General features: G+C 40.7%; 4 protein-coding genes and 1 long non-coding RNA gene across 11 annotated transcripts in view; 2 read left to right on the top strand and 3 right to left on the bottom strand.

Moving 5' to 3' along the window:
* The window catches only part of LOC138854154 (uncharacterized), a 15,878-nt gene extending 14,613 nt beyond the window's left edge, over window positions 1-1,265 (bottom strand). Inside the window, exon 1 of the mRNA XM_070095619.1 lies at window positions 1-1,265. This exon is cut by the window's left edge and continues 474 nt beyond it. Coding sequence (XP_069951720.1) covers window positions 1-321 — 321 coding nt within the window. The 5' untranslated portion in view covers window positions 322-1,265.
* Window positions 1,266-24,511: 23,246 nt separating this feature from the next.
* LOC128694717 (DNA polymerase iota) lies at window positions 24,512-30,430 on the bottom strand. 3 transcript variants are annotated; one of them, XM_053784970.2, is made up of 2 exons: window positions 30,334-30,430; window positions 24,512-27,150 (listed from the first exon to the last, which is right to left on the bottom strand). In XM_053784970.2, exons 1-2 carry the CDS (start codon window positions 30,352-30,354, stop codon window positions 24,838-24,840), a joined length of 2,334 nt encoding a protein of 777 aa, XP_053640945.2. In that variant the 5' UTR covers window positions 30,355-30,430; the 3' UTR covers window positions 24,512-24,837. The 3 variants fall into 3 exon arrangements, with proteins under 3 accessions (XP_053640945.2, XP_053640947.2, XP_053640946.2); XM_053784972.2 differs by lacking the exon at window positions 30,334-30,430 and adding an exon at window positions 29,214-29,352; XM_053784971.2 differs by lacking the exon at window positions 30,334-30,430 and adding an exon at window positions 29,208-29,347.
* A 273-nt stretch (window positions 30,431-30,703) lies between these two features.
* RanGAP (Ran GTPase activating protein) lies at window positions 30,704-56,757 on the top strand. Its single transcript, XM_053784967.2, has 12 exons — window positions 30,704-30,909; window positions 34,037-34,224; window positions 35,758-35,892; window positions 37,986-38,099; window positions 38,447-38,634; window positions 39,064-39,214; window positions 40,959-41,070; window positions 47,605-47,876; window positions 52,337-52,522; window positions 52,857-52,985; window positions 54,682-54,800; window positions 55,475-56,757. The coding sequence occupies exons 1-12, from the start codon at window positions 30,852-30,854 to the stop codon at window positions 55,539-55,541; spliced, it is 1,719 nt and encodes a 572-aa protein (XP_053640942.1). The 5' UTR covers window positions 30,704-30,851; the 3' UTR covers window positions 55,542-56,757.
* On the bottom strand, window positions 32,849-41,894 carry LOC128694716 (uncharacterized). Of its 2 annotated transcripts, XR_008407886.2 has the most exons (4): window positions 41,720-41,894; window positions 38,828-38,973; window positions 34,088-34,197; window positions 32,849-33,196 (listed from the first exon to the last, which is right to left on the bottom strand). It is a non-coding gene; the product is annotated as an uncharacterized lncRNA (long non-coding RNA). The 2 variants fall into 2 exon arrangements; XR_008407887.2 differs by lacking the exon at window positions 38,828-38,973.
* Window positions 56,758-66,534: 9,777 nt separating the features above from the next.
* Window positions 66,535-72,089, top strand: part of LOC128694568 (YEATS domain-containing protein 2) — a 50,460-nt gene continuing 44,905 nt past the window's right edge. For 2 of the 4 annotated variants that reach the window (XM_070095693.1, XM_070095695.1), the window contains exons 1-2: window positions 66,535-66,696; window positions 70,198-70,366. In XM_070095693.1, the coding sequence (XP_069951794.1) occupies window positions 66,652-66,696; window positions 70,198-70,366 (214 nt within the window). In that variant the 5' untranslated portion in view covers window positions 66,535-66,651. Of the gene's footprint in view, window positions 66,804-70,197; window positions 70,367-72,089 lie in introns of those variants that run through there. The other 2 variants (XM_070095694.1, XM_070095696.1) reach the window with 2 other exon arrangements.

The raw sequence follows: 72,089 nt of genomic DNA, 5'->3' as shown, positions 1-72,089 counted from the left end.
CTCAACAGCACAGCATAGGCATCGAGGAGTCTGGCAGTCAGCGTCCACCACGCCCTCAGCCTCGATGCCACCGCAGTTCTCGTAGTATAGGCCGTTTGGCTCGTCGATGGCCCAGGGTATGTCCATAGCAACTTGGCCACTGTCATGGTAGTGCCACACTCCCTCTTGTGCCACGTCTTCGATGTTGAGCCACATCTGCTGGCAATCAGGCCGCGATTCCAGTGCCCCAGAGACAATGGCTGTCACATCAGACAAGTTATTAGGTATGGGCACGAAGCCTCCCAGAGCATCACACATGTAGACATTCTCCTTATAGGTCATAGGTGGGAATACCTGGAAGCTTCGAGGCTTGCGTTGATGACAAAGGTCCCACAAATCCACCTCGTACTCCTCCACATTCTGCACCTCCCACTTGCGATCCCAGCTGATAACATCACCATTAAGGACGAGCCGACAGTGAGCCAAGTCCTTCACTTCTTTTTGGCTCAAAATCCTGTTCCATATATTAAACTGGGTCACGTCACCAATGAAGGATATACCAGGGTAGTTGATTGGATCGACATACCCTACCGTTAGGTCGGTGGCCCACTCACCCTGAGTTAGAGTGAGGTTGTGGGTCTGCAAGGGCAGGCCGTCGAGAGAAACCAGCACCTGAGTGTGGGCAAAATCGTGGGCGAGGCAAGCGAAGTACCAGCGGTAAGGACGAAGCCATCGGTTCAGCAACACGTACTTATACTGGTAGGACACAGCCACACGAACCTTCTCCACGCTCAGTTCTGCAGCACACAAGAACGGGGTGAGTACAGCTATTAGAAGACGGAGGATTGGACCTCCGCCGCCTTCTGAGTGAATGCCCTACACCGTAATAATAACACACACACACACACACAAGTATAAACACACACTATTATCTATACGAAAAAATCTAACTAAAATAATCTTACTGAAGATATGGTTGAAAGCTTCAGTAACACTCAGTAAAAACTAAGAGTACTGCATAGAAAGTACCGATAATCAGTCTTGCAACCTCTCTGACGAGATTAATCATTGGCTAGTCTGACCACTAGGCTACGAACGTTCATTTTCTTCTGGTCTTCTCTCTTGACTAGTGGATGGTTTATAAAGGCTCCAACTTGTCCTTAGTTCACATAAGCTTCTTGAGTACACTACTGATCATATGTTTATTATTCCTTTCTGAAAATCAATTCACAACATCATGAACAAGTCTTTAATTCGGAAATTAATCTGGCTTTAAGAATTAACTTTCCTCAAGGTTGTCCAGTTGATTAACCAAATGAAAAAAAATCACAGGGATGCGTAGTATACGTCTTGTCAATTTTAAGTTAGATTTTTGTTTACACTAATAAAAGATAGAAACGACTGAGAACCACCCACCCAGCTGCAGGAGTGGTCTTGTCCCGTTAGCGAGGACTCGGAACACGATGTTCATCCTCTGCAACCTGAGGAACTGGAACCTGATGCAGGCGGTGAAGTCGTGGCTGTCGGTGAAGTGTAAGTCCCTGGTGCGAGCCCCAGCACCCACCCGAGGGTTGCTGTTGGCCTCACACCTCAGCACTCGCTCTCCTCCTGTATCAAGAAGAAGAAAGATTTGGCTTTGCTAACTCCGGAGGGTTAATAACCAAGGACAGTCAAGCATTGTGGCTTATTTTCATTTGGGTTTTATGTCCTTCCCAGGAACCATGACACTTAATTTCTACTGGAAAATTTAGAAAAATTAACTTGCTTTGGTCTCCAGAAAGAGGTATTTAATTAGATAAGAAATGTAACGAAATCCATGACAATTATTATCAATAATATAAGCAATTGATATGAGAGAAACATTCTACTATTTTAATTTATTACATGTAACAGACGAAAGAAATTAGTATTTGTTGAAAGTTGTTAATAAATATTTTTCTTACACTGCTTGACCCACTCACTACGTTATATACATCGAGAGGTACATGTCTCAGGGTATATACACATAAAGATTTATTTAATGAGGCCTGGTCTCAGACCGAGCCGCGGGAGCGTTGACCCCCAAAACCCTCTCCAGGTAAACTCCAGGTAATCATAATTTAAGGGATTAAAGCATCTTTGACAGGTTGTGAACAGGTTAAATACAGCCTTAATTAATGACCCGTCAGCAGTTAGTAAGGTTAAAACCGGATTAACCAACTAAATTGAGCCAAAAATTAAACTGTATGAGGAAGTGTTGATATTACGACACATGGAGTTAAGTAGCTTAAATTATTTAAGGGTTTAGCGTTCACCAGGAATAATAATAATCTCAATATGCAAAATAGCTTTATCATTTACTAATATATTTTATAACATCTGTCAACAAGGAAGACGATTATTATAACCGTGATTTTTATAGGGGTGGAAAGGGTAAGCCAGCGGAAGGCCTCGGTCAGATGATCAAAAGCTCCAGCTGCGGGTCATCATATGACTAAGACCCACGTCAGAAAACACTTGTCCTGTTTCCTGAAAAATCTTACCTAACCTAACCTATCAACAAAGAATTTTTGAGCTGTGACTGTTGTAATATAATAAGTGATCCTGGGCTCTAGACTGGCATGGTGTGTGTGAACTAGCACGGTAATTATGGCACACATACAGTAGGCCTACCTGCCCAGGCTGCCAGGCTGACAATGTAGATGATAAGTAGCTTCATCACTGAGACAAAAAAAGATGGTTGGTGTGTCTAAGTCGTGGTTTTAACTTCTGGAAAACAGAACTTAAATAATGCTTTCAACAAGTTTTTTTTAAGAGTGGATCTGAGCTAGAATTTATTAAAAGTTCTGGGTATTAAAATCTTGAAATGATTCTTGAAGAGGCTTCTCGCCTATTGCATTATTTTTCATTGTTTATTTATTTCATTTTCAAAGTCATTCTTTTAACTGACTGTGTATTTTATTAAAATTTCTGGACAAGTTAACATACTAAACTTACCACTATATTTAGTGTGGATATGGTGGTGCAGATTTCAATTGAGTAATCTTGTGAAGAAGAAAGGTTAAGATGACAGAGTGTGATGACGTGTTACCATCACTTGGTGGGTATGTAGTGTGTCTCACGATGGCTGGACTTGTAGTGAGCAAGTTCTCTTCCTTCCCTGCCACTCCCTCCCACCTCCCTCCCTCACCTGTCTCTCTTCATCCTTTATCTATACTCGTCCTTCCTTCCCTCACCTGTCTCTCTCCATCCTTCATCCATACATGTCATTCCTTCTCTCACAGATTTTTTCCTCCCTTTTTCACATTTTCTCATTCCTCACATCTCCCTCCCGTCACATATTCTTTTCCCTCTCTCTTCCTTTCACAGTTTCTCCTCTCAATTCCTCATCCTTGCTTCTAATCTCTCACATGTCTATCCCACCCCCATCTCTCGCCTTTGTCTCTCCCTCTTCCTTCCTCCCGTATCTCTTTATATATATATTTTTTATCCTTCCTTCTATATAATATCTCCTATCGCATCCCCTCTCTCTCCTCTAATTCCTCACATCAAGAGCCCTTCACCCCTACACATTTTTTTTACTGGGATGTATATATCGATGGGAAAGCGCTACTACTGTAAGGATCATACAGACCAGGAGCTGGAGATCACTGAACTGCTTGGTAGGCAATGCACTCGCCTCACTGAGTGTCCGTGGTTCAATCCCCTGCACGGGTGGCAATATTAGGCATGCTTCCTTACACCTGCTGTCATTGTTCACCTACCAAGTAAGTAGGTACCTGGGTGTTAGTCGACTGTGTGGGTCGCATCCTGGGGGACAAGATTAAAGAGCTAGTTAGTTAGTTTATTATGTTTATTATGCACCCCATACCCATCCTGTGGGCGGTAGTCAAAAGATTACAGAGGTACATAATTGGTCCAGGGACTGGACTCCAAAGTTTTAATAGCTGAGCAAGTTACAGAGGTAATGAATTCACAATTTACAAAGGTAATGAACTCACAATTTACAAAGGTAATGAACTCACAATTTACAAAGGTAATGAACTCACAATTTACAAAGGTAATGAACTCCAGGTAGGTCTGGTCACAATCATGACAAGTTGAAAAGGTATTTACAGATTACAGAAGTACGTAATGGGTCCAGGGACTGGGCCCCCAAAGTTTTGATGGCTGAACTAGGTACAAAGGTAATGAACTCACAAGTTACAAAGGTAATGAATTCTGTAGAATGGTTACTTACGTTTATACATGGCTGCAATCATGAACAAATTATAGTGTAATGAGCAATTCACACTTCCACACCCGGTCACAACTGTAGTGAGTTATTGGTGCAAATATTGATTGTTGAGTCACACACACACACACACACACACACACACACACACACACACACACACACACACACACACACGCGCGCGCGCGCGCGCGCATATAACAGGAAGGGCACTGCAATGGATCAGAGAATACCTGACAGGGAGGCAACAACGAGTCATGGTACGTAATGATGTATCACAGTGGGCACCTGTGACGAGCGGGGTCCCACAGGGGTCGGTCCTAGGACCAGTGCTATTTTTGGTATATGTGAACGACATGACGGAAGGGTTAGACTCAGAAGTGTCCCTGTTTGCAGATGATGTGAAGTTAATGAGGAGAATTAAATCTGATGAGGACCAGGCAGGACTTCAAAGAGACCTGGACAGACTGGACACCTGGTCCAGCAAATGGCTTCTCGAATTTAATCCTGCCAAATACAAAGTCATGAAGATAGGGGAAGGGCACAGAAGACCACAGACAGAGTATAGGCTAGGTGGCCAAAGACTGCAAACCTCACTCAAGGAGAAAGATCTTGGGGTGAGTATAACACCGAGCATGTCTCCGGAAGCACACATCAATCAGATAACTGCTGCAGCATATGGGCGCCTGGCAAACCTGAGAACAGCATTCCGACACCTTAGTAAGGAATCATTCAAGACACTGTACACCGTGTATGTCAGGCCCATACTGGAGTATGCAGCACCTGTTTGGAACCCGCACTTGATAAAGCACGTCAAGAAACTAGAGAAAGTACAAAGGTTTGCAACAAGGTTAGTTCCAGAGCTAAGGGGAATGTCCTATGAAGAAAGATTAAGGGAAATCGGCCTGACGACACTGGAGGACAGGAGGGTCAGGGGAGACATGATAACGACATATAAAATACTGCGTGGAATAGACAAGGTGGACAAGGACAGGATGTTCCAGGGAGGGGACACAGAAACAAGAGGCCACAATTGGAAGTTGAAGACACAAATGAGTCAGAGAGATAGTAGGAAGTATTTCTTCAGTCATAGAGTTGTAAGGCAGTGGAATAGCCTAGAAAATGACGTAGTGGAGGCAGGAACCATACACAGTTTTAAGACGAGGTTTGATAAAGCTCATGGAGCGGGGAGAGAGAGGGTCTAGTAGCAACCGGTGAAGAGGCGGGGCCAGGAGCTAGGACTCGACCCCTGCAACCACAAATAGGTGAGTACACACATACAAATTCATACACACACACACACACATAAACACACACTAACACACACACACACACACATATACAAATTCATACACACACACACACATAAACACACACACACACACACACACACACACACACACACACACACACACACACACACACACACACACACACACACACACACACACATACACAAACTCATACACACACACGCACACACACTCATACACACCCAATGGGAATACGAGTCTTCGATGACGGGCTTATTTTCTTGAGTTATTCTGGGTGGCTAACCCTACCCCGGGTTATCCTGGGTGGCTAACCCTACCCCGGGTTATCCTGGGTGGCTAACCCTCCCCCGGGTTATCCTGGGTGGCTAACCCACCCCGGGTTATCCTGGGTGGCTAACCCACCCCGGGATATCCTGGGTGGCTAACCCTTCCCGGCAGTCTTCAAGCTGGCACTGGACAAGCACCTAAAGTCAGTTCCTGATCAGCCGGGCTGTGGCTCGTACGTTGGTTTGCGTGCAGCCAGCAGCAACAGCCTGGTTGATCAGACTCTGATCCACCAGGAGGCCTGGTCACAGACCGGGCCGCGGGGGCGTTGACCCCCGGATTATCCTGGATGGCTAACCTTCCCCCGGATTATCCTGGGTGGCTAACCTTCCCCCGGATTATCCTGGGTGGCTAATCCTCCCCCGGATTATCCTGGATGGCTAACCTTCCCCCGGATTATCCTGGATGGCTAACCTTCCCCCGGATTATCCTGGGTGGCTAACCTTCCCCCGGATTATCCTGGGTGGCTAACCTTCCCCCGGATTATCCTGGGTGGCTAACCTTCCCCCGGATTATCCTGGATGGCTAACCTTCCCCCGGATTATCCTGGATGGCTAACCTTCCCCCGGATTATCCTGGGTGGCTAACCTTCCCCCGGATTATCCTGGGTGGCTAACCTTCCCCCGGATTATCCTGGGTGGCTAACCTTCCCCCGGATTATCCTGGGTGGCTAACCCTCCCCCGGATTATCCTGGGTGGCTAACCCTCCCCCGGATTATCCTGGGTGGCTAACCTTCCCCCGGATTATCCTGGGTGGCTAACCTTCCCCCAGATTATCCTGGGTGGCTAACCCTCCCCCGGATTATCCTGGGTGGCTAACCCTCCCCCGGATTATCCTGGGTGGCTAACCCTCCCCCGGATTATCCTGGGTGGCTAACCCTCCCCCGGATTATCCTGGGTGGCTAACCCTCCCCCGGATTATCCTGGGTGGCTAACCCTCCCCCGGATTATCCTGGGTGGCTAACCCTCCCCCGGATTATCCTGGGTGGCTAACCTTCCCCCGGATTATCCTGGGTGGCTAACCCTCCCCCGGATTATCCTGGGTGGCTAACCTTCCCCCGGATTATCCTGGGTGGCTAACCCTCCCCTGGATTATCCTGGGTGGCTAACCCTCCCCCAGATTATCCTGGGTGGCTAACCCTCCCCCGGATTATCCTGGGTGGCTAACCCTCCCCCGGATTATCCTGGGTGGCTAACCCTCCCCCGGATTATCCTGGGTGGCTAACCCTCCCCCGGATTATCCTGGGTGGCTAACCCTCCCCCCCGGATTATCCTGGGTGGCTAACCCTCCCCCGGATTATCCTGGGTGGCTAACCCTCCCCCGGATTATCCTGGGTGGCTAACCCTCCCCCGGATTATCCTGGGTGGCTAACCCTCCCCCGGATTATCCTGGGTGGCTAACCCTCCCCCGGATTATCCTGGGTGGCTAACCCTCCCCCGGATTATCCTGGGTGGCTAACCCTCCCCCGGATTATCCTGGGTGGCTAACCCTCCCCTGGGCTAAAAATCACAACAAATCCTACTTTCTTGAGAGAAAAAAAAAGTCTTTAAAAACTACAGAAACCAAAACTAACCAAATCTACGCAGAGAACAAAAAGAAAACGGTATATGGGTTGTGGAGGAACATTGTAAAAATGTTAATGTTTTATCGAAGCAAAATTAAGCTAGTTTGTTTACCTTGAGGCTTCTTTTCAATAGCAGTATAATTAGGAGCGAACAAGATCCAATGGAAGAGTATTGGCTTCACTTAATATAAAAAAAATGGACGAACACCTTAATGGGAAACAACTAAGAAACAAAACGTACTTTACCTGGGTTTTTTTCTCTTTTACATAGATGAACAGTGTGCCTTAAAGAGCTCCACCTTTGTCATATATGAAAGGTAGTTTGAAAAAGTACTCTTGTTTATGGGAAAAATTATTTGGTGTTGATAGATTTTAGCTTTTTCCCAAACTTTAATGGCTAAGCTTTCATGGCATGAAGTGCAATTTTATTATTATAGTATTATTATATTGATTTGGAAGCGATAAATATTTAAAGGTCATTCAGTCCCTGGGAGACTTGAGATGCAGTCAGATCAGCTCCAAAGAAGCGGGGTTTAGATACAATTCCTTGGATCAAGAGCCCTCATTAGTATCAAGGAACCTCCCTTGAGGGGGTTATCAAAGAATTATATCCACAAGCGCCAAACCTGAATGGGCTCCACTGCATCACCAATGGGAGGGTAGATCCTATTTTTTAGTTTTATATTAATCAGAGATCAACTTGAAATCCTAAATATGTATTTACTAGAGAGACATACATGATAATATATACGTGGAAAGTATTTGAGGGTCTGGCGACTGGTCCCAAATCTGCACACTGCCATAATAGCATACTGGAGTTAAAGATATGGGAGGGAATGTAAAATAAACCCAGTGAAAAGCAGGGGCGCCGCGGGCATAATAAGAGAACACTGCATTTGAGGTGGTCAGTCCCTCGAGGGACTGACCACCTCAAACACCTTTTCTCCAAGGTTGATGGACTGATTACATCATCATTATTTTATTTCTACTGCTGCCATTGCTGTATAGCCCTTGTGGCTTAGCGCTTCTTTTTTATTATAATAAATAATACTGCTGCCTTTGTATTTGACTGAAGAAGCCTACTGTGTAGGCGAAACGTTTCACCATTAAAGATACGCGACTGTCGCACAGGTCTTAATATTCAACTCGTCGGTATTTTATACTATTTTCAAGACGAGAACACTATATCAACATCCGTGGTCCCAGACTATTCAACATCTTGCAGCTACGGTGAAAAGCTCTGTTCCACAAGGCACAGTACTCGCTCCCATCTTGTTCCTCATCCTCATATCCGACATAGACAAGGATGTCAGCCACAGCACCGTGTCTTCCTTTGCAGATGACACCCGAATCTGCATGACAGTGTCTTCCATTGCAGACACTGCAAGGCTCCAGGCGGACATCAACCGAATCTTTCAGTGGGCTGCAGAAAACAATATGAAGTTCAACGATGAGAAATTTCAATTACTCAGATATAGTAAACACGAGGAAATTAAATCTTCATCAGAGTACAAAACAAATTCTGGCCACAAAATAGAGCGAAACACCAACGTCAAAGACCTGGGAGTGATCATGTCGGAGGATCTCATCTTCAAGGACCATAACATTGTATCAATCGCATCTGCTAGAAAAATGACAGGATGGATAATGAGAACCTTCAAAACTAGGGAGGCCAAGCCCATGATGACACTCTTCAGGTCACTTGTTCTATCTAGGCTGGAATATTGCTGCACACTAACAGCACCTTTCAAGGCAGGTGAAATTGCTGACCTAGAAAATGTAGAGAACCTTCACGGCGTGCATAACGGAGATAAAACACCTCAATTACTGGGAGCGCTTGAGGTTCCTAAAACTGTATTCCCTGGAACGCAGGCGGGAGAGATACATGATTATATACACCTGGAAAATCCTAGAAGGACTAGTACCGAACTTGCACACGAAAATCACTCACTACGAAAGCAAAAGACTTGGCAGACGATGCAACATCCCCCCAATGAAAAGCAGGGGTGTCACTAGCACGTTAAGAGACCATACAATAAGTGTCAGGGGCCCGAGACTGTTCAACTGCCTCCCAGCATACATAAGGGGGATTACCAGCAGACCCCTGGCAGTCTTCAAGCTGGCACTGGACAAGCACCTAAAGTCGGTTCCTGACCAGCCGGGCTGTGGCTCGTACATTGGTTTGCGTGCAGCCAGCAGCAACAGCCTGGTTGATCAGGCTCTGATCCACCAGGAGGCCTGGTCACAGACCGGGCCGCGGGGGCGTTGACCCCCGGAACTCTCTCCAGGTAAACTCCAGGTAATATCAGAAACACTGCTGGGACTAGACAAGTATCTTCATCAGTACGGTAACGATCGGAGGGGCCCATATATGAGAGTACACCTGTAGGTGTACCAGTACTGACAGGCCAGTGGGTCGCCAGCAGCAACAACCTGGTTAACCAGGCAAGAGCAAACGAGCATGGCCCAGGGCCAGGCTACAGGAGTAGAAACATTCTCGAAACTCATCAGAGGCATATCAAAGGTAGGGATTATTATGGGAGCGCTAAATCCGTAGGGATTATACAGCACCTGTGGGAGGGAATAAGTAAGCTTATTCAGGTGTAGGTACACATTAACATAGCACCATATGTGTAGGCTTAGTTCAGGGTCAAAGGTTGTGCTCAAGCCACAGGGGTCATATGGTGCCGGAAGAATTTACCTGGAGTTTACCTGGAGAGAGTTTCGGGGGTCAACGCCCCCGCGGCCCGGTCTGTGACCAGGCCTCCTGGTGGATCAGCGCCTGATCAACCAGGCTGTTGCTGCTGGCTGCACGCAAACCAACGTACGAGCCACAGCCCGGCTGATCAGGAACTGTCTTTAGGTGCTTGTCCAGTGCCAGCTTGAAGACTGCCAGGGGTCTGTTGGTAATCCCCCTTATGTGTGCTGGGAGGCAGTTGAACAGTCTCGGGCCCCTGACACTTATTGTATGGTCTCTTAACGTGCTAGTGACACCCCTGCTTTTCATTGGGGGGATAGTGCATCGTCTGCCAAGTCTTTTGCTTTCGTAGTGAGTGATTTTCGTGTGCAAGTTTGGTACTAGTCCCTCTAGGATTTTCCAGGTGTATATAATCATGTATCTCTCCCTCCTGCGTTCCAGGGAATACAGGTTTAGAAACCTCAAGCGCTCCCAGTAATTGAGGTGTTTTATCTCCGTTATGCGCGCCGTGAAAGTTCTCTGTACATTTTCTAGGTCGGCAATTTCACCTGCCTTGAAAGGTGCTGTTAGAGTGCAGCAATATTCCAGCCTAGATAGAACAAGTGACCTGAAGAGTGTCATCATGGGCTTGGCCTCCCTAGTTTTGAAGGTTCTCATTATCCATCCTGTCATTTTTCTAGCAGATGCGATTGATACAATGTTATGGTCCTTGAAGGTGAGATCCTCCGACATAATCACTCCTAGGTCTTTGACGTTGGTGTTTCGCTCTATTTTGTGGCCAGAATTTGTTTTGTACTCTGATGAAGATTTAATTTCCTCATGTTTACCATATCTGAGTAATTGAAATTTCTCATCGTTGAACTTCATATTGTTTTCTGCAGCCCACTGAAAGATTTGGTTGATGTCCGCCTGGAGCCTTGCAGTGTCTGCAATGGAAGACACTGTCATGCAGATTCGGGTGTCATCTGCAAAGGAAGACACGGTGCTGTGGCTGACATCCTTGTCTATGTCGGATATGGGAGGTAATCAGGTTTGATACAAAGGAAGAGTGCCTGGAGTCTACCTGGAGGGCATTCCGGGGATCAACGTCCCTGCGGCCCGGTCCACGACCAGGCCTCCCGGTGGTTCAGGGCCTGATCAACGAGGCTGTTACTGCTGGCCGCACGTAATCCAACGTACGAACCACAGCCCGGCTGATCCGGCACCGTGTTTAGGTATCTGTCCAGCTCCCTCTTGAAGACAACCAGGGGTCTTCCCGTAATGCCCCTTATTGCTGGTGGGAGGCTGTTGAACAGTCTTGGGCCCCGGACACTTATTGTGTTTTCTCTTAGTGTACCAGTGACGCCCCTACTTTTCACTGGGGGTATGTTGCATCGCCTGCCAAGTCTTTTCTTTCGTATGGAGTGATTGCTGTGTGCATATTAGGGACCAGTCCCTCCAGAATCTTCCAGGTGTAGATTACGATATATCTCTCTCGCCTGCGCTCTAATGAGTTCAAGTCAAGTGCTTCCAGGCGTTCCCAGTAGTTAAGGTGTTTGATGGAACTTATACATGCAGTAAAGGTGCTCTGTACATTCTCTAGCTCTGCAATTTCACCTGCCTTGAATGGGGATGTTAATGTACAGCAGTATTCCAGCCTAGAAAGAACAAGCGATTTAAAGAGGATCATCATTGGCTTAGCATCTCGTCTTGAATGTTCTCATTATCCATCCTATCAGTTTCCTAGCAGACGTGATAGTGGCATTGTTGTGGTCCTTGAAGGTGAGGTTCTCGGACATTACCACACCCAGGTCCTTCACATTACTTTTCCTCTCTATTGTGTGATTGGAGTTTGTAGTATACTCAGTTCTAGTTATTATTTCCTCCAGTTTTCCATAACGGAGTAGTTGGAATTTGTCTTCATTGAACATCATATTGTTCTCTGTTGCCCATTGGAAAACTTGGTTTATATCTTCTTGGAGCTTTGCCATGTCCTCAATGGATGACACTCTCATGCAGATCCTAGTATCGTCTGCAAAAGATGATACAGTGCTGTGGTTTACATCTCTGTCTATGTCTGATATGAGAATAAGAAACAGGATAGGTGCGAGTACTGTGCCTTGTGGGACAGAGCTCTTCACTATGGCAGCATCTGATTTAACTCTTGTTTACCACTACTCTTTGTGTGCGATTGGTTAGAAAGTTGAAGATCCATCTGCCTACTTTGCCCGTTATCCCTTTAGCACGCATTTTGTGTGCTATTACACCATGGTCGCACTTGTCAAAGGCTTTTGCAAAGTCTGTGTATACTACATCCGCATTCTGTTTGTTTTCCAGTGCATCTAGGACCATATCATAGTGGTCAAGCAGTTGCGAAAGGCAGGAGCGACCTGCTCTGAAACCATGTTGCCCTGGGTTGTGCAATTTTTGGGAGTCTAGGTGGTTTGCTATCCTGCTTCTTAGAACTCTTTCAAAGATTTTTATGATGTGGGACGTTAAAGCTATTGATCTATAGTTCTTAGCTACTGCTTTGCTGCCACCTTTATGGAGTGGGGCTATATCTGTTGTTTTTAGTGACTGGAATCTCGCCTGTGTCTAAGCTCCTCCATAGCATACTTAGGGCCCGTGAGAGGGGTTTCTTGCAGTTTTTAATGAACACCGAGTTCCACGAGTCTGGGCCTGGGGCTGAGTGCATGGGGATGTCGTCGATGGCTTTCTCAGTCTAGTGGAGTTAAAGTTATGTCATAAATCTGGCATACATTGGCAGGGTTTTGAGGCTCATTCATGAAAAAAATTGTTTGGATCGTCTAACTTTAAACTGGTTAGTGGCTCGCTGAACACTGAGTCATACTGCAATTTCAGCATCTCGCTCATTTCTTTGTTGTCGTCAGTGTAGGATCCATCTTGTTTGAGCAGGGGCCCTATACTAGAAGTGGTTTTTGACTTGCTTTTGGCGTACGAAAAGAAATATTTCGAATTTCTTTCAATTTCATTAATCGCTTTTAGCTCCTCTTGTCTCTCCTGGATCCTGCATGAGTCCTTTAACTTCAGCTCAATATTTTCCACTTCCCTATTATTATTATAATAAAAAAAGAAGCGCTAAGCCACAAGGACTATACAGCTCCACTTCCCTAATTCCTTGGATCAAGAGCCCTAAACCAGCATCAAGGCCCCCTCAAGGGAAGTGTGTGCTTTGTCTAACTCACCGGAACTTGGCTCTTTTGATCGAGGTCTTCCTCGGTCCACCCCATTATTTTAGTTATAGGGAAGCGATAAACCTGTAGGAGTTATATAGCACCTGGGGAGTGGGAGAAGATAGGTTTGATCCCAGGAAAATATAGCTCTAATTACTTGGATCAAGACCATTCACCACCATTAAGGCTTGTAGTTTCTAAGCTGTATAGCCCTTGTGGCTTAGCGCTTCTTTTTGATTATAATAATTGTAGTTTCTAAAGTTCCATTAATTCAATTCAATTCAAAGTTTATTCTCTATAAGGATTACAATGCTGAGTTTACAGAATTTGGTTATTGTGTGGTTTACATGTAGTAAAATAATGATTACAGAGTGTACCACTAGAACACCTAGCATGGCTAGGCATTTCGGGCAGACTTAGTTTAAATTTTAATTTTAAAATATTACAAATTATGAGGTAAGTTGGTATTATGGCTAAGTGACTAAATACTAGTTTGTGAGTTTAGCAATGTGAATGCTTTTGTTTTGGCACAGTACATAGTTTCAGTATTGGAGTATCACAGGATTCATTATTTTAAGATTGAGATTAATATTTGTTTATGGTCAAATGGGTGAGTGAGTGTAAGTGTGAACCACCAGGTGGTATTCGTGTAGTTAGTTGATGGGGTGTATCAGGGAGATAAGATGTTTTCTAATGGTAGTTTTGAAGGTGATGAATGTGTCTGCAGTTCTAGAGTTCTCAGGTAGGGTGTTCCAGATTTTAGGGCCTTTGACATACATTGAATTTTTGTAAAGGTTTAGTCGGACACGGGGAATGTCGTAGAGATGTTTGTCTGGTGTTATGCCTGTGGGTTCTGTCACAACTATCAAGAAAGCGTTTTAGGTCAAGGTTGATATTGGAGTTTAAGGTCCTGTAGATGTAGATTGCACAGTAGTAAGTGTGGATGTACTGATTATTATTATAATCAAGGGGGAAGCGCTAAACCCGGAGGATTATACAGCGCCTGGGGGGGGGGATGTGGAAAGCATTCAGGCTTAATTCGGGGATTATTATTATTATAATCAAAAAGAAGCGCTAAGCCACAAGGACTATACAGCGCTGCAGGGCAGGAAGGAAGCGAGGGCATCAGGTGGCAAAAGGGAGATGGATGAGCAACAGGTTACGGATAACAGCGGGGCAGTGGATGGTGAAAGGGTAAAGGGCAGCAAGAGACTGAACCAGAAAGGGCTGAGGGGAGTGCGAAAAGTATCATCAGAGTTTGTGGAGTAAATCAGTCGTTGTCAAGAAGTCAATGAGAGAGTCAGGATTAAAGGAGGGTCCATCAGCAAGAAGGGAAGGTAAAGAGAGAGTAGGAGAACGAAGACGACGTTGGAGGTAAATTCTGCGTGCTCGTTGATAGAGAGGGCAGTCTAACAGAATGTGGCTAATCGATACTGGAACTTGACACTGCTCACAGAGAGGAACAGGGTGCCTCTCCATGAGATACCCATGAGTAAGACGAGTGTGGCCAATGCGAAGGCGGGAGAGAGTGGTCTCCCAACCTCGGCACTGATGACAAGAAGACGGCCAGTAACCTATGCTCGGTTTAATAGAATGAAGTTTGTTACCGAGCAGAGTTGACCAACGTTGTTGCCAACGGGTGCGAAGGTGGGTAGCTATTGCAGCAAAATAGTCCAGAAATGGAACACCTCGATAGGAAATTGGTAGGTCATATACTGCTGACCGCGCAGCAGTGTCTGCCTGTTCATTGCCCTGTACGTCGACATGACCAGGGACCCAACAAAAAACAATATCTTTATGTTTGGTAGAGATACGGCGTAGCCAAAGTTGGATACGGAGAACTAGGGGATGAGATGTATCAAATTTTCGTATAGCCTGTAGAGCACTAAGGGAGTCTGAGACTACTACAAATGATGACACAGGCATAGATGCGATACGAATAAGTGCTGCAAGAATGGCATACAGTTCAGCAGTAAAAATGCTAGCTGAAGATAGTAAATGCCCTCGTACGACGCTGTCCGGAAACACTGCTGCGAATCCGACGCCGTCTGAAGACTTAGAGCCATCTGTGTACACAGCGGTGGCATGAGAATGAGAGTGGAAGTGATCAAGAAAAAGAGAGCGGGAAGCCACCGTAGGCAGTTGAGCTTTCGAGCAAGGGAGTGAGAAAGAACAGACCCGAACAGCTGGAACTTCCCAGGGGGGTAGGGAAAAGTGAGATGCTACATGAACATATAAAGGTGGTAACTGAAGGGAAGACAAGAGTGAAAGTAGGCGAAGAGAAAAGGGACGGAGCAAACAGGGGCGGCGAACGAATAAAGAATGTCTACTAATATCGGTGACCATTCTATAAATGGAAGGATTGTGTAGATCGTGAGAGCGTACATAGTAACGAAGGCAATGGGCATCACGGCGATCAGACAAGGATGGAACATTTGCTTCTGTATAGAGGCTCTCAACAGGGGAAGAGCGAAAAGCACCAAGGCACAAACGTAAGCCTTGGTGATGGATAGAGTTAAGGCTAGAGAGAGTAGCAGGAGAGGCCGCGGAATAAATCTGGTCACCATAATCGAGTTTCGATAAAACGAGGGCTGAATGTAGGCGAAGCAGAGTTCGACGATCAGCTCCCCAGGAAAGATGAGCAAGGGTTTTAAGAAGGTTTAGCCGGCTGTGACAAGTTGCCTTCAGAGAGGTAATGTGAGGTTTCCAGGTTAACCGACGGTCAAAGAGAAGGCCTAGAAACCTGACTGTATCACGTTCGGGGATACGGGAGCCATAGAGATACAAAGGATGATCGGAGATAACAGAGCGTCTAGTGAAAGTAATTTGGTGAGTTTTGGTACTTGAAAATTTAAACCCATGTGTGGTGGCCCAAGTGGAAACACGGTCGACCGCATGCTGGAGAGAAACTGCAATAAGGTGACAGTCAGCGCCTGCACAAGGAATAGCGAATTCATCAACATAGAGTGATGACCAAATATTGGGTGGAAGAACAGAGGCCAAATCATTTATAGCAAGGAGAAAAAGTGTTGTGCTTAGAACACATCCCTGAGGGACACCTTCAGCTTGGACGAAGTCCGGGGAAAGAACATTATTGACTCGAACACGGAAATGTCTGTCAGTTAAAAAGTTCTTAAGGAAGGATGGTAGATTGCCTCGGAGGCCTAAGGAATGGGCCTGGGTTAATTCGGGGAACTGGAGCACAGATCCAATTCCCTAAATCAAGAGCCCCTCACCAACATCAAGGAACCTTCCTTGAGGGGTGGATGTACTGAACAGGGAGTAAGTTTAGATCTAAGTTTAGATCTATGAAGAGTGGGGGGGGGGGTGTTGCCAGAGATGTGATTTAGTGATTATTCTCACTGCAGTTTTTTGTTGGGTTATTATTGGCTTTAGGTGTGTTGCTGCAGTTGATCCCCAAGCACAAGACACCAGCATAAGACACCACTTGAAAGTCAACAATGTACCTCATAAAATATACTAACCATTTTTTTTCACCCCATTGTTTATCCTGTATATTTATGAGAAAGCATTAAACCTGTAAGGGTTATAGAGCACCTGGAAAATAGGAGATAATTACGTTTGATTCAAGGAATTTATAATAAAAAAGAAGCGCTAAGCCACAAGGGCTATACAGCTTGATTCAAGGAAGGAGGTAGCTTTAATTCCTTATATCAAAAGTGCTTCACATTCAAGGGAAGAGCACTGAATCCATGGAAGTCATGTGGCACTGTGGATATGAGGCACTGAAGAAGGTTGTTCCAAGTTTCTGGATCACCGACCCAGCATCAAGGCACTTCCTTAGAGAGACGATGACTTGTGTATATAAACAAAAAAGATATTTGAATCATTATTACGTTCATGGGAGAGTGCTAAACCTAGAGGGGCCATAGTGCCTGGAGAAATTGGAGGCATTCAGGTTTGATCCAAGATGAGGGGGATGCAGGTCCAATTCCTTGGATCAAGAGCCCTTCAATGGTATTATCTCCCAGAGGGGATAGAAATATAAAACAAAGTGTACTTCTAAGTGGTTGGAAGTCATTATCAATACATTATCCTGACCAATCACAGCCTGAGGATAGCTTGGCAAGGTGAAGGCTGGGTATATTTACTCTTCTCAGCAAGTTGACAGCCAGTCACTCAATCATGGAAGACAAACACTACTCCTGGTAGAGAGAGAATAAAGAAAACCATGGCAATTATCATTCAGTGATACTAAAGCAAATTACTGTATTATTCCCTCCACAGTAAGATTATACTCATGGGGAAGTGCTAAACCCCTAGGGATCATACCTGGGGAATTGGAGGTAGTCAGATTTGATCTGAGAAAGGGGGCAGCTCAAATTTCTTGGATCAACTGCCCTTCACCATCATAACCCAAAGACACCCCCTCTTCAATGCTAGCATCAAGAGCTCTTCCTTGGCAACAAGGCACCCCATTGAAATGCCCACAGATAATACTCATGAAACAGTCAAACCCACTCTAGTTAATGAATACACAGCAAACCCATCAAAATCTTAACGATATTACAACAGTAATATGAAAATAAAAAAGTAATCGATTATTTCAACAAAAATATGGAAGATGAGTGAGTGTCTTGCAACACAAAGGCATCTTCTCACTACTTTAGTGTTCCCAGCACACAATATACTGTTTAAGTTTTCATTTATTCCAAAATACACTGCAAGAGTAGATTCTGGTCAAGAGTGGATGGGATATATTATTGACGAGGATACCTATGTCACTTCTGTGTATACATAAAAGTTAAGAGATACTTTTACCCTTATTACTTTGGCATACAGGCAGGCCCCACTTTACAGTGCTTTGCTTTACAGCGTTTCACTAATACAGTGGCTTTTAATTATACCCATTCTTCAGTTATTCAGACTTCCTACAATACATATACTCACTATAAGCTAAGGACAAAAATATTTTAAGGTAAGTAATGTGTGTACTGTATATGCATTTTTTAGGCCTAATTCTACTGCTCAATGTAAACATGTTATCAGGCTTTTATATACATTTGAAAATGAAAAAAGGCCATGTTTCACTTTACAATAATTTTTGCTTAAAAGCAGTAGCCTGGAACCTAACCTGCTGTATCAGTGGAGCCCTCCTGTAATTATTACTGGGAACTATTATCATTATGGGGAACCACTAAGCTCATGGGGTCATACAGTGTCTGAGGAATGAAAGACCTAAGCTCATGGGGTCATATAGTGTCTGGGGAATGAAAGACAGTCAAGTTTGGTCCAAGAAATAGTGGTGAAACTCTGGTTCCTTGCATCAAGAGCCCTTCACTAGCATGCAAACTTTAAGGGTTACAGATGGTTTATTGTATTCACAATAAAAAGTGCTAAACCAGTATGAGTCATACAGCACCTGCTATAGTATTTAGCTGAAGCAGATTTTGATTAGTTCATTCTATGGTTAGTTTAAAACTCTATTAGGTATATTAGGTTGGTTCAAGAGTGTCTGGTTATAATAACTTGAAATATTGTCCTGGACAAAGGCAATGAGCATGAAATTAATTTTCAAAATATTTAACAAATGAATGTAGTCACTGTATGCCATTAAATTCTTAAGCTAAATCAAAATGCCTGTAATAGAAAAAATATATTATTATTATAATCAAAGGGGAAGCGCTAAACTAGTAGGGTTATACAGCGCCTGGGGGGATGTGGAAGGCATTCAGGCTTAATTCGGGGAACTGGAGCACAGATCCAATTTCCTAAATCAAGAGCCCCTCACCAACATCAAGGAACCTTCCCTGAGGGGAGAAAAAATATAGCCATAGCAAAAATAATGAAAATCTGAAACTTGTTCAAAGCTTGAAATCACACGTTCATCATTTGTTATATATAGTAGTCAGGACAGTCGATGGTGTTTTCACTACTGAAAAAAAAAAAAAAAAACACAAAGAGGCTCGTCAGCACGCGTCTGTAGTCAATACATCCACTTCATCACTCTAAGGTTTGATGGCTCATTGTAAATAACTGGGGTGAGGGAGTTCATTGATAATACCCTTGAGACTGCCTACCAATCAGCCTTCCAATCAACTAGCCCTCTAGCAAACCCCTCCAACCAGCCAGCCAAACACTACACTTTCCTAACTAGCCACACCCCACTAGGTAGCCAAATGCCACCCTTACTGACCAGCCACACCCCACCAACCAGCCAGTCAAGTGATACTGTTCACCAGCCACTCCACACCCACTTGAATCAAGCCAACTCACCACACCTGAATTGTCAACCAACCAGTTTCAACCTTTAATATATCACTAGATGATCCACCCAACAATAATAATACAATATCTTTATTTCTAGAAGTACATGCACAAGGTATACAGGCCTAACTGACATCAATAACATACTACTATATAGAAAGCCCCTTGTTATGCAGAGCATTTCAGGCAAATTAGGTCAATTTTGTCCCAGGATGCAACCCACACCAGTTGACTAATACACAGGTACCCATTTTACTGATGGGTGAATAGGGACAACAGGTGTAAGGGAACACGCCTAATGTTTTCACACTTGCCGGGAATCGAACCTGGACACTAAGCATGTAAAGCAAGAGCTTTGTTTCCCAGGCCATGAGGCACCCAGTTTGTGCATATAAACATACAGAGTAGGGTATTAGCCTAGATAAGGAACATCTTGAACAATACTAAACAGTGGTAACTAGTAATGCTACAAGGATCAGTGTTGGGACCCAATACTGTTTATGATCTATCTTGCCATTGGAGTATGAGCAAGGTAACAAATATGAGGGTTTCAGGGGAAACCAGTTAGCCAAATTTGAGTCCTGAAAGTGGGACGTAGTGCCTGCACTTGGGAGGGGTGAGGGTATTCCAGTTTGGAGGGTCATCTTCATTGTAATGTCGGCACCCTTCTAATAAAACAATGATTAAATTAGTGTTTTCTTTGTCGTGTCACCTTACCCTGGTGGGAGACAGCCAGTGTTAAAAAATATATCTACAGTGCTTTCCATTAAAGTATACTGGTCCCCTTCTAAAATCACGACCACAGAACAGGTTGTCCCCTGTGCTTTAGGACATCCTTCACCTGTCAAAGGAAGTGAAAGCACATTCTCCAGGGTTTCATGGGGTAAATTACCCCACAATACATGGATGACACCCTAAAGCCATGGGAGTGAGCATATATCCTTTCCCTAGTAGATTTCTTATGTATCTCAACTCAAGAGGTTCTCATTATTATTATTATTATTATCATCATCATAAATAAGTGCTAAACCCACAAGGGTCATCAGAGGTTCTCAATGGGGTTTCTTGGCCAGTTATCAAAGAAGGGTACCTCAGTTATGAAGCCACTGAACAACGGATTTTGTTGTGTGGCAAAGAACACTATAAGTCATCCTATTTTTCTTCAGCCTCTCTAAATGTCCAAACCACCTCAACAACCCCTCTGGATGATACTCTTAGTAATCCCACACAACCTAATCTCAAAACTACAAATTCTCTGCAAGGAGTGATTGTATTGTATGCATCAATATTTGAAGATAATGTAATACTAATAAAGGTTTGAATACAATAATACCAGGAGCAGCAGCAAGATTTTGAGGTTTCAAGAATGATGATGCAAATTGCTAATATAGTTTAACCACAACAAATGCAGCAACTTTGTGCAATTTTTTTTTTTTTTTTCAACAAGTCGGTCGTCTCCCACCGAGGCAGGGTGACCCAAAAAAGAAAGAAAATCTCCAAAAAGAAAATACTTTCATCATCATCATTCAACACTTTCACCACACTCACACATTATCACTGCTTTTGCAGAGGTGCTCAGAATACAACAGTTTAGAAGCATATACGTATAAAGATACACAACATATCCCTCCAAACTGCCAATATCCCAAACCACTCCTTTAAAGTGCAGGCATTGTATTTCCCATTTCCAGGACTCAAGTCCGACTATATGAAAATAACCGGTTTCCCTGAATCCCTTCACTAAATATTACCCTGCTCACACTCCAACAGATCGTCAGGTCCCAAGTATCATTCGTCTCCATTCACTCCTATCTAACACGCTCATGCACACTTGCTGGAAGTCCAAGCCCCTCGCCCACAAAACCTCCTTTACCCCCTCTTTCCAACCCTTTCGAGGACGACCCCTACCCCTCTTTCCTTCCCGTATAGATTTATATGCTTTCCATGTCATTCTACTTTGATCCATTCTCTCTAAATGACCAAACCACCTCGACAACCCCTATTCTGCCCTCTGACTAATGCTTTTATTAACTCCACACCTTCTCCTAATTTCCACACTCCGAATTTTCTGCATAATATTTACACCACACATTGCCCTTAGACAGGACATCTCCACTGCCTCCAACCGTTTCCTCGCTGCTGCATTTACCACCCAAGCTTCACATCCATATAAGAGTGTTGGTACTACTATACTTTCATACATTCCCTTCTTTGCCTCCATAGATAACGTTTTTTGACTCCACATATACCTCAACGCACCACTCACCTTTTTTCCCTCATCAATTCTATGATTAACCTCATCCTTCATAAATCCATCCGCCGACACGTCAACTCCCAAGTATCTGAAAACATTCACTTCTTCCATACTCCTCCTCCCCAATTTGATATCCATTTTTTCTTTATCTAAATCATTTGATACCCTCATCACCTTACTCTTTTCTATGTTCACTTTCAACTTTCTACCTTTACACACATTCTCAAACTCATCCACTAACCTTTGCAATTTTTCTTTAGAATCTCCCATAAGCACAGTATCATCAGCAAAAAGTAACTGTGTCAATTCCCATTTTGAATTTGATTCCCCATAATTTAATCCCACCCCTCTCCCGAACACCCTAGCATTTACTTCTTTTACAACCCCATCTATAAATATATTAAACAACCATGGTGACATTACACATCCCTGTCTAAGACCTACTTTTACCAGGAAGTATTCTCCCTCTCTTCTACACACCCTAACCTGAGCCTCACTATCCTCATAAAAGCTCTTTACAGCATTTAGTAACTTACCACCTATTCCATAAACTTGCAACATCTGCCACATTGCTCCTCTATCCACTCTATCATATGCCTTTTCTAAATCCATAAATGCAATAAAAACTTCCCTACCTTTATCTAAATACTGTTCACATATATGCTTCAATGTAAACACTTGATCTACACATCCCCTACCCACTCTGAAGCCTCCTTGCTCATCCGCAATTCTACATTCTGTCTTACCTCTAATTCTTTCAATTATAACCCTACCGTATACTTTTCCTGGTATACTCAGTAAACTTATTCCTCTATAATTTTTACAATCTCTTTTGTCCCCTTTCCCTTTATATAAAGGGGCTATACATGCTCTCTGCCAATCCCTAGGTACCTTCCCCTCTTTCATACATTTATTAAACAAAAGTACCAACCACTCCAACACTATATCCCCCCCTGCTTTTAACATTTCTGTCATGATCCCATCAGTTCCAGCTGCTTTACCCCCTTTCATTCTACGTAATGCCTCACGTACCTCCACCACACTTACATTCTGCTCTTCTTCACTCCTAAAAGATGGTATACCTCCCTGGCCAGTGCATGAAATTACCGCCTCCCTTTCTTCCTCAACATTTAAAAGTTCCTCAAAATATTCTTGCCATCTACCTAATACCTCCCTCTCCCCATCTACTAACTCCCCTACTCTGTTTTAAACAGACAAATCCATACTTTCCCTAGGCTTTCTTAACTTGTTTAACTCGCTCCAAAATTTTTTCTTATTTTCATTAAAATTTCTTGACAGTGCCTCTCCCACTCTTTCATCTGCTCTCCTTTTGCACTCTCTCACCACTCTCTTCACCTTTCTTTTACTCTCCATATACTCTGCTCTTCTTATAACACTTCTGCTTTGTAAAAACCTCTCGTAAGCTACCTTTTTCTCTTTTATCACACCCTTTACTTCATCATTCCACCAATCACTCCTCTTTCCTCCTGCCCCCACCCTCCTATAACCACAAACTTCTGCCCCACATTCTAATACTGCATTTTTGAAATATTCCAACCCTCTTCAACCCCCCCACTACTCATCTTTGCACTAGCCCACCTTTCTGCCAATAGTCGCTTATATCTCGCCCGAACTTCCTCCTCCCTTAGTTTATACACTTTCACCTCCCTCTTATTTGTTGTTGCCACCTTCCTCTTTTCCCATCTACCTCTTACTCTAACTGTAGCTACAACTAAATAATGATCTGATATATCAGTTGCCCCTCTATAAACATGTACATCCTGGAGCCTACCCATCAACCTTTTATCCACCAATACATAATCTAACAAACTACTTTCATTACGTGCTACATCATACCTTGTATATTTATTTATCCTCTTTTTCATAAAATATGTATTACAATGTCAATTACAATATGTGCAATGTCAATGCAAAAGAACATAAAGAATGCTAGTTTTAAACCAAACATTCTAGCCCAGTATGTTGATGGTACTGTACTGTAGAACAGTGAAACAGTACTGTAAGTGTATGAAGGATAAGGAGGGATTGTTAAGGTAGTTTGGGGATTTAGAGGATGAAGCATAATAAAATGACCAAGAGGGTATAGAAATCTGAGATGTAAAGGAGAAGAGATCATCCCAGGAAGGCTTGGAGAAAGGGAGTCAAAGAGGTTTCAAGTCCTGGGGGCTTGAGAATCTAGAAGGCTTATATGAGCATGTTAGATATGAAGTAGTAGAGACAAAGGATTTTTATGGCTTGGGGTATAAACAGGATAACATTTATGAAGAGATTCAGAGAAACCAGTTAGCTGCATTTGAGTGTGGAAGTAGGAGGTATAGCATATACACTTTAAAGGAAGGGTGAGAATGTTGCAATTCAAAAGGTCACCTAACTGTGATATTGGCACACTTTTGGCAGGACACCAACTGAATGAATGGTGAATATGTTTCTTCTTTATTTTGGGTCATGCTGCCTTGGTGGGAGATGGTCAGTGTTAGAAAAAATATACTGTACACATATATTACAGCATGTTAAAAAGAAAGAGCTTAATATGAGTAACCAATAAAAGTGTAATGAACATTTGTCAATAGTACTCAATGTGTGTGCAGTATTAAAAAAAAAGTTGTGGAAAAAGGCATCTGAAATAAATTGTTACACTCCTTGATGAACAAGACAATCAATCAAGAGATACTGGACAGTCAGGATGATCTGATAATCCACAAAATAATACTAATACTAAGCCTCATAAAGATGAAAAATAATGAAAACTTAGGGATAACAGAGGGTTTGAAAAAGCCAATAATGCATTATATACAGATACTATACATTTTATTTATCTAAATACAGTGGACCCCCGGTTTACGATCAGCTCCCAATGCGACCAATTATGTAAGTGCGTTTGTATGTGTATGTTTGGGGGTTTGAAATGGACTAATCTAATTCACAATATTCCTTACGGGAACAAATTCAGTCAGTACTGGCACTTGAACATACTTCTGGAATGAAATAATATCGTAAACTGGGGGTCCACTGTATACTGTACATTTCCTCTAGCCAAAAATTCATTCTTAATATGGATAGTCAAACACTGTACTAAACAGTGATAAATACCTCAGAAATCTTATATTATCACAGTTTCTTAAGATATTTCAAAATTGAAACTGAATTCCTTCTTTTTCTGTTACTGCATATTAATGTTTTTTTAGGTTGGAATGAACATATTTGTTTTGCAAGTTCTTGTTCTTGAAAAATTTCATTTTGTATACACTCTGGGAGGGCATTAAAAACAGATGGATCAATTTCATCAACTGTTATGCAAGATTTACGAGGTGAACTTTCCACACGAAATGAGTCACGGTTACTATTTAAAATAGTTTCCCCATTACTTGTACCAGAACACTGAATTTGAGAGGAATCTTTCATAGTGTAGCTGCATGAAGGTTGGCAGTCTTTTTCCTGCACATTGACTGTACATGGGATACCTGTACCACACAACTCTTCCACAGATACACTGGAACCCTTCTTTTTGTTGTGAACATTTGGTCTAATTGTACTCACACTTACTTGTGGTTTAAAATAATTATCAATTTTTTTGTTTTTAATTAAATTATTTTTCATAGGACTAACTTGTTTGAACTGTAACACTTTTTCTGTTCTTACATTTGTGTTTTGCTTACTATTGTCAAGAATTTCCCTTTGTAGTTCAACAGGGAGTGCAATGAATACTTCTCTGTCAATACCACTGGGTAGCAGGAAAGGCACATGTTTTTCTGGATTTTGTGTGCTAGTTTTTTCATTATTAACTAACTTATCTGGAATATTGCAATTTTCTGATAATACTAAATCTTTTCTCGTATCACTAACAGAAACATTTTCATTTGTCTTATCTACCATCACTTTATCACCTATGTATTTAACATCAGTTGAACTTTTGCTAGTTTCAAACAACAATCTGTTATTAAAAGAATCCTTAAAATTTTCAGAAGAATCATTTATAGAGTAAGTGCTCTGTGTTATTTCACTGCTGCTTACACATGATTTCATTTGAGTTATTTCTAAATTTACAGTTTGTGTGTTGTTAGATGCTTGACATAATTTGCTACGTTTCATAACATCAGTTTCTTCATAGTCTAGGCTTTGCCTGGTAATTTGTTCTCTAGGGCGCTTTGAAAAAAAATTACTGATTGCTTGGGAATCGTGTGCCCGCTCAATAAATTTGTTGAACCCAACACCAACAAGGGTAAGGTGAAAATCCTTACTTGTATCAACCATTTTATGAAACAATCCCATAATTACATTTAATAATGTACATTTGGTATCTTCATTCACATTTTTACCACCCTGTGTAAATAATGAAGATGAAAGTGGAGCTTGTTTCGTTTCTCTTTGTCTAAACATTTTACCAGTGTTAAATTTACGAACCGAAACTTTAATTGATGATGGAATACGACCATCATCTGCAAGCAACTTAAGGAGCCTCTCCAACAAAGTGTAATACTTTTCTCTAACCTCTGCAACAGAAATTATTTTTTGAAACGCATCTTCTAATCCAATACTCTGTGGCCGGCCACTTTTTTTTACAGGAGTTTCATCTATTCCCAAGCTCAAATCTTTTAATCTTTGGCTTGTTTCATTATCAAATTTAGATGTCAGTATTTTAAATGCAGAATTCTGAAGTTGTTGTACAGTTAATATTCCTAGTTCCTCAAGTACTTTACTAGTAGCATATCCAATACCTGGTATACTATTAGCCGAGTGCAAGGAATTCATAATATCATGAACTTGCCATGGAAATAGAACAGTCTGTTGGTTGGGTTTGTGGTAGCCAGAAACAAGTTTAGCAAGTAATTTGTTATGGGCTATGCCAGCACAGCATGTGAGACCTAATGTTGCATGTATCTGCTGTCGTAGCTCTTTCGCTATGTAAGTACCAGCTATTAATCTTTCACGGCATCCACACCCGCACTGGTCTCCAAGGCATGCTACATTTGGAACTTTATCACCATAGACATGGCCCTCAATTTTATCATTTTGAGCACATAAGTAATTACCTACAATATCAGTTACATCAATGAAATTTTCATCCAATCCAAGCCTTTCCACATGAGGTGTGAATGTTTGGGCAATTGCAGAGATCTTGGAAGAAAACTGCCGGTAGTGAGAGAGATCAGAGCCATCAACTAAAACCAAATTGGGCAAAATCTCTAATGCTTCCTTCAGCCACATACTCTTTTTAACCCCAAGAGACCTTGCCATATAGTTACAGGTCACCATTAAATTCTTCTGTTTGATCCCAAGAGGCTTGTCCCGTAAACTGGGGTTGCGAACCATCTCCACCTGAGCATAGAAACAATCAACGTCTATATGTAGGACTGTTCTTTGGTGATGATCTGGAAGGAGAGCCCATTCATCATCTTGCTCGTCGAAGTCCTCCTCACACATCTGGAAGGAATAAAAGTCGTAACAGAGGTAGACAATAACATACAAGTGGTGATTTCAAGACACTTTAACAGGGAAAACCTTCATTGTAACACATTTCACCCACTGTATAACACCTCATGTATTAGGTAAAAGAACAACTGATGTACTGTCTCATGAAAATAATAAGGCAAAATGAGGATGCCCTTGAGGCAGCTATCCACCTCAATGAAACCTCAGAACACAGAGGAATATATATATTAGCACAACCCATCACACACACTGTGATCCAGACCTTGCCCCATATTGGTATTATATACCTAACTACTGTCTCCATGTGGATGAAACGTCATATAATAAAGGTTTTCACTCCAAAATGTGTCTCTGACATTAGCAGATGTAATGGACTATTGCAAAATTATTGTACTGCTCTCCTTCTCATCAGTGTGACTTTGTAAATGGTCCACGTCGGACCGAAACGTCATTGTAAGCTCCTCTCTTCTATGTGCGGGTTATTTGTGTATAAAGTGAGACATTAACTGAAGATGTTTACAATAGGGTGCAACCTTCAAAGGTGTTCTTTGAGTGCCTCCCCATTTGAGTTTAGTATTTTCACAAGATTATAATAATAATAATACTAATACAAGAACATAAGAAAGAAAGAACACTGCAACAGGCCTGTTGGCCCATGCGAGGCAGGTCCAAGTCTACTACCGGCTTAAGCCAATGACCCAACCTGGTCAGGTCAGGTCATATCCACTTAACCCTTAAATGGTCCAAACGTATATATACGTTTTTTCAACATCTGAAAGTATGTAAAAAAAAATGTAGATCTTCTTTTTTGTTTTACATTTGAAAACGTGTAAAAAACTTTTATCTACATTTTTTTTTTGTTATATTTGAAAATATGTAAAAAAATTAGATCTACTTTTGTAGCAATATGATTTTGAACGTTGATCTGTTTGGACCGTTTAAGGGTTGAGGAAGGAGCACAGCATCAGACCCTCTAGCACAACTGGGTAAAGTATAACATACATATTGTACAGTACAATCTGACAATTGTATATCAAAGAAAAAATGAAGGCAGACATTTTTTTCATTACAGTACAGGATAAAGTGTAAAATAATCCCTGTGAAAAGCAGAGGTGCCATAAGTGCAATAAGAAAACAATGTGCCAACATCTGTGCCCCCAGCAGTTATCAGAATTACTGCCAAGACAAGTGTAGAAGTCTTCTAGAAGAAACTAGACCACTGCCTCTACAAACCTAGATGTGATGGCTACATGAGTCACAAGGCTGCTAACAGCAAAGCCTAGTAGAACAGATAATGAACATGAAAAACTGGCCCCAGGCCAGTCTACAAGGGTAGAAAAAGAAGACTCAAAACTCATCACAGGTATAAAAGATCTCAAGATTTACCAGGTTTCATGACAAAATTTTCCAAACTATTGTACAAGCTGCACAAAGAGCATACTATATTCCTGCAATGGATAAAAGTGACTAAAACATCTCTTTGGGAAAAAATGTGGCATTTATGTTACACTGTGGTGTACCGTATAACAAAACAATGTAATTTTGATATAGTGAGAAACTATCTTAAAATACTAAAGGCTTATATTAGTTTATTACAGTATTAAATGAATGCAAGTGCACTGACGTCTCCAAGTCTTCAATTGGTCAGAAAATAGTTCCTATTGTTTAATTATTATTATTATTATTATAATCAAAAAGAAGCGCTAAGCCACAAGGGCTATACAGCGCTGTACTACTGTTTAAGAGTTCTATAAATATAGTAAAACTATTAGCAAGCACTAACCTAATATACTCTAATAGTATCCAGAAGCTACTGAATGTTCACATCACCAACATCGGCGAGTTATCCAAGTGACAAATTCAAATGGTGACAAAATATAACCACAAGTTAATTTTATCTAACAAAATAATTACTTCTGTGCTTGCTGACTTTACTAAATTTATATATGAAAGAAATTTTTGTCAGTAGGAAAATAATGGAGATTTCTCCTGACCGATCGGTGACCTGATATGATCACTGACATTCACAATACACAAAATTCACATACCTGTACCTAGATATTCCTTTTGTTCTTGAGTTCCTTTACCCGCTTTCTTTTCTCCCTTCGTTGAAGATATTTATCAACTTTATTTTCTTTCTTGAGCTGTTCAAATTGAGCAGCCTTGAGCAAAAGTTTGCGTTCTTTGCTGGTCATAAACTTGGGTTTCTTGCCTTCTCTTAGTAGACCCTTCTGCTGCTCTTTCTCCTCCTTCAGTATCTCCTTTTCTTTATCTCTCTTTGACTGTTCAATTTCCTGGTTTTGCATACGTTGTATTATGGATTTTAGCTTTCGCCTCTTATTAGGGTCACCCTCTTTCTTCATCTCTTCTATCAAGATTTCCTTCTCTTTTCTCCTTGTCTCTCTGAGGAATTTATAATTATTTTTCCACGCATCTAAATTAAAGTACCCAGACAGATCGTCAAATCTTGGGTCGCGAATCGCTTTCCTCTTGATTTTCTGACTGGGGTCGAGGAAAGTGAGACAAGGCGCAGCTCTATGCATCATAGGCACCTCCCGTGGCCGGTTCTTATTGAGACGCTTGAATTTCTTGTGTTTAGGCTCCTCTGGTCCACCTCTGACCCCAGAGCTGTAGCTTGAGGGGGACTCCACAGCCCTCCCTAGCAGAACTTTCCGCTTGAATGCTTTTGTACCTATATCTTCCTGAAATTGGAGAAGTTCTTCCATGGTCATTTCACTGAAGTTTCTGTGGTTCTCGCTTGAATGGTCATCATCATCATCATCATCATCATCATCATGCTGCTCCGGATATTCATTATCTGTTTCACCATCATTCTCATCACAGCTGGAATCATCCACACTCTCAGCCAACAAACTTCTTTTGCTCATTTCTCGTGAAAATTTAAAGCGATGCGTCTCTCCAACAAGCTAAACTTGCCTCAGAGCCTCCAGAACTTACACCGAGCTTATATGCATATAAATCTCAACTAAAAGACACTTAAATTTAAAAACAAAATGCCCGAGAGAAATCCCCGGAGGTTGTACACATGTGGTCAGGGTTGTCAACACACTCTCAGATGATCAACATAACAATTCCTTCACACATTCTCAACAAACACATAAAACGTGAGAAAATGTATATTTACGAATGAATTTCATAATTAAAAGCTCATACCTGCTGTCCTATTGAATCCATGTGGGACAGTATGATAACAATGTTCCAGCAATAATTATGGATAACCAATACTGAATATAACAAAATTTGAGTAGTATATTAATGATTTGTTATTTAAAAAATGTTAAATGTATGCTTTATTGCCTTAAACATCCATTGAAGTCAATAAATTACATAAAAATGAACATTTTTATTTTCTAAAAGCTGATAAAATAAATGCAGTTCTAGGAACTTTCTTCGCAAATATAGAAACCGCTAAAAATTTATATTAATATTTCCTCTATAAATAAATCTATTACTAAGCTTACTATTAAAAAGATTCATAAAATTAATGTTTGTTGTTGAATAGTAGGATAAAAGAGTAATAGAGTTTTAGGAACCCCTGGTGCTGCTGCTGCTGCTGCTGCTGCTGCTGCCATTATTGATATTCGAATGTCTGCCGTTGGCGCCTTTTCTTTTTATTTTTCTTGAGATTTACTGTCTTCGACCATCAACGTGAGAACTATTAAGCCATCGAGATGTCGTCGACGTTGAGCTTCGCTGGAGAGAACAACAAGTGGACCACAGCTGATGATGGTAGTAGTAGTAGTGGTGGTTACAGTCGAGTTTATCTTGACACTAGTGATATACCTGTAATTATCTATTGTTTGTAGCTACGGCTGCAGAGCCATGTTCGTGGTGTCCCGTCATCTATAGCTTAGTCATTGTAGATATATTTTTAAATTGCCAGTGGTTGAAGCATGTACTACATACAGCCTCGTGTGACCGGGCTGGCCTAGTCAGGGGGGCCAAGTTGGCCTGGTCAGGGGGCCAAGCTGGCCTGGTCAGGGGCCAAACTGGCCTGGTCAGGGGGGCCAAGCTGGCCTGGTCAGGGGAGTCAAGCTGGCCTGGTCGGGGGCGCCAAGCTGGCCTGGTCAGGGGAGCCAAGCTGGCCTGGTCAGGGGGGCCAAGCTGGCCTGGTCAGGGGGGCCAAGCTGGCCTGGTCAGGGGGCCAAGCTGGCCTGGTCAGGGGGGCCAAGTTGGCCTGGTCAGGGGGCCAAGCTGGCCTGGTCAGGGGGCCAAGCTGGCCTGGTCAGGGGGGCCAAGTTGGCCTGGTCAGGGGGCCAAGCTGGCCTGGTCAGGGGAGTCAAGCTGGCCTGGTCGGGGGCGCCAAGCTGGCCTGGTCAGGGGAGCCAAGCTGGCCTGGTCAGGGGGGCCAAGCTGGCCTGGTCAGGGGGGCCAAGATGGCCTGGTCAGGGGGCCAAGCTGGCCTGGTCAGGGGGGCCAAGTTGGCCTGGTCAGGGGGCCAAGCTGGCCTGGTCAGGGGGCCAAGTTGGCCTGGTCAGGGGGCCAAGTTGGCCTGGTCAGGGGGGCCAAGCTGGCCTGGTCAGGGGGGCCAAGCTGGCCTGGTCAGGGGGGCCAAGCTGCCCTTTTCAGGGGAGTCAAGCTGGCCTGGTCAGGGGGGGCCAAGCTGGCCTGGTCAGGGGGGCCAAGCTGGCCTGGTCAGGGGGGGCCAAGCTGGCCTGGTCAGGGGGGGCCAAGCTGGCCTGGTCAGGGGGGGCCAAGCTGGCCTGGTCAGGGGGGGCCAAGCTGGCCTGGTCAGGGGGGCCAAGCTGGCCTGGTCAGGGGGGGCCAAACTGGCTTTGTCAGGGATCAAACTGGCCTGGTCAGGCCCCTCAATGGAGGTTCCTTGACACTGATGAGGGGCTTTTGATCTAGGGAATTGGATTTGTGCTCCAGTTCCCTGAATTGAGCCTGAATACCTTCCTTCCCCCCCCCCCCACATGCCCTGTATAATCCTACTGGTTTACCACTTCCCATGATTATAATAATTATAATGGCCTGGTCAGGGACCAAGCTGGCCTAGTATAAGAGAAGTTTAGATTTTTATAGGTGCATTACACAGTAACTTGTAGATTACCTTGAATAATCCAGTAATGTCTGAATCACTTTGATTTTCTAACAGTGGAGGATCAATGCAGTAGGCCTCCCCATGGACCCCAATGGAAATAAGTCACTGACTTTTTTTTGGATTATCCTAGGTAATTTACACTAAGTAAACTTATTAAGCTTACTGGTCTATGCTCCCTTCAAGGAAGGTGCCTTGGGGTCAATAAAGGGCTCTTGATTTGTGGAATTGTAACCTCTCTCTAATAAATTTATGATTAGAGCTGCCTTATTAATGTTACAACATTATAGTTTTGTGTAACCTAACATAAAATACAGAATTCTTTCTAATTACAGGCAACATTCAGAAATTGATCCTGCAATAAAACATAAGGTATAAAATGTGGATATGTTGAGCTTAACTGTATTTTATGAAGTAAACCCATGTGGGTCATTCAGCATAGGTGGTGGAACTATAGGTTGAGTGCTGACCATCTCTATTAGACATCGAGTATGCTCAAGAGAGTTTTATGTATCTCTCGATGTCCATGTTCCAGGGACCCTAATGGAAATAAATAACTTTGACTTTGTACATGATTGGTATAAAAATACCAACAAGATGAAAATTAGACATATGAAACATCTGGGTATATATCTTTAATGTAGACATTTCACCATCCAGTGGCTTTATCAATACAAATTCTAGGACATAATTTGAAAACAGTAGAACTATATACAAAAAGAGGAGGTAATCAGTTCCTCAGCCTTGGAGTTGGTGTGAAAAGCACTGTAGTCGTGAAGAATCTGGAGCACAGGCAAGAAGGCTGGCGCTTATATAATGGCATCAGGTGAAAGGGGACAGGTAGCAGACGAAGGCATTGTCACTGGTAGGCGGGATTCCCCAGTGGAAGTAGGTCGTACCCAAGGGACAGGGTAGTAGAAGTGAAGAAGGTTGTGGAGAGGTCCTCAGAACCAAGATTCCATGATGTTGCAGTGTCTGACAAGTTGTACATGAATGCTATAAAATACCAACAAGATGAAAATTAGACATATGCACCATTTGGGTATCTTTAATATAGACATTTTGCTATCCAGTGGCTTTATCAATACAAATTCTAGGACATAATTTGAAGACAGTGGAACTATATACAGAAAGATGAGGTAATCAGTCCCTCAGCCTTGGAGTTGGTGTGAAGAGCACCATAGTCGTGAAGATTCTGGAGCACAAGCAAGAAGGCGGGGTAGGGGTCGTCCTTGAAAAGGTTGGAAGGAAGGGGTAAGGGAGGTTTTGTGGGCAAGGGGCTTGGACTTCCAGCAGGCGTGCATGAGCATGTTTGATAGGAGTGAATGGAAACGAGTGGTATTTGGGACCTGACGATCTGTTGGAGTGTGAGCAGGGTAATATTTAATGAAGGGATTCAGAGAAACCGGTTATTTTTATATAGCCGGACTTGAGTCCTGGAAATGGGAAGTACAGTGCCTGCACTCTAAAGGAGGGGTTCGGGATATTGGCAATTTGGATGGATGTGTTGTGTATCTTTATACGTATATGCTTCTAAACTGTTGTGTTCTGAGCACCTCTGCAAAAACAGTGATTATGTGTGGGTGAGATGAAAGTGTTGAATGATGAAAGTATTTTCGTTTTGGGGATTTTCTTTCTTTTTGGGTCACCTTGCCTCGGTGGGAGACGGCCGACTTGTTAAAAAAAAAAAATAATTTATTTCAGCATGGTACAATGTTTGTACAGAGATGGGTGCCATTTAGTTGTGCATGCAGAAAGTCCATAGTGTTTTATTGTCACCACATTTTATGTACAGTATATAACTTTTCTCCACAGTCAGAAATGCAGCCGAAGCCATTCGGAACACAGAGATTCTACAGTGCTTACAGTTGGAAGCCAACACTCTTGGTGTGGAGGCAGCAGAGGTGATGGGTGAAGCTCTAGCTGCTCACCCTGAGTTTGAACGTGCTCACTGGAAGGATCTCTTCACTGGCAGGCTGAAAACGGAGATTCCAGATGCACTAGTGAGTAGCACACAAGTTATTTGAAGGCTGCATTTTTATTAGCACAATACCATCTCATAAAACATGGATCTTAAGTTAGATTCAGCATATACTAATTGTACTCATGTGTACCTGTACCTAAATAAACTTATTCAGTTCTATTAAATTTGCAAGTGGACCCTCGACCAACAATATTAATCCGTTCCTGAGAGCTCATCGTTAATCGAAACTATCGTTAGTCGAGTTAATTTTCCCCATAAATAATGGAAATCAAATTAATCCGTGCAAGACACCCAAAAGTATTGAAAAAAAAAATTTTACCACAGGAAATATTAATTTTAATACACACAAACTGAAGAAGACATGTGCAATTACATGACACTTACCTTTATTGAAGATCTGGTGATGATTGATGGGATGGGAGGAGGGGAGAGTGTGGATGGTGTTAGTGTTTAGAAGGGGAATCCACTTCCATTAGGACTTGAGGTGTCAAGTCCTTTTCCGGGGTTACTTCCCTTCTTCTTTTAATGCCACTAGGGCCAGTTTGAGAGTCACTGGACCTCTGCCGCACAACATATCTGTCCATAGAGGCCTGTACCTCACTTGTTCAGGTTTCAATTCTTCACTGTCTATGTACTCCTTGAATTCCTGCACGTATTTTTCAGCTGCTTTTTGGTCCGAACTGGCAGCCTCACCATGCCTTATCACACTATGTATGCCACTACGATTCTTAAATCTCTCAAACCAACCTTTGCTGGCCTTAAATTCACTCGCATCACCACTAGTTGCTGGCATTTTTCTAATTAAATCGTCATGCAACTTCCTAGCCTTTTCACATATGATCGCTTGAGAGATGCTATCTCCTGCTATCTGTTTTTCATTTATCCACACCAATAACAGTCTCTCAACATCTTCTATCACTTGCGATCTCAGTTTCGAAAACATAGTTGCACCTTTGGCAAGAACAGCTTCCTTGATTGCCGTTTTCTTGGCCACAATAGTAGCGATGGTTGATTGGGGTTTTGTGTACAACCTGGCCAGCTCGGAGACACGCACTCCACTTTCATACTTAGCAATGATCTCTTTCTTCATATCCATAGTAATTCTCACCCTTTTTGCTGTAGGGTTGGCACTAGAAGCTTTCTTGGGGCCCATGGTGACTTACTTTGCAGGTGCAATCACTAAAAACGCTGTGATAATATGAAATGTTCCGATTGTATGTTTGGATGGGACCGCGGTGGCTGGCTGGCTTGTAAACACTGGCGACAAGTGGACGCATCTCGAACGGAACGAATCGTGTTGGTCGAGTTTTTTAGTGCTAGTCGAGGCAAAACTTTTGCGTTAAAATGTATCGCTAGTCGGATTTAATGTTAGACGATGCCATCGTTGGTCGAGGGTCCACTGTATATATATTTTGTAAAGATACCTTGATTAAAATATTTTCTTTTCAGGTCTAAATGTTAGGTTATGGGAGGTTCAGTGGTAAATTATACTTTTCCCCTTTTTAGTACATACCACCAGAGTATTCTCATGATGTACATTTCATTCTTTCAGCGCCACCTCTTTTCCGGTTTAATGCGTGCAGGGGCAAAGTTAAAGGAATTGGACTTGAGTGATAATGCCTTGGGGCCAATTGGTGTGGAAGGAATGGTGGAATTTATGAGTTCTCCAGTATGTTACTCTTTAGAGGTGAGTTGAGAGCTTTATTCTCATATAATGACTTGTGGTTTTAACACATTTATACTTTTTAAAATGTTTGGCATGTTTCACCATGTTCAGTCTCTGTAAGTTCTAGAGATTAGAGCGTGTAAACACTATTACAGAGACGTTGTCTACATATCATAGCTAGATAAGAATAATATACAGACAACCTGCACATAGGAGAAAGAAACTTATGACAACATTTTGGTTCGCCTTGGACCACTAACCCTTTCAGGGTCGACAGGCCCTCTCCCAGACGTGTTCTCAGGGTTGCCAAAATTTCAGAAAAAAAAAAAAATTTATGAATAGATAGAGAATCTTTTCCCGATCATAATGACACCAAAATTATGAAATTTGATGGAAATGTAGAAATGGTATAAATAATATCAGCGCACTTGTGAAAGAATATTAGACTCACCAGTTGACGTGTATTGGACGCGTAGCATGATTTGTTTACTTTTGAACTTTGGCAAAAATCTAAGATTTCTGCTACTTTGAGCTAAATTTCAAGGTACTTTTCATTGTAAAACCAATCAAAATCATCTCAATTTCTGTAATGTGTCTTCCATTTTATAAAATGAGACCAGGAAAACTAGAATTCCGTCATAAATACCATATGAAAATATAGTGCAAAGTCGCTGTTTTAAACCAAGAACACTGTTTTTTTTTTTTCTCATTACGCACTGCGTGCTGCAGGATTTTTTTTTTATACTGCGCACACTGACCACATAGACCCATTCTTTCATATGTAGGCCTACCAGCTTTCTCTCACTAGATTTGAGGGCACTAGAATTTAGGCGTACTAGTATGTCAAAAACCCTGGTGCGTAAGCTGTACTAGTATGTCGGAAACCCTGAAAGGGTTAATTAGTCATACTGTGTGACTAGTTAACCCTTTCAGGGTTTCAGACATGCTAGTACGGCTTACGCACCAGTTAAGAATATTCTGGGAGCTCTTAAGTTCGAGGAATCTGGTTGCTATTATGAGGACATTCAAATAACATTGGTAGAATTACCAACAATATAATAGATAAAAGGACACATATGCAGCTAATGTGACATTTTATTGCAGCAATGTTTTGCTCTCCAGGAACTTTGCCAAGCTTGACAAAGCTCCTGGAAAGCAAAAAGTTGCTGCAATAAAATGTTACATTAGCTGCATTTGTCCTTTTACCTAACATACAAGGATGTCATTCACATAACTCATCTACATAATGGGAGATGTGATGGTAAATAATCATTCAAGTTCTAGGGACTCCAGTTAGGTATATAACATGTTCAACAATGGCTTCTACTTCTACAAACAAATTTGTAATATCCATAACTGCCTTCCCTAAGCCCCATATTGGCTAATGTCTGTCCTAAGAGCCCCTAGAAGCAGAACACTTCATTGTAATCCAATAAATCTTAGTTATCTAGCTACACACAAATAACCCACATAGGAAAAAGAAACTTGTGACAACATTTCGGTCCAACTTGGACCATTAACCCTATATTCAGTACCAGGTTTATCATGCAGGCAAACCATCTACATTTTGTGACATCAAAAACTATCCATGACCTCACTAGACCTAAAACACAATGATGTTACATCATAATGGATGTCTGTACTATGTGCAAAATGACAAATATGGGTGAAACATCATTTGATATTCACTAGAGAATTCAGGTATGCCATACCATCTATGCCATCAGCAATGCAAGTAATTTATTGTGGAAAATTCATTAAACCTTGTGTAACAATGACAGGCTAGTAACTGAGGATGAAGACAGGTGTGGAAAGATATTTAGAAGCCGTAGTCACAAACAACACCATCCAAAAGAATCAGGGGAGATTGTTGCATTGTATCACCTTGTTCAACACATTCTCGGAAAATATGGACTAACACCTGACCTAATAATATCAAGTCACTCCTGTCATATGCACATTTTGCAAAACCCACTCTTTACCCATTCTGATAGTACATATAGTATTAGTTCTAAGTATGTGCTCCTCCATAGTGAAAGTTTGAGTGTTGACATTTACAAACTTTGATGTTCCTTATCAGATATAAAAGCCTATTTATTCTCCATTTTCTGCAGGAACTTCGTCTAAACAATAATGGGCTCGGTATAAAGGGAGGCACTATGTTGGCTGAATCATTAATGAAACTAGTGGCCAATGCCAACTCAGCTGGTACGCCCCTCAAACTTAAGGTATGATCTCTCACTAGGAATTGTAAGTATTTGCTGGCTAGTGTTATGTATAAAGGAGAGGAAATCGTGCATTTATTTATACCAACCAGACGAAAATGTACAGTATTTGACCAAATTAGTACAGTTACAAAACAAAATAATTGTCAAAAAAAAAAAAAATCCCATATATTCAGTGAATCCTAATTCTGGTTTCATATCAGTTCTTGATACAGTAAGTAATTACCAGGATGACATCCTCATAAAGCCAGTCAGGCTAAGCTACTTTTATTTTGCTCAAGGGCAAAAATACGTACTTGAAATAACTGAAATGTAAATAATAAAAAAATTATGTAAAATATCCTTTACAGGTATTCATTTCAGGACGCAACAGGTTAGAAAAGGAGGGTGCAAAAGAATTTGCAGAATTTTTTAAAGCAGTGGGCACCCTAGAGGAAGTAGCAATGCCCCAGAATGGGATTTTCCATGAAGGTATTGCAGCCTTGGCTGAAGCTTTCAGTATGAACCCAAATCTAAGAATTATTAACCTAAATGATAAGTAAGTAACGGTACTGTATATACCCTTTAGAGCTTGATATTTTTGTGATTAAACTGTAATGGAAAAAGAGTTGTTATAACAGAAATCATAAAGATGAGTATTTTTCAGTAATAAAAGCATTAAAGTTGGTTGCTTTTAAAAGTATTTGTTGTGACAGTCACTGTCAGAATTATTGTACTCAGTGATTCCTTACTCAAGATAATTTGTAGCCTCGTGATTGTGCTGTGATTCTTGATGGCTCAAATTCTCTTGCATTTCTGCAGTCATTGATCTTTCTGTAATGTTTTGTGATTTTCCATAGTTCTTGGATGTCCATCTTGTGAACTTCATCCTGTAATACTGATTTAAAATGTTATTCAATTTTCCCACCAACGAAAAATTTAATGATTCAGGTGCTCTGCATGTCATACACGATATATTTTGTTTCAGCACGTTTACCCCCAAGGGAGCTCGGGCTATGGCAGAGAAGTTACCTTCCATGCAAAACCTTGAAATAATAAATTTTGGAGACTGTCTTATCAAAACTACTGGTGCAAAATTCATCGGTAGTGCATTGTTGTCCGATCACCAAAAATTAAGGGTAATTTGATATTTTTCTTTTGCCTACCTCTGAAACTAGTGTCAGGCAAGTGATATCACAGGGATGCACAATAATGATTGACTGACTTCCTGGGTGAAATTCACTTTACATTACAACTTAACAGGCCCAGTTGGAAATGTGGCTCTTATATTCACATTTGTTGACATATAATGATTCTTTGTGTGATGATGACCTTCAATACATTCATCTCAGCTCAGTAAGGGCCACATTAACACTCCATGCACTTCCATGTCAACAAGCAACGTCCATTAGAATGTAAAGTTAAAATTTATTATTTTTGACTTATTAGGATATTTTAAAAATAAGTGAATGTGTTGATTACTTTGGGTCACTCCTACCTTGGATATTTTGGAGGTCTCAAGAATGTAACATTGTTTTTTCCATGTGTTCTTCAGATTAATAACTAAGATTACATGCCAATTTTCAGGAACATAACCCCCATTATAATTGACAATCTACTGCAGTTCTTTTTCCTGTAACATTTCCCTATCAGTGTAGGAGACCTGATCTGAGGTCCTGGCCACAAAGGTAGTGATTACATTTTTTCTCTTTATTGAGGTTTGAGATACCATCATTGAGTCCCCTAGTACTTAATATGCAGACAATCTTGTGAAAATTAACCATCACTTTAAACATTTGTAACAAATATACTACACACCATTTGCTTCAAATACTGTTTACATCCATAGGTGGTGAGTGTTGGACCTACAGTCACCCTGGTGCTTGGTCTGAGGCCCAAGGTGTTAGCCCTAAGTTTTAGTTTTCAGAAAAACTGCCCCATTTCTAACACTATACTGAAGACCATACATTGCTGACTAGCAAACTGCTGCACCCCATTTTGTACAAGAAGACTTCCTGTTTCTTAGGCAGTGACACAAATGACAGCCAAATTGCTTGATCCCAGTCATCCATAGAGTTCAAACCATAGAGCCATTATCAGTATCTCCAGTTTTATATCAGTAACCCTCTTTTGGCAGTGAGAAGGTCATCTGGAAAAGATCTGTGTCAGGACGATGTTGCTGATAAATATACAAACAAGAAATGGTGTACTAATAGTCGAATAAAACTGAAATAATTATTATTCACCATGGAAAAGCAGGGGTATGTGGACAGGATATGGTTGTCTTGGAAAGTATAACACAAGGGTAGAACACTGATAGCAAGCTAGGAGCCGAGACAACAATGAGACTTGTGTTTATAATAAACCATAAAATTGGCAAAGTGCTTGAAATATAAAGTGTAATTTTCAGTCAGAGAAAGATGATTGAGCTTGGACAAATGTTTTATTATTGGAATGGGATGATTGTATGACTAGTGTTTATCCCAGTAGTTTGATGGTGTTTATGATAGTAATGAATGGTTGATACAAATGCTACCAGGAGACCCACTTAATTTTTGTGTAATGGTAATGTATGGTTGATACTAGTGCTAACTTGAATGTAAATAAAACAAACTACTGATGTAGATTGTCCTGCTACTTCATCTTTGATATTCAAAATCAGCCTGCAGTGAATGTTTTAATTCATCAGTGGCTGTCAGATTGAGTAAAAAACCTTGAGTTCTATTGTTTTCTTTATTTAGCTCTTCCTGATTATAAATTAGTATTTTTAATGATTTAGTTGATGTTATAAGGAAATTATTGATATTTGCTGCAAAGGTGTAAGCTGTTATAAAAAAGATGTTCTTATTTTAATAATATTCTTAAAAAGGTATTTTATTCCAGGAACTATACTTGGACAGCAATGAAATTGGAATTGAAGGTGGCCTTGCCATTGCTGATGCTATGATCAACAAAAAGAATCTTAAAACTCTTAATTTGGATGGTAACCAGTTTGGTATGTAATATTTGTTTATATTCCTTGATTGAAGGTGCTGTACTTGTTTTAACCCGTAAACGGTTCAAATGTATACATGTATATACGTTTTTACTGCTAGTGCCCCAAACGTACATGTACGTTTTATTTTTCCTGCCTTCAAATTTGCCACGATTGGCCTGAGATGCCTTGTCAGCATAGAATGGGTTCTAACACTCAGTGTGTGCGGTATTAAAAAATCTGGGACCACTTAGTACCTTGTAGGAGCACCATTTCAAATGAGCACCAGCTACAGCAAACAGCGCAGCAAACACCTGGGATTCACTGATGTCATGTAGTATTAACACTCCCATTTTAAGAGGAGAGTGATTTTAACCCTGAGTTTAGTGGCTTTGAGGTGGATGTGGCCACAAGTGGTCGAGGAAATATAAAAAAGCCTCGATAATAACCCATGTGCAATATTTGTGCAACACCCTTTCAGAATGTCTTATAACCTATGCCCTAAGTAAAGAGAAACAATTCTGGCTGGCTTGCTGGCTGCTGGCGGCCTGGCTCTTTCTCCATTTGTCTGTCTATCTTTGTCTCTGTCTCTAGTCTATCTCTTTCTATCTGTCTGTCTATCTCTGTCTCACAGGTACACATAAATACAAGTATACATAGTGTAAATTACCTAGGATAACCCAAAAAATCAGGACAAAGTGCTATACTGTGTTTGAAGATGTGAGTAAACGTGATGACGACGCAGTCTTGTGGCTCTCTGAGACAGAGAGCTAGATGGATAGACAGACAGGGAGATTGACAGACATCTTTGTGTACCAGTGAAAACAAAGCAGACTCTAATCTTTTCTTATCAAGTCTTATCACTGCACCCTTGCGAATGCTCATCAAACGTCAGCTCTTATCAAATGTTATCTCATCTTATCATGTCACTGTCACCCCTCCCTCCCTCCCTCTCCCTCCCTCTCCCTCCCTCTCCCTCCCTCTCCCTCCCTCTCCCTCCCTCTCCCTCCCTCCCCTCCCTCCCTCTCCCTCCCTCTCCCTCCCTCCCTCCCCTCCCTCCCTCCCTCCCTCCCCCCTCCCTCCCTCCCCTCCCTCCCCTCCCTCCCTCCCTCCCCTCCCTCCCTCCCTCCCTCCCTCCCCCCCTCCCTCCCCTCCCTCCCCTCCCTCCCTCCCCTCCCTCCCTCCCCTCCCTCCCTCCCCCCTCCCTCCCTCCCTCCCCTCCCTCCCTCCCTCCCTCCCTCCTCCTCCTCCTCCTCCTCCTCCTCCTCCTCTTCCTCTTCCTCTTCCTCCTCCTCACTATTATTATATACTTCCACATATCCAAAACATTGCTGGGATCTTTAAATACTTTGTATATATTTCAAGACAATAGTAAATGACCAAGGCAGGTGAAAATGTCCACCTGTCAATGTGTTTGTGACAATGTGAATACAATTTCAGTACCTAATACTAGTGTCAGAACAAAGATTGGTTATGAAATGATAAGAACTACTATAAATTGTAATTCTTCTTTCTTTCTTTCAACACACCGGCTGTATCCCACCGAGGCGGGGTGGCCCAAAAGAAAAAACGAAAGTTTCTCCTTTTACATTTAGTAATATATACAGGAGAAGAGGTTACTAGCCCCTTGCTCCCGGCATTTTAGTCGCCTCTTACAACACGCATGGCTTACGGAGGAAGAATTCTATTCCACTTCCCCATGGAGATAAGAGGAAATAAACAAGAATAAGAACTAGAAAGAAAATAGAAGAAAACCCAGAGGGATGTGTGTATATATATATGCTTGTACACATATGTGTAGTGTGACCTAAGTGTAAGTATAAGTAGCAAGACATACTTGAAACCTTGCATATTTATGAGACAGAAAAATGAACACCAGCAATCCTACCATCATGTAAAACAATTACAGGCTTCTGTTTTACACTCACTTGGCAGGACGGTAGTACAGTGGACCCCCGCATAACGATGGCATCACATAGCGATTAATCCGCATACCGCTTGCTTTAATCGCAAAAATTTTGCCGCGCATACCGATTAAAAACCCGCTCACCGATTTTCGTCCGAGACGCGTCCAATGTGCGCCCTCAGCCAGCCTCACATGTGCCGCCCGTGCCGTTGTTTACCAGCCAGCCTCCGCGGTAACATCCAAGCATACACTCGGAATATTTCGTATTATTACAGTGTTTTCGGTGCTGTTTCTGGAAAATAAGTGACCATGGGCCCCAAGAAAGCTTCTAGTGCCAACCGTACACCAATAAGGGTGAGAATTCCAATAGAAATGAAGAAAGAGATCATTGATAAGTATGAAAGTGGAGTGCGTATCGCCGACCTAGTCAAGTTGTACAAGAAACCCCAATCAACCATCGCTACTATTGTGGGCACCAGAAAGACAATCAAGGAAGCTGTTCTTGCCAAAGGTTTAACTGTGTTTTCGAAACAAAGATCGCAAGTGATGGAAGATGTTGAGAGACTCTTATTGGTGTGGATAAGTGAAAAACAGCTAGCAGGAGATAGCGTCTCTCAAGCGATCATATGTGAAAAGGCTAGGAAGTTGCATGAGGATTTAATTAAAAAAATGCCTGCAACTAGTGATGATGTGAGTGAATTTAAGGCCAGCAAAGGTTGGTTTGAGAGATTTAAGAAGCGTAGTGGCATCCATAGTGTGATAAGGCATGGTGAGGCTGCCAGTTCGGACCACAAAGCGGCTGAAAAATATGTGCAGGAATTCAAGGAGTACATAGACAGTGAAGGACTGAAACCTGAACAAGTGTTTAATTGTGATGAAACAGGCCTGTTCTGGAAGAAAATGCCAAGCAGGACCTACATTACTCAGGAGGAAAAGGCACTCCCAGGACATAAGCCTATGAAAGACAGGCTTACTTTGTTGATGTGTGCCAATGCTAGTGGTGATTGCAAAGTTAAGCCTTTATTAGTGTATCACTCTGAAACTCCCAGAGCGTTCAGGCAAAAGAATGTCCTCAAGGATAATTTGTGTGTGCTGTGGAGGGCAAACAGTAAGGCATGGGTCACTAGGGACTTTTTCTATAACTGGTTACACCATGCATTTGCCCCCAATGTGAAAGATTACCTAACTGAAAAGAAATTAGAACTTAAGTGCCTCCTAGTGTTAGACAATGCCCCTGGTCATCCTACAGACGTGGCAGAGCGACTTTATGGGGACATGAGCTTCATTAAGGTGAAGTTTTTGCCTCCTAATACCACTCCTCTCCTGCAGCCCATGGACCAGCAGGTTATTGCAAACTTCAAAAAACTGTACACAAAAGCTCTGTTTGAAAGGTGCTTTGTAGTGACCTCAGAAACTCAACTGACTCTAAGAGAGTTTTGGAGAGAGCACTTTAATATCCTCAATTGTGTAAACCTTATAGGTAAGGCTTGGGAGGGAGTGACTAAGAAGACCTTGAACTCTGCTTGGAAGAAACTGTGGCCAGAATGTGTAGACAAAAGGGATTTTGAAGGGTTTGAGGCTAACCCTGAGAGGATTATGCCAGTTGAGGAATCCATTGTGGCATTGGGAAAGTCCTTGGGGTTGGAGGTTAGTGGGGAGGATGTGGAAGAGTTGGTGGAGGAGGACAATGAAGAACTAACCACTGATGAGCTGATAGATCAACTTCAACAGCAAGAGGCCAGACCTGAGGAAACTGGTTCAGAGGAGGGGAGAGAGAAATTGAAGAAGTTGCCTACTACAAAGATTAAGGAAATCTGTGCAAAGTGGCTTGAAGTGCAAACCTTCATGGATGAAAATCACCCTCACACAGCTATTGCAAGCCGTGCTGGTGATTATTACACTGACAATGTTGTGAAACACTTTAGGGAAGTCATAAAGGAACGAGAGGTACAGGCCACTATGGACAGATATGTTGTGCGAAAGAAGTCCAGTGACTCTGAAGCTGGTCCTAGTGGCATTAAAAGAAGAAGGGAAGTAACCCCAGAAAAGGACTTGCCACCTCAAGTCTTAATGGAAGGGGATTCCCCTTCTAAACACTAACACTCTCTCTCCCCTCCTCCCATCCCATCAATCATCACCAGATCTTCAATAAAAGTAAGTGTCATGTAAGTGTGCATGCCTTTTTCAGTTTGTGTGTATTAAAATTAACATTTCATGTGGTAAAAAAATTTTTTTTTCATACTTTTGGGTGTCTTGCACGGATTAATTTTATTTCCATTATTTCTTATGGGGAAAATTCATTCACATACCGATTATTTCGCATAACAATTACCCCTCTTGCACGGATTAAAATCGTTATGCGGGGGTCCACTGTACCTCCCTGGGCAGTTGCTGTCTACCAACCTACTACCTAGATAAATTGTAATTATCAGAACATAAAAATTATATAAAATAATATGAAAAATGGAAAAAAAAAAGATATATCGGCAACACTTCTGCAAGTGGCAGCGCTCCATGTTGCCGCCAGGTGATCGCCAAGTGCCAACTTTACGGCCTCGTATCTCGGTAAGTTTTTTTTTTTTTTTTTTTTTTTTTTTCAACAAGTGGGCCGTCTCCCACCGAGGCAGGGTGACCCAAAAAAAAGAAAGAAAATCCCCAAAAAGAAAATACTTTCATCATCATTCAACACTTTCACCACACTCGCACATTATCACTGTTTTTGCAGAGGTGCTCAGAATACAACAGTCTAGAAGCATACACATATAAAGATACACAACATATCCCTCCAAACTGCCAATATCCCAAACCCCTCCTTTAAAGTGCAGGCATTGTACTTCCCATTTCCAGGACTCAAGTCCGACTATATGAAAATAACCGGTTTCCCTGAATCCCTTCACTAAATATTACCCTGCTCACACTCCAACAGATCGTCAGGTCCCAAGTACCATTCGTCTCCATTCACTCCTATCTAACATGCTCACGCACGCTTGCTGGAAGTCCAAGCCCCTTGCCCACAAAACCTCCTTTACCCCCTCTCTCCAACCCTTTCGAGGACGACCCCTACCCCGCCTTCCTTTCCCTATAGATTTATATGCTTTCCATGTCATTCTACTTTGATCCATTCTCTCTAAATGACCAAACCACCTCAACAACCCCTCTTCTGCCCTCTGACTAATACTTTTATTAACTCCACACCTTCTCCTAATTTCCACACTCCGAATTTTCTGCATAATATTTACACCACACATTGCCCTTAAACAGGACATCTCCACTGCCTCCAACCGTCTCCTCGCTGCTGCATTTACCACCCAAGCTTCACACCCATATAAGAGTGTTGGTACTACTATACTTTCATACATTCCCTTCTTTGCCTCCATAGATAACGTTTTTTGACTCCACATATACCTCAACGCACCACTCACCTTTTTTCCCTCATCAATTCTATGATTAACCTCATCCTTCATAAATCCATCCGCCGACATGTCAACTCCCAAGTATCTGAAAACATTCACTTCTTCCATACTCCTCCTCCCCAATTTGATATCCAATTTTTCTTTATCTAAATCATTTGACACCCTCATCACCTTACTCTTTTCTATGTTCACTTTCAACTTTCTACCTTTACACACATTCCCAAACTCATCCACTAACCTTTGCAATTTTTCTTTAGAATCTCCCATAAGCACAGTATCATCAGCAAAAAGTAACTGTGTCAATTCCCATTTTGAATTTGATTCCCCATAATTTAATCCCACCCCTCTCCCAAACACCCTAGCATTTACTTCCTTTACAACCCCATCTATAAATATATTAAACAACCATGGTGACATTACACATCCCTGTCTAAGACCTACTTTTACCGGGAAGTAGTCTCCCTCTCTTCTACACACCCTAACCTGAGCCTCACTATCCTCATAAAAACTCTTTACAGCATTTAATAACTTACCACCTATTCCATATACTTGCAACATCTGCCACATTGCTCCTCTATCCACTCTATCATATGCCTTTTCTAAATCCATAAATGCAATAAAAACTTCCCTATCTTTATCTAAATACTGTTCACATATATGCTTCAATGTAAACACCTGATCTACACATCCCCTACCCACTCTGAAACCTCCTTGCTCGTCCGCAATCCTACATTCTGTCTTACCTCTAATTCTTTCAATTATAACCCTACCGTACACTTTTCCTGGTATACTCAGTAAGCTTATTCCTCTATAATTTTTACAGTCTCTTTTGTCCCCTTTCCCTTTATATAAAGGGACTATACATGCTCTCTGCCAATCCCTAGGTACCTTCCCCTCTTTCATACATTTATTAAACAAAAGTACCAACCACTCCAACACAATATCCCCCCCTGCTTTTAACATTTCTGTCATGATCCCATCAGTTCCAGCTGCTTTACCCCCTTTCATTTTACGTAATGCCTCACGTACAGCTGATGTGTTTAAAAAAAAATATTAGCAAAGCTAGATTGCTGTGTTAGTTTTGGTCTAAAATAAAATAATAAACTTGTTTATACACTGTATATCTATGTTTTTGGGGAGGCAGTCTTTTGGTAATGTACATTTATTTGTGCCACAATTATTTAAAGCTAAAGCATATTATGATTGTTTAGACCTTCCTTAATTAAACCATTCCAGGTGAAGAAGGTCGAGAGAATCTTGTTTATATACTGCAAGAGATAGGCTGTTTAGATGCCCTTGCTACTTTGGAAAATGATGAATCTCCTGATAGTGATGAAGATGATGATGACAGTGAGGAATCAGGAGATGACGAAGAGGAAGAGGAGGAGGAGGAGGAGGATGATGAAGAAGATGAAAGTGATGAAGAAGAGGATGAAGAAGTACATGAGGTGGTGGAATCTGGAGTTAGCCCGCTTAAAAGAACAGAAATGGCAGTGCAGCCTGTAAAAGTTAGTAGTATATTATACTGTATTTGTCAGGAGAAATCCTTGTACTGTACAGTAATTTATGCTTTTGTGCAATGTACTGTATCATGCTTAATGTATGGGCCTGGATATATGATGCTATCAAAGTGCTGTATGGTGGCTTGCTTTTTTTATTATTAGCACATCAGCTGTTTCCTGCCAAGTCAGGGTGATCTGAAAAAGAAATGCTTTCATCATCATTCACTCCAATACTGTCTTGCCAGGGACATGTCTATACTACAGTTAAAAAACTGCAACATTTCAACAACTCCCCTTCAGAGGCTTGCTTACAGTTATATAATTATTGGAGGCATAGCATTCTTAAATGCTTTTAAATCATAACCAAGTGTATTTTTGGGTATGAACCAAACAGTCTGTGTAACCCAACCACTAATGTTAATGTGAAAAGATATTCACCAGGAACAGTATGGGACAGATCAAGAACTAGACGAGCATTGTTAAGTAAGGCTGTTATTGTATTAAAATTTTGTACAATGCCTACACTTTAAAGGAGGAGTTTGGGATATTTGCTGTTTTGAGCGATATCTAAACTGTCATATCTGCATCTCTACAAAGATAGTGGTAGTGTGAATGATGGTGAAAGTGGTGGTAGATGGCCAGCGTGTTAAAAAAAAATTCTCATTGTGTTTCTGGAGATGGCCAATGTAAAAAAAAAAAATATTTGAGTTATGGCATAAGCAAATTTATTATTGGCTAGGTAGACTAAAGGGATAAATGTGTAATTGATTAGGTAGACTAAGGGGGGATAGGGTGAATTTTTTTATTTGCAAGGCCTAGTATATATGAAGGCAAAAAGAGGAATGTATCAGAGTATAGTGGTACTAGCACTTACATAGATTTGATTTTTTTTTTTTTTTTCAATGCACTGGCCATATCCCACCAAGGCAAGGATATCCTTGCCTTGGTGTGTGTGTGTGTGTGTGTGTGTGTGTGTGTGTGTGTGTGTGTGCGCGTGTGCGTGTGCGTGTGTGCGTGTGTGCGTGTGTGTGTGTGTGTGTGTGGGGTTGGTTGGTTGGTTGGTTGGTTGGTTAAAAGCAGGGGGGGATATAGTGTTGGAGTGGGTGGTACTTTTGGTTAATAAATGTATGAAAGAGGGGAAGGTACCTAGGGATTGGCAGAGAGCATGTATAGTCCCTTTATATAAATGGAAAGGGGACAAAAGAGATTGTAAAAATTATAGAGGAATAAGTTTACTGAGTATACCAGGAAAAGTATACGGTAGGGTTATAATTGAAAGAATTAAGAGGTAAGACAGAATGTAGAATTGCGGACGAGCAAGGAGGTTTCAGAGTGGGTAGGGGATGTGTAGATCAAGTGTTTACATTGAAGCATATATGTGAACAGTATTTAGATAAAGGTAGGGAAGTTTTTATTGCATTTATGGATTTAGAAAAGGCATATGATAGAGTGGATAGAGGAGCAATGTGGCAGATGTTGCAAGTATATGGAATAGGTGGTAAGTTACTAAATGCTGTAAAGAGCTTTTATGAGGATAGTGAGGCTCAGGTTAGGGTGTGTAGAAGAGAGGGAGAATACTTCCCGGTAAAAGTAGGTCTTAGACAGGGATCTGTAATGTCACCATGGTTGTTTAATATATTTATAGATGGGGTTGTAAAAGAAGTAAATGCTAGGGTGTTCAGGAGAGGGGTGGGATTAAATTATGGGGAATCAAATTCAAAATGGGAATTGACAGTTACTTTTTGCTGATGATACTGTGCTTATGGGAGATTCTAAAGAAAAATTGCAAAGGTTAGTGGATGAGTTTGAGAATGTGTGTAAAGGTAGAAAGTTGAAAGTGAACATAGAAAAGAGTAAGGTGATGAGGGTATCAAATGATTTAGATAAAGAAAAATTGGATATCAAATTGGGGAGGAGGAGTATGGAAGAAGTGAATGTTTTCAGATACTTGGGAGTTGACGTGTCAGCGGATGGATTTATGAAGGATGAGGTTAATCATAGAATTGATGAGGGAAAAAAGGTGAGTGGTGCGTTGAGGTATATGTGGAGTCAAAAAACGTTATCTATGGAGGCAAAGAAGGGAATGTATTAAAGTATAGTAGTACCAACACTCTTATATGGATGTGAAGCTTGGGTGGTAAATGCAGCAGCGAGGAGACGGTTGGAGGCAGTGGAGATGTCCTGTCTAAGGGCAATGTGTGGTGTAAATATTATGCAGAAAATTCGGAGTGTGGAAATTAGGAGAAGGTGTGGAGTTAATAAAAGCATTAGTCAGAGGGCAGAAGAGGGGTTGTTGAGGTGGTTTGGTCATTTAGAGAGAATGGATCAAAGTAGAATGACATGGAAAGCATATAAATCTATAGGGGAAGGAAAGAGGGGTAGGGGTCGTCCTCGAAAGGGTTGGAAAGAGGGGGTAAAGGAGGTTTTGTGGGTGAGGGGCTTGGACTTCCAGCAAGCGTGCATGAGCGTGTTAGATAGGAGTGAATGGAGACGAATGATACTTGGGACCTGACGATCTGTTGGAGTGTGAGCAGGGTAATATTTAGTGAAGGGATTCAGGGAAATCGGTTATTTTCATATAGTCGGACTTGAGTCCTGGAAATGGGAAGTACAATGCCTGCACTTTAAAGGAGGGGTTTGGGATATTGGCAGTTTGGAGGGATATGTTGTGTATCTCTATACATATATGCTTCTAAACTGTTATGTTCTGAGCACCTCTGCAAAAGCAGTGATAATGTGTGAGTGTGGTGAAAGTGTTGAATGATGATGAAAGTATTTTCTTTTTGGGGATTTTCTTTCTTTTTTTTTGGGTCACCCTGCCTCGGTGGGAGGCGACCGACTTGTTGAAAAAAAAAAAATATATATATATATATTGTAGGTAGTAGGTTGGTAGACAGCAACCACCCAGGGAGGTACTACCGTCCTGACAAGTGAATGTAAAACGAAAGCCTGTAATTGTTTTACATGATGGTAGGATTGCTGGTGTCCATTTTTCTGTCTCATAAATATGCAAGGTTTCAGGTACGTCGTGCTACTTCTTCTTACACTTAGGTCACACTACACATACATGTACAGGCATATATGTATATATATACACACATCCCTCTGGGTTTTCTTCTATTTGCTTTCTAGTTCTTATTCTTGTTTATTTCCTCTTATCTCCATGGGGAAGTGGAATAGAATTCTTCCTCCGTAAGCCATGCGTGTTGTAAGACACGACTAAAATGCCGGGAGCAAGGGGCTAGTAACCTCTTCTGTATATATTACTAAATGTAAAAGGAGAAACTTTCGTTTTTCCTTTTGGGCCACCCTGCCTTGGTGGGATACGGCCGATGTGTTCAAAGAAAGAAATATATATATATTTTTTTTTTTTTCAACAAGTCGGCCGTCTCCCACCGAGGCAGGGTGACCCAAAAAAAAAAGAAAGAAAATCCCCAAAAAGAAAATACTTTCATCATCATTCAACACTTTCACCACACTCGCACATTATCACTGTTTTTGCAGAGGTGCTCAGAATACAACAGTTTAGAAGCATACACATATAAAGATACATAACATATCCCTCCAAACTGCCAATATCCCAAACCCCTCCTTTAAAGTGCAGGCATTGTACTTCCCATTTCCAGGACTCGAGTCCGACTATATGAAAATAACCGGTTTCCCTGAATCCCTTCACTAAATATTACCCTGCTCACACTCCAACAGATCGTCAGGTCCCAAGTATCATTCGTCTCCATTCACTCCTATCTAACACGCTCATGCACGCTTGCTGGAAGTCCAAGCCCCTCACCCACAAAACCTCCCTTTTTTTTTTTTTTTTTTTTTTTTTTTTTTTTTTTTTTTTTTTTTTTTTTTTTTTTTTTTTTTTACCAGACATCCTGAGATCTCTCAAGATAAAAGTATGCTCAAAATACATAGCCAGCATCTGTTAGGGTAGACAGTAGCAAAAACCATCAAGTGGAAATAAAGACACTGATATTAAATGGTTTCTCTGCTACCAGTGTCTTACTTTCAGCATTTGCTTGGGGAGATTGTTTAGCTGATTTTTGAAATGTTCACAGGAGATTCAGAATATTTTCCCTGTTATAAAAGTCAAAATTTCAAGGTTCATTCTGCTGAAGTGAAAATTTTGTGAAGCATTTTTTGAGAATATCAGAAATAGATTCTCAGTTTTAAGTTAAGATTTTTTTTACTTGTCTGAAAGATTTGTAATTTTGATATTTCAGATTCAGGACATTTTTTGAATAATGGAATTTGAAAAGATTAATTTTACTGTATATTTAGATTATTTGTATCATACTTTCCTTTATCAGTGTTTTCTGCCTCTTGCTAAGACAAGACAAAGAAAAGAAAGTCTTAGGAGTGATAGTACAGTATTAAACTTTAAAACTTATGTAATCAGTTGGTTTGTAACAATAAGATTGCACTTTATATTGCACTCATAATTGTTCTTTGTTTTTGACTAGTGCACAGCAGCTGAGTTTTATGAGCAGCCAACAGTGGGAAGACTGCTAGGTCTAGGAAATTCTGGTCCCTCCCAGCTAGTAGAAGAAGCTAGGAGAATGGGAGGGAGATCTGATGAAGAGTTCATTTTCAACTGTTTTGGCATGTTTATGCGAACTGCATCAATAGCAATTGCAAGTAATAATGAGGTATGATATGTTTCTGTAAGTGCTTTTGTGCTTAGAATTCAAGAGATGTATATTTATGCAATATATACATCAGTGGTGAAACATGAATACTGTAGTTTGTTGTAATAGTATAGGTTTATCACACTAAACTTTATCATCTCTCTTCCTGTCCCCATTGTCCCTCTCCCTCTCTCCCTCCCTCCCTCCCTCCCTCCATCCTTCCTTCCCTCCTTCCTTCCCCTCCTCCCCTCTCTTTCCTACTTCCCCTTTCCTCCCTCCCATTTGCATTAATATATATTAATTCTCCTCTCCTTGCTCTATCCCTCTATTTGTCAAACTTTTATTTTTCCTACAGATTCAGGAAGCTGTGAAGAATGCGACAGAACATATCGCCAAAGCTGTATTTGCTGCAGCCCAGAATGGAGATTTATCTTCTGTTGTTACAAATAATCTTCTTGTACATCTAGGTCTTATTAAATGTGAGGTAATGCTATCAGACATGTTACAATGATCATGCTTTCTTTCAGTGACAATGCATTTAAGATAAATTGACTATGTGCATAGTTACACCTGAGTATTTAGATCAATAAGCAGAGTAAAAAATTTTGTGTATAATTTTTAGATGGACATGTTCATGTTGGCCTAACTTCTAATTGAAATGATAATGCAGGTTCTTTCTATGACTTTAACTGAAACTGATTCAATACACCAAGAGTAACTACCTTCTTTTACATTTGGCCCTCAACACTTTCCACCTCGCTATGTAGCACTGGGATGAGTTTTCCACATTAGCAGTAGCTTTTTCTGAGGGCTTATAAATCTTGAAATCTAAAATAAACTTAGCTTCAGCTCTCTGTGGATATCAATATTGAAAGCTTATGTATATTATTATTAAGAAAATGAATGACTTATAATGTGTGATCTAATTGAAGTCCATGTTTATTTGTGGAATTAACAGTATTGTGTCAGTAAGATGGCATGGTTTAGTGCAAGAAGGCCAAATTATTTTCAACCTATATCTTAAATCAGGTGAATTTAATACAGTATACCTTCTTTATCCTTCTTTATCCAGTTTTTTTTTTTTAACACATTGGCCATTTCCCACTAAGGCAGGGTGGCCCAAGAAAGAAGAAAAATTTTCATCATTCACTCCATCACTGTCTTGCCAGAGGCATTCCTACATTACGGTTAAAAAACTACAACATATCAATGCTCGTCCTTCAAAGTGCAGACACTGTACTTTCCACCTCCAGGACTCTAAGTATGGCTTGCCAGTTTCCCTGAATTCCTCCATAACTTACTTTGTTCACACTCAAACAGCAGGTAAAGTCATAAAAGCCATTTGTTTCCACTTGCTCCTATCTAGCATGCTCACACATACTTGCTGAAAGTCAAAGCCCCATGCACACAAAAACCTTTAACCCCCCTCCCTACAACCTTTCCTAGGCCGACTCCTACCCTGCCTTCGTTCTACCATAGATAAAGTATAATTATTATTGTTACAGCCTCTCCTCACTTAGTGATGTACTCGTTTACCGATGACTCGGATTTACAACAGGCTGTCTGACCAGTGTGCATACCTAAATAATGTATATTAGAGCTGATTTCCTCTATTCTGTTTTTTTACAATACACACTACCCTACTGTATAAGCATTTAAAAATATACCAGAAATGTTATAAATGGTGCAGTAGTGACATTAAAGCAATATCAAAGATGGTTGACATAAAGCAACTACCATTATAGTATGCTCTTCACTTGGCGACGAATTCATTTACCAACATGGTCTTAGGAATGGAACTCCATTGTTAAGTGAGGAGAGGCTGTATTTGTTGTTTCATTTGTCAGGAAACAGGGCAAGTGCTTCCATTCACAGGTCTTAATTATTTAGATGATCCATTGATGATTACTGTAAAGTAAGGATGGGTGGGGATATTGTAGTTTGGAGGGGTATCTTAACTTTAGTATCAGCATACCTCAAGACTGATGGAGTGAGAGATGGTGAAAGCGTTCTTCTTTTTCAGGTCCCTCTGCCTTGGTGGGAGACAGCCGGTGTGTTAAGAAAGATTGTTAGATTTGTTGATATTGCTTATTATTAGTCAGATTACATTATACTTTTGTAATGGGAAAAATGCGCCTAAAATATTTAGGTTTTAGTAGCTAAATATTATTATTTTTCAGGATAAAAAATTTATTTTGGATTGGGACTTGCATGGATGTCTTAAGATGTTAACGTGTCTTGTGACCCAGCCCCTCTTCCCATCTCAGACAAAGAGTGCACTTCAGTTATTCCTATCCAGGTAAAATGGAATGTTGTTATATATCTTATGAAGAATTTCTGATAAGTTTTTTGGGGAAGTGGAACAGAATTCTTCCTCCGTAGGTCATGTGTGTCGTAAGAGGTAATTAAAATGCCAGGAGCAAGGGGCTAGTAACCCCTTCTCCTGTATATATTGCTAAATTTAAAAGGAGAAACTTTTGTTATTTTCTTTTGGGCCACCCTGCCTTGGTGGGATATGGCCAGTTTGTTGAAAGAAAGATTTAGATTTTCATGTTTATTGTTATCTTTGTTGGAACAGTAGAGTTGTATTAAGATATTCTACCCTGCTTGGCCAGGATATGGCTAGTTCATTGAAAAAAAAAGATATCCCTCTCACATTAAACTAAACTTGTTTTTGTTATCATCCTTTCTATTCATACTATTAGTCACAGTTTACGATATGCTTTACCTAGAATACATAAATTCTTTCTTAGACACTGAACAGTTGTACCAAACATTCTAGTCTCAAACATTAGCGTCTCAGTTTTATCCCATCCACCCCTGCTGCTTCGCTAATTTTAACTTAATGCTTAAATTTTTTCATACTTTTAACCCTAGAAAGGCTGTATTGCTCAATCGCTGAAAAAGTATTGATTTTTGTACTGTATTACATTTGTTCTAAAATTAAACCTAATAATGGTAACTCTCTTTCAGACCAAATTCAAGAATAGATGCATGTGTACAGGAGAAACATAAGTTGATGGTAGCACTGTTTCAATAGCACCATGAAGCATTAGCATATAATTGATACTCAGGAAGAAAATTGACAGAAGACAAGACTTTTAAAGTTATAACTGATGTACATAATATATTGCAATAAAAATTTAATTTTTTTGGTTGCCTTTCTTTGTATGACTCATTTATAAAATTATGTCTTTCCTTTTCTATAGACCCTACCCTGCCTTGTGTGTAATTGCATTTTAAGGAAAACGAAAGAGGGTTGTTTCACTCAAGGAACAAAGTGGATGTAGGATAGTTTCACTGTGTTGAACATGGTAAATCAGTTCTATTCTGAACTGAATTTCCAGCTCTTTTTATAAACCGGTAATCCTTCATTACCTAAGTAACAACAGTGTTATGTAGAGGTGTAAATTGCTTATACGAAATTACCAATAGAAATAGACCATCACATATCAACAAAAATGTATAAAGTGAGGAAGTGTTAAAATTATTGTCTAACACTATATGAGCATATTTTATTATCGTTGGAGGTGCCTTGATGCTGGTGAGGGGGCTCTTGATCCAAGAAATTGTACTCTAGGATCAAACCTGATTGCCTCCTATTTACCAGGCAGTGTGTAACCTCTACGGGTTTAGTATTCACTCATGATAGTAGTAGTAATCACTGAATTTTGCTTGTTTGCCATTTCATAAACTATCAGTTCAAGGAAATATAAATGGATGTAATGTATTGGTGAAAAGTTGTCATTATTTTAAGAATTGATAGACGTGAATAAATGTACGATTATATTAAAGGCTTTTTAACATCTCCGCGTACACTTTAATCCTGCTCTCTAAATTCTTCATGCTTGTTAGGATTATTTTAAAGCCATTAATGGACTAAATGTGCATTTGAGCAGTCATTTTTAAACCCCAAAAGTGTTTTGTAATTTTTGTTCTTGTGTGAGCTGTTTAGATAATTTAATGATTAGTAAAATTTTGTTACTGTCCAGTGAAATTTATTGATAAGGAAAGAATTAATTTTATACAAGGCAATCAATGTTAAATACTGTAATAAACCTTTGTAATGACTTAAAGATTTTTCAGTTTTGTTGTCTATATGAAGTTGTTATTCAAGAAGAATATTAAAATTGTTTGTTTATCTAGTAATTTGTATTTTTGTGAATAAAAATTTTGTGTACTCTTCTTTCAAGTTTCTGAATTGTACAGTGCAAAAGTTACCAAAGAAAACTTCTTTGAAATAAAATCTATAACATTACAGTCTCTCTTTATCATGGATTTACATAGGTTTTTGTGTATGTTGTCACTAGGCTAAGTTAGATATATAATGTCTTGTTATAGTTATTCACGGTGATAATTAGAAAAATGCTTTTTCTTCTTGTCATAAAGGTGGGAGGAAAAGGTAAAGGAAGTTTTGAGTGGTCAATGGCTTGAACATCGAACAGGCTTGTGCGAATGTGTTGGATTGAAATGATTGGAGGCTAGTGGTTTTTATGACAATGTGCTGTCGGAGTGTGAGCAAGGCAACAATTCTAAAGGGATTCAGGGAAACTGGTTAGAAATGTGAGTCCTGAAGGTGGGAAGTACAGTGCCTTCACTCTGAAGTAGAGGTGAAGATATTGCAGTTCAGAGAGCCATCTGAACTGTGACGGCAGCTTGCTTCTGGCAGAACTTGACTGAATGATGCCGAATGTTTCATCGTTTTATGGGTCACCCTCCCCTCAAGGAAGGTTCCTTGATGTTGGTGACTGAATGATGCCGAATGTTTTATCGTTTTATGGGTCACCCTACCTCGGTGAGAGATGGCTGGTGTATTAAAGAAGTTACATGTATTAATAGACCTTTGTGGGCTTAGTACTTGGTTCTGATTATAATAATGTGTATTAAAAAAAGTGACAAACCCATGTTATTCAACAATGTGCAGCAGAAGCAAGATAAAGAGCAAATTAATGCAAGCACTTGATAATTGAGGCTATTTCCCTTAAGGAAGTTTAGCCCTTTTTGATTATAATAATAATTCCCTTAAGGAAGGTTCCTTGATGTTGGCAAGGGGCTCTTGATATAGCAAATTGGAGCCCTCAAGGAAGGTTCCTTGATGTTGGTGAGGGGCTCTTGATTTAGGGAATTGGATCTGTGCTCTAGTTCCCCGAATTAAGTCTGAATGCCTTCCACATCCCTCCACCCCCCAGGCGCTGTATAATCCTCTGGGTTTAGCGCTTCCCCCCTTGATTATAATTATAATAATAATAATAGCGAATTGGATCTGTGCTCTGGTTCCCTGAATTAAGCCTGAATACCTTCCACGTTTCCTCCACAGGTGCTGCATAATCCAATGGGTTTAGTGCTCCCCCTTGATTACAATAATAATGAGGCTATTTCTACAAATAAGTATTTGCATTATCATACTGTAAATTGAAACCTTTCAAGGGCCTGGAGCAATGCTGTATGACCCTGGTAGGTTTAGCATTTAGTTTTGATTATATTATTATTATAATCAAAAAGAAGCGCTAAGCCACAAGGGCTATACAGCTGTTTTGATTATAATAATTGAAGGAACAGGAGGAACAGGACACTGCATGGGTATGTCACTGGCTCTTTCAGAGTCAGGTGGGGTTAGGGTTGTGTCAGAAATTTTGGAGATTCTGAGAGATGTACATTGTGTAAAAACCATGAGAGATTTAATAAAGGACCAGGTAATTTGACTGAAGGAGAGCCCACGGAAAATGACAAGGTCTGTGAAGTGCTGAACAAGAAGTACCTTATGGAAAGGAAGCAAAGTGATTGTCTGGGAAGAATAATAAGCAGTGTACCACAAGATCAGCATTAGGACCAGTGCTGTTTCTGGTTTACGCTGTATAGCCCTTGTGGCTTAGCGCTTCTTTTTGATTATAATAATAATAATGTTTCTGGTTTACATGAGTGAAATGCCAGATGAATCTAGACAGATGGAAAGGCTACAAAAGGATCTGGATAAACTAAAGGGTTCATCCAATTAATGGTTGCCTGAGTTCAACTCCAGGAAATGCAAGGTTTCGAAGATGGGAAAGGGGCCAGAAGACCCGGACACAGAGCATAGACTTGAGGGATAGAGGATGTAGACTCCATCTGCTGTATGATCCTTATGGGTTAAGTGCTTGGTTATGATTATAATAATGTAATCTTATTCCCCTAATGGATTTAGTGCTTAGTTATAATTATAATGTAGCCCTCATTCAAACAGAAAGATCTGGTAGTAAGCATAGTGCATACCATATCACCAGAGGCTCACATTAACCAAATAACCTCTGTAACTAATGTTGACCTGGCAGATCAAAAAGTGACCTTCAAGAATCTCATTATTATTATAATCAAAAAGAAGCGCTAAGCCACAAGGGCTATACAGCGTTGCAGGGTAGGGAAGGAAGCGAGGGTATTGGATGGCAGAAGGGAGGAGGGATGATCAGTAGGTTACAGAAAACAGCGGGGCAGGGGATAGTACGGGGGTAGAGGGTAGCAAGAGGTTGAAGTAGAAAGGGCTGAAGGTATCAGAATTTGTGAAGTAAGTCAGTTGTTGTCAAAAAGTCAATGAGAGAGTCCGGATGAAAGGTGGGTCCATCAGCGAGAAGGGAAGGTAAAGAGAGAGCAGCGGAGCGAAGACGACGACGGAGGTAAATTCTGCGTGCTCATTGGTAAAGTGGGCAGTCCAACAGAATGTGGCTGACTGATAATGGAGCTTGGCAATTCTCACAGAGAGGAGCAGGGCCCCTCTCCATGAGATATCCATGAGTAAGACAAGTATGGCCAATGCGAAGACGGGAGAGAGTAGTCTCCCAACCTCGACACTGGTGGTAAGAAGACGGCCAGTAACCTATACTTGGTTTAATAGATTGAAGTTTGTTGCCGAGCATAGTAGACCAACGGTGTTGCCAACGGGTGGGAAGATATTGCAGCAAAATAGTCCGTAAATGGAATACCTCTATATGAAACTGGTAGGTCATGTACTGCTGACCGCGCAGCAGTGTCTGCCTGTTCATTGCCCTGTACGTCAACATGACCAGGGACCCAACAAAAAACAATATCTTTATGCTTGGTAAAGATGCGGCGTAGCCAAAGTTGGATACGGAGGACTAAGGGGTGAGGTGTATCAAATTTCTGTAAAGCACTAAGGGAGTCTGAGACAACCACAAATGATGACACAGGCATAGATGCAATCAGGAATCTCAACATAGAATCATTTAGGATGCTTTATACAACATACGTCAGGCTCATCTTGGAGTATGCAGCACCAGTATGGAACCCCCAAATGAGGCAACATGTTAAGAAACTGGAGAAAGCCAGAAACATGCAACGTGACTATTTCAAGAGCTAAGGAGTATGAGTTATGAAAAAGGCTAAAAGAATTTAATTTAATGACACTGAAGGACAGAAGGACGAAGGAAGATATAACACCATGCAAAATATTCAGAGGAATTAATAGGGCAGACGGACAGCCTGTTATAGAGGCAGAAAATGTACTCGGGGACATAGCTGGAAGCTAAAGACAGATGAGTCACAGGGATGTCAGGAAGTACAGTACTGGGCTTTCTGCATGCATGCCTAAATTGCACCGTCTCTGGGTGAAATTTTACTATTTCTTTAGTGTCAGGGTGATCGGGAAGTGGAATGACCTCAATGAAGAAGTGGTGGAGTCAGACTCCATACATAATTTTAAGAACAGGTGCGACAGGGCCCACAGGTTAGGAGAAAGTGAATCTGGCAAGCTGCAAGTTGAGAGATGGGGCCAGGAGCTAAGACTCGACTCCTTGAACCACATATAAGTGACTGAGGTACACACTTCTGGGTGTATATACACTGAGAGATACTGTGGAAAATTTTTGATTTTCCGAAGCTATAGCGCCTAATAGGTGTTTAATGTGTCGATATGAGTCAAAAATGTATTTGACAATAGGGTAGAACCAAGAGTTCCCTTTGCGCATGCGCGGATGTGCGGGGGTATAGGTCGACTCGGGCCATGAGGGAGTTAGTTAGTTAGTTTAATATGTTTATTATGCACCCCATACCCATCCTGTGGGCGGTAGTCAAAAGATTACAGAGGTACATAATTGGTCCAGGGACTGGACTCCAAAGTTTTGATAGCTGAGCAAGTTACAGAGGTAATGAATTCACAATTTACAAAGGTAATGAACTCACAAATTACAAAGGTAATGAACTCCAGGTAGGTCTAGTCACAATCATGACAAGTTACAAAGGTATTTACAGATTACAGAGGTACGTAATGGATCCAGGGACTGGGCCCCAAAGTTTGGATGGCTGAACTAGGTACAAGGTAATGAAGTCACAAGTTACAAAGGTAATGAATACTGTAAGAATGGTTACTTACGTTTATACATGGCTACAATCATGAACAAATTATAGTGTAATGAGCAATTCACACTTCCACACCCGGTCACAACTGTAATGAGTTATTGGTGCAAATATTGATTGTTGAGTCACACACACACACACACACACACACACACACACACACACACACACACACACACACACACACACACACACACACATATATACAAATGAGGGAGGCGGGAGTGTTTTGAATGTGGTGAGGAGGCTGGGAAAGCATGGAACTAGGAAATTGGCATTCACGGCGGCCTAAGGATTAATATAGGCCTCATTTCATAATAGGAAGTGTCGTAACTGTTCCTGGTGAAGAGTGAGGGAACGTGATTTACGGGACCACCGTATAAAGGTGGTAAAATTAGTGAATAATGGTTTGACCGGGTGTGACTGGTGCACGGCCATGGTGTGTGTCCAGGGGAAATACCCGTGTGTTAATCCTCGCTCATCGGCCTCAGATCTTAATGGAGTGACCTCTAATGTGTATAATAATTATGAGACGTTAAATCGTCTTGTGAATGGTAATGTAATCAGTGATAATAACATTGAGTTAAGAGAATGCGGGATGTGAAATAGATCGCCCTGCTCCGAGTGAATGTGTGATTCTCGTACCGAGGATAGTGAAGCTTTATGGAAGCACGACTTCTAAACCGGGACAAACCGACGGGTACCTCGTCCTGCTGGAATAAGAACCGTGTCGGTGTAGCAGGACATCGAAATGAGATGGTGAATGGAGGAAATAAGGAGTATCAATCACCCACAGTTAAGTAACCCTTCTAGTTATAACAGACTGATACTGGCCAGTTAGGTATGTTTTAATTGGATAGGTTATGAGTGATCCAACCACATCAAGTGACCACCAGGGAATATCTGGTAAGTGGTGGGATTATGTACAAATGTTTTTCCTTGATGGATGTATCCATGTGTATCCTACCCCCACTCCCCTTCATTCAGTTAAACTAATATAATCTATACAGTCCACAATTAATTAATAGCGCCGTGTTTGAGGGTGCTACCCAATTTATACTGGTCTCGGATAGATGTGGACAAGATTGTGAGGGTCGAGGGGCCACCTGTAGTGACCAGAGGTGGTTAAGTTTTCTCACATGTCTACACGGGGTGACTACGGTAAACAATATGGTTGTCTCCAAATGAGATTACTTGTATGTATATAATGTTGAGGTACATACAGGTAAGCACCCTATAAAATTTTCCACAGATACTCTTATGGGTATATATACACTGAGAGACACCTCTGGGGTATATACATTGAGAGAGATGCCTCTGGGTGTATAAATATTGAGATACGCATCTTTGGGTGTATAAATAGTGAGATCCGCATCTCTGGGCATATACATTATGTGAGACTTCTGGGTGTATATACACTGAGATATGCACTTTCGGGTGTATATACACTGAAAGACACTAATGGTGTATAACACCGACCCCTCAAGGGAGGAAGGTGCCTTGACGCAGGTGAGGAGCTCTTGATTCAAGGAATTGGATCTATCCTCCCTTGGATCGAAACTGATTGCCTCCCTTTCTCCCAGGTGCTGTACGGCCCTACTGATTTAGTACTTTTCCCTGATAAAAATAGTGTATATACACATAGATATATAGATATATACACACTGCAAGATACCTGAATATGTGTACTCACTTATTTGTGGTTGCAGGGGTCGAGACTCAGCTCCTGGCCCCGCTTCTTCACTGACTGCTACTGGGTCTTCTCTCTCCCTACTCCATGAGCTTTATCATGCCTCGTCTTCAAACTATGTATGGTTCCTGCCTCCACTACATCACTTGCCAGACTATGCCACGTCCTGACAACTCTATGACTGAAGAAATATTGTTAACATCCCTTCGACTCATCTGAGTCTTCAACTTCCAATTGTGACCTCTTGTTTCTGTATCCCATCTCTGGAACATTCTGTCTCTGTCCACCTTATAAGATAAGATAAGATAAGAGTTCGTTCAGATTTTTAACCCCAGAGGGTTAGCCACCCAGGATAACCCAAGAAAGTCAGTGCGTCATCGAGGACTGTCTAACTTATTTCCATTGGGGTCCTTAATCTTGTCCCCAGGATGCGACCCACACCAGTCGACTAACACCCAGGTACCTATTTACTGCTAGGTGAACAGGACAACAGGTGTAAGGAAACGTGTCGAAATGTTTCCACCCGCCGGGAATCGAACCCGGGCCCTCCGTGTGTGAAGCGAGAGCTTTAGCCACCAGGCCACCGGACCTGTGTGTGTGTGTGTGTGTGTGTGTGTACTCACCTATTTGTGGTTGCAGGGGTCGATTCACAGCTCCTGGCCCCGCCTCTTCGCTGAATGCTACTAGGTCCTCTCTCTCCCTGCCCCATGAGCTCTATCATACCTCGCCTTAAAACTATGTATGGTTCCTGCCTCCACTACATCACTTTCTAGGCTATTCCATGGCCTGACTACTCTATGACTGAAGAAATACTTCCTAATATCCCTTTAATTCATCTGAGTCTTCAACTTCCAATTGTGACCTCTTGTGTCCCATCTCTGGAACATCCCGTCTTTGTCCACCTCGTCTATTCCGCGCAGTGTGTGTGTGTGTGTGTGTGTGTGTGTGTGTGTACTCACCTATTTGTGGTTGCAGGGGTCTATTCTTAGCTTCTGTGCTGTATAATCCCTACGGGTTTAGCGCTTCTCTCTCACTCTCTCTCTCTCTCTCTCTCTCGCTCTCTCTCTCTATATATATATATATATATATATATATATATATATATATATATATATATATATATATATATATATATATATATATATATATATATATATATATATGCAATAAGATCACAGTAAACAGGTGATTTCAGAATATGCAAAACAACCACTCTGAAAGAATAGAGAAATTCCAAGCGCTTTCGTGACTACTCACATTATCAAGGAACTATAGTTCCTTGATAATGTGAGTAGTCACGAAAGCGCTTGGAATTTCTCTATTCTTTCAGAGTGGTTGTTTTGCATATATATATATATATATATATATATATATATATATATACATATATATATATATATATATATATATATATATATATATATATATATATATATATATATATATATATTTATTTATTTATTTATATTTATGGGTGGTGTAATATACACAGAAGGGTATACCTGAAGAGGGTTTCGGGGGTCAACGGCCCCTCGGCCCGGTCTGTGACCAGGCCTCATGGTGGATCAGGGCCTGATCATCCAGGCTGTTACTGTTGGCCACACGCAACCCGACGTAGGAACCACAGGCCTGCTGGTCAAGTACTGACTTTAGGTGCCTGTCCAGTGCCTTCTTGAAGACAGTCAGGGGTCTATTAGTAATCCCCTTTATGCATGCTGGGAGGCAGTTGAACAGTCTTGGGCCCCTGACACTTACAGAGTTGTCTCTTATCGTACACACCTTGTGGAATATATACATATACTAAGAGACACACTTCTTCGTGTATATTCATTGAGATACACAGCTCTAGGTGTACTGTATATATAGAGAGAGATATACAATTTTGGGTGTATATACACAATTATATATATATAGAGATACACACCTTCGTGTGTATATATATATATATATATATATATATATATATATATATATATATATATATATATATATATATATATATATATATATATATATATATATATATATATATATTTTCAACAAGTCGGTCGTCTCCCACCGAGGCAGGGTGACCCAAAAAAGAAAGAAAATCCCCAAAAAGAAAATACTTTCATCATCATTCAACACTTTCACCACACTCGCACATTATCACTGCTTTTGCAGAGGTGCTCAGAATACAACAGTTTAGAAGCATATACATATAAAGATACACAACATATCCCTCCAAACTGCCAATATCCCAAACCCCTCCTTTAAAGTGCAGGCATTGTACTTCCCATTTCCAGGACTCAAGTCCGACTATATGAAAATAACCGGTTTCCCTGAATCCCTTCACTAAATATTACCCTGCTCACACTCCAACAGATCGTCAGGTCCCAAGTATCATTCGTCTCCATTCACTCCTATCTAACACGCTCATGCACGCTTGCTGGAAGTCCAAGCCCCTCGCCCACAAAACCTCCTTTACCCCCTCTTTCCAACCCTTTCGAGGACGACCCCTACCCCTCTTTCCTTCCCCTATAGATTTATATGCTTTCCATGTCATTCTACTTTGATCCATTCTCTCTAAATGACCAAACCACCTCAACAACCCCTCTTCTGCCCTCTGACTAATGCTTTTATTAACTCCACACCTTCTCCTAATTTCCACACTTCGAATTTTCTGCATAATATTTACACCACACATTGCCCTTAAACAGGACATCTCCACTGCCTCCAACCATCTCCTCGCTGCTGCATTTACCACCCAAGCTTCACATCGATATAAGAGTGTTGGTACAACTATACTTTCATACATTCCCTTCTTTGCCTCCATAGATAACGTTTTTTGACTCCACATATACCTCAACGCACCACTCACCTTTTTTCCCTCATCAATTCTATGATTAACCTCATCCTTCATAAATCCATCCGCCGACACGTCAACTCCCAAGTATCTGAAAACATTCACTTCTTCCATACTCCTCCTCCCCAATTTGATATCCAATTTTTCTTTATCTAAATCATTTGATACCCTCATCACCTTACTCTTTTCTATGTTCAATTTCAACTTTCTACCTTTACACACATTCTCAAACTCATCCACTAACCTTTGCAATTTTTCTTTAGAATCTCCCATAAGCACAGTATCATCTGCAAAAAGTAACTGTGTCAATTCCCATTTTGAATTTGATTCCCCATAATTTAATCCCACCCCTCTCCCGAACACCCTAGCATTTACTTCTTTTACAACCCCATCTATAAATATATTAAACAACCATGGTGACATTACACATCCCTGTCTAAGACCTACTTTTACCGGGAAGTATTCTCCCTCTCTTCTACACACCCTAACCTGAGCCTCACTATCCTCATAAAAGCTCTTTACAGCATTTAGTAACTTACCACCTATTCCATATACTTGCAACATCTGCCACATTGCTCCTCTATCCACTCTATCATATGCCTTTTCTAAATCCATAAATGCAATAAAAACTTCCCTACCTTTATCTAAATACTGTTCACATATATGCTTCAATGTAAACACTTGATCTACACACACACACACACACACACACACACACACACACACACATATATATATATATATATATATATATATATATATATATATATATATATATATATATATATATATGTATATATATATATATATATATATATATATATATATATATATATATATATATATATATATATATATATATATATATATATATATACATACATATATATATATATATATATATATATATATATATATATATATATATATATATATATATATATATATATATATATATATATATATATATATATATATATATATATATATATATATATATATACACACACATTACAGTCATTGATTGACAGTATGTAAATGTGAAATGAAACAGGATGTTAGTAAAAGACAGAACTAGAAATACTATTACAATTGCCTCTTATATATACCAGTGTACCGAATATTTCATTTTCTTAAAAAATAAGAGAATACATAAATATTATTGTGTTGAGTGGAGCCTGTGTTGCCATGTGTGGGCCGGCCCTCGCCCGCCTCCACGCTCCTCTTATTTCCCATTAATTTACTTCCATTACACTTCTGCCACTGCCAATTATGATCACCACTGGAGCACAAGTGTCAGGGCTTCCAGCCACCCCGGTGAGGCTTCCCTCAGGGCTTCACTTGAGGCGTAGAAATCTATTTTTGAGAGGGTTGGTGTGGGGGGTTCAGGCAAGATGTTTGGGTTGGCCTCACATTATCTAGCGGTAAATATATTTTTCTGTTTTTTTAAATGGCATTATCTCAATATACTTAACTGTAAGGTTGGGAATCTGCATTTTTCACCCTTATTATAGTAGTAAGTATTGTTTTATACTTATTTATAATTAATATAATTAATTTTAACGTAATAAAAGTTTGTTTACCATTGGAAATTAATAACATTAATTTTAATTTGCAATAATTACGTGAGTGATGTGTAATTAATGACTGCAGGTAATGGAATGATTTATATCCTTGGGGCATTGATTTATGATAAGCCCATTGTGGGTCTATTCCATTATGGGCATTTGGCCTACTCCCATTAGGTCTATTCAGAAAAACGTCAAATAATGGAAGAATCATTAGATTAAATGCACATATGTCTTTAGTAATATTCCCAGAATGTCTGCTGTCAGTTCATAATGTCTGAAAGTTATTTTGACCATTATAATGGGAAAAAACGACTTCCAGATGTATATAGTATAGTTAATGACATGAACTTATTTGACCTATTCAGTTAAGTTATAACCATAATTCAATTATCCATTGATATTCACTAACCTTACCTAACAATTATCTATTGATATTCACTACCGTTACTTAGTCAATTATCCACTGATATTCAGTAACTTAGCCTAATCAGTTACTCATTCATATTCACTAACCTAATCAATTATCAGTACCTATTAACTAACCTAATTTAATCAATTGTCAGTTCCTATTCACTAGCACAGCCTAATTAATTATCAATTCCTGTTCACTAGTATAATTTAATCAATTATAAATTCTTATTCACAAATATAACGTAATCCATTATCAATTTCTGCTAACAATCTAATCAGTTACCCATTGTTATGTGCTACCATAACCTAGTCATTTATTTGCCATATATACTCAAAATAATTTGATTTGTAATAACACACAATACTATATGTGGTTTTTGATAGTATAAATGTATTGTAGTGTATTTCATTTAATGTTACCCGTGGCCTGGTAGGTAATGCTATCGCTTCACATGCTAAGTGTCCATGGTTCAATCCCTGGCAAGGGTGGAAACACTGGGCATGTTTCCTTAAACCTGTTGTTCTGTTCACCTAACAAGCAAGTAGGTACTTGGATGTTAGTCGACTGGCGTGGGTCGCATCCTGGAGGAGGAGATTGAGGACGCCAGTGGAAGTAAGACAGACAGTCCTCAATGACGCACTTCCTTTCTTGGGTTATTCTGGGTTAGTGAATAAAAGTATATAATAGACTATTTAATAAGATAAGATTTGTTCGGATTTTTTAACCCAGAGGGTTAGCCACCTAGGAAAACCCAAGATAGTCAGTGTGTCATCAAGGACTGTCTTATTTCCATTGGAGTCCTTTAATCTTATCCCCCAGGATGCGACCCACACCAGTCAGCTAACACCCAGATACCTACTTACTGCTAGGTGAACTGGAGCAGCATGTGTTGGAAAACATGCCCAGTGTTTTCATCCATGCTGGGGATTGAACTACAGACACTCAGTGTGTGAGGCAAGATTGTTGCCTACTGAGCCACAGGCCCATGCAACATTCAGAAACTTATTAGGGTACCTCTCACCAACCTGGAGGGTCATTAATCCAATGATTGTATTGATAAAGCTCCGGGGGAGTGAAACTTAACCTAATTAACCCTTAAACTGTCCAAACGTAAGTCTACGTTCACTCTCGTAGTGCTCTGAACATAGATCTGCGTTTTTTAAATAAAGCATGTAAAATCGAATGTAGATCTACGTTCGGAGTGCTACGTGAGTGAATGTAGATCTACGTTTGGAAAGTTTAAGGGTTAAAGTTTTCTAATGTTGCGTATCTGTACAAAACTCAGGAGGAATAAATGGAAAACAAATACAGTGGACCCCCGCATAACGATTACCTCCGAATGCGACCAATTATGTAAGTGTAATTATGTAAGTGCGTTTGTACGTGTATGTTTGGGGGTCTGAAATGGACTAATCTACTTCACAATATTCCTTATGGGAACAAATTCGGTCAGTACTGGCACCTGAACATACTTCTGGAGTGAAAAAATATCGTTAACCAGGGGTCCACTGTACAATAATGAGAGATTTTTTGTTTGATAGGAAATACAGCACACAAAGTAGCAAGATGAAAAATGTCGTACCACAACCAGTGGTACAGAATATACTATCACTGTGGTGCCAAAAGGATGACTGCTTGCTTCAATAATATCTTTAATTTGCGGTACAACCTCTCTTCACTTAACGACGGAGTTCCATTCCTAAAACCACGTTGCTAAACGAATTCGTCGCTACTATAATGGTACATAGTGGGTTTGTGTCACCCATCTTTGATAGTTTTAATGTCACCTTTGCATCATTTATAACATTTCTGGTGTATTTTTAAATGTTTATACAATAGTGTACTGTATATTGAAATAAATAGAATAGAAATCAGTATTAATATACATTATTTAGGTATGCATACTGGTGAGAGAGCCCGTCGTAAATCCGAGGCGTCAGTAAATGAGTACGTCACTAAGTGAGGAGAGGCTGTATTTAAATAATTTGCCAAAAGGAATAAAAAACTACTGTATATGAAAGTTTGCGGATGTTACAAAAATCTTGTGCAAAATAAGTAATCAAAATTAATGAAAACTTACATGACAATCTCAATATACTGAACAAATGAAGCAAAAGTTGGATGATGGCATTTAATGTAGAAAATTGCAGTGTGAAGGAGATGGGAGATAGCAGAAACAGGCCCCATCAAAAATATAGGTTGTATTATAAAATATTAAATAAATGCTTCAGATAGAGGGAGTGATCTAGGAGTTATTGTGAAAGACTTTCTCTGAAAAATCATATAAAAAATTTAAGAAACTTGTTTGCTACACTGATGAATTGTAAAAAATTTCAAATATATGGATGGAGAGATATTAATAAAATTGTTCGGTATCTATAAAACGCATGTGAACATGGTAGAAAAGATCTTAAGAGCGCTACAAATATGGAAGTGATAAGTTTGCAAGCATTGCTGTTTAGCATTTAAGTCCACAAGTGGATATTTTTCTCGTTAATTTATCATTAATAGTTAGTTGTCCTGTGAAAGAAACTTTTGTTTTCTTTATACACATCAGTCTTCATGAAAATTAAAATTATGTGAAATATTGTACAGTACGTATAAAATTAACAGGAACAGCAATAAACAGGAAGGTAACTGAAACCTAAAGTCTTCAATAATGAACCCAGTACTCTCAGATTTTTCTGTGTAAATGTATATATTTTTTATCTTGTTCCTACTACTGTGAAGTGTTTGTATTGCTGTATTATACTGTCTGTGTACAAAATAGTTTGAGTAAATGGATTTAGATGAATATTTGACAAATATAGTAATGGCTAAAGATTATTTTAACAGGGCCACAGTTATTGTAACATCAGTGCTGACAATAATGTCAAGAAGATGGAGGAAGAAGAGAATGGAGACAGCTCTCAGGTTCCTGGTTCTAAGAGAATGTTAAGCACTGAGGATCCAGATTACACCCGTCCACCAGATGCCAAGCGAATGAGGGAGATGCACAAGAGAGGTAAGATATGCTGGTGCATCAAGTTAGATTTGTCTTTTCTTGTTACTTGTTGGAACTCTATGGTAATGCTTAATATGTATATTTGAGAATATAAACTTGAATAAAAGACTGTCATCCCCATCTCATTTTTAATAGATGTAATAGGGTCCTCCAATCTGAACGTCCTTTTGCAACTGGAAGCTAGACTCGAGGGTTTTTACAAATGTGACTGTCTAAAAGTTAATAGAGTAATAAAGTTGTCACTAGTCCTATAATACAGTGGACCCCCGGTTAACGATTTTAATCCGTGCAAGAGGGCTCATCGTTATGCGAAATAATCGTTATGCGAATTAATTTTCCCCATAAGAAATAATGGAAATAAAATTAATCCGTGCAAGACGCCCAAAAGTATGAAAAAAATTTTTTTTTACCACATGAAATGTTAATTTTAATACACACAAACTGAAAAAGGCATGCACAATTACATGACACTTACTTTTATTGAAGATCTGGTGATGATTGATGGGATGGGAGGAGGGGAGAGCATTATCTTCTTACTGTTTAGAAGGGGAATCCCCTTCCATTAGGACTTGAGGTAGCAAGTCCTTTTCTGGGGTTACTTCCCTTCTTCTTTTAATGCCACTAGGACCAGCTTCAGAGTCACTGGACCTCTGTCGCACAACAAATCTGTCCATAGAGCTCTGTACCTCCCGTTTCTTCAAGACTTTCCTAAAATGGGCCATAACATTGTCATTGAAATAGTCACAAGCACGGCTTGCAACAGCTGTGTCAGGGTGATTTTCATCTATAAAGGTTTGCAGTTCAAACCACTCTGCACACATTTCCTTAATCTTTGAAGTAGGCACAATGGATTCCACAACTGGCATAGGCTTCTCAGGGTTAGCCCCAAACCCTTCAAAATCTTTCTTAATTTCCATACTAATTCTCACCCTTTTTACCACAGGGTTGGCACTAGAAGCTTTCTTGGGGCCCATGGTCACTTATTTTCCAGAAACACCACCGAAAACACTGTAATAATACGAAATATTCCGAGTGTATGCTTGGATGTTACCGCGGAGGCTGGCTGGTAAACAATGGGACGGCCGGCACATGTGAGGGCACATTGGACGCGTCTCGGACGAAAATCGGTATGCGGGTTTTTAATCGGTATGCGGGGCAAAAATTTTGCGATAAAAGTAATCGTTATGCGGAAAAATCGCTATGCGATGCCATCGTTATGCGGGGGTCCACTGTATTTACTGGAATCTGCATATTTTTTATTTGTTGATATTAGAACTTATATATGTACTAAAGTAATAGTAAAGTAAAATTATTAAAGAAAATTAAATAGTGCTCCAATTTTCAGAAATGATTATGACCTGACTCGTCAAAAGTCTGGATTTTTCGGAAAGTTGGAGTCGGAGCCCAAAACATGACAAAGTAAAATCAAAATCTTGCTTAAAACATCATGTGTATGCAGTACTGAGTACTTTGAAAAATCATGCTATATTCCTTATTGGACCTTATTGGTGTAGAAAGATGATGCATAATTATGACTGTGGTATATGACTAGGTGTGCTGTTGATTGATTTGTCCACCATGCTTGAGAGTGGCTGGAGTGTTCTGTCAATGGAAACATCTTCTGTGTCATGTTTTACAAAGCTTGGAATGAGGCAGTGGCTTTGAAAAAAAGCCACTGCATTACCTCTGACACCATCTGGAGACTGTAAAATACCTTGCATGG

Source organism: Cherax quadricarinatus, chromosome 51 (genome assembly GCF_038502225.1).
Source record: "Cherax quadricarinatus isolate ZL_2023a chromosome 51, ASM3850222v1, whole genome shotgun sequence".
In the NCBI taxonomy this organism is placed as follows: domain Eukaryota; kingdom Metazoa; phylum Arthropoda; class Malacostraca; order Decapoda; family Parastacidae; genus Cherax; species Cherax quadricarinatus.
This window is presented reverse-complemented; position numbering and strand designations above follow the sequence as displayed.

What these genes read in the sequence shown, in the direction of transcription:
- LOC128694717 (XM_053784970.2), bottom strand. Translation starts at nt 30,354, where the DNA reads ATGGATTCAATAGGACAGCAG. An exon ending in TGGATTCAATAGGACAGCAG is followed by an intron (nt 27,151 to 30,333) that starts GTATGAGCTTTT and finishes TATTCCTTCCAG; the next exon opens with ATGTGTGAGGAGGACTTCGA.
- RanGAP (XM_053784967.2), top strand. Translation starts at nt 30,852, where the DNA reads ATGTCGTCGACGTTGAGCTTCGCTGGAGAGAACAACAAGTGGACCACA. An exon ending in CCGATCACCAAAAATTAAGG is followed by an intron (nt 39,215 to 40,958) that starts GTAATTTGATAT and finishes ATTTTATTCCAG; the next exon opens with GAACTATACTTGGACAGCAA. An exon ending in TAGGTCTTATTAAATGTGAG is followed by an intron (nt 52,986 to 54,681) that starts GTAATGCTATCA and finishes ATTATTTTTCAG; the next exon opens with GATAAAAAATTTATTTTGGA.